Source organism: Anabas testudineus, chromosome 6 (assembly GCF_900324465.2).
Source record: "Anabas testudineus chromosome 6, fAnaTes1.2, whole genome shotgun sequence".
Lineage (NCBI taxonomy): Eukaryota > Metazoa > Chordata > Actinopteri > Anabantiformes > Anabantidae > Anabas > Anabas testudineus.
Genome location: NC_046615.1, coordinates 23,859,435 through 23,930,893, shown reverse-complemented (window position 1 = coordinate 23,930,893; position 71,459 = coordinate 23,859,435). Strand labels below are relative to the sequence as shown.

The 71,459-nt window shown below is 43.3% G+C and overlaps 2 protein-coding genes across 7 annotated transcripts; one reads left to right on the top strand and one right to left on the bottom strand.

Moving 5' to 3' along the window:
• Window positions 1-39,773: 39,773 nt before the first annotated feature.
• ciao2a (cytosolic iron-sulfur assembly component 2A) lies at window positions 39,774-51,001 on the bottom strand. 2 transcript variants are annotated; one of them, XM_026366541.1, is made up of 5 exons: window positions 48,328-48,451; window positions 44,990-45,331; window positions 43,327-43,376; window positions 40,873-40,918; window positions 39,774-40,020 (listed from the first exon to the last, which is right to left on the bottom strand). In XM_026366541.1, exons 2-5 carry the CDS (start codon window positions 45,204-45,206, stop codon window positions 39,920-39,922), a joined length of 414 nt encoding a protein of 137 aa, XP_026222326.1. In that variant the 5' UTR covers window positions 45,207-45,331; window positions 48,328-48,451; the 3' UTR covers window positions 39,774-39,919. The 2 variants fall into 2 exon arrangements, with proteins under 2 accessions (XP_026222326.1, XP_026222325.1); XM_026366540.1 differs by lacking the exon at window positions 44,990-45,331 and adding an exon at window positions 50,754-51,001 and having other exon boundaries at window positions 39,782-40,020; window positions 48,328-48,492.
• Window positions 51,002-51,697: 696 nt separating this feature from the next.
• spg11 (SPG11 vesicle trafficking associated, spatacsin) lies at window positions 51,698-69,897 on the top strand. 5 transcript variants are annotated; one of them, XM_026364687.1, is made up of 40 exons: window positions 51,698-52,064; window positions 52,292-52,479; window positions 52,597-52,824; window positions 53,304-53,502; window positions 54,090-54,227; window positions 54,310-54,692; window positions 55,228-55,373; window positions 55,443-55,572; window positions 55,663-55,818; window positions 55,951-56,126; window positions 56,221-56,397; window positions 56,660-56,731; window positions 57,140-57,267; window positions 57,425-57,603; window positions 57,726-57,918; window positions 58,477-58,680; window positions 58,769-58,875; window positions 58,997-59,142; window positions 59,872-60,036; window positions 60,129-60,195; window positions 60,408-60,597; window positions 60,796-61,004; window positions 61,236-61,344; window positions 61,445-61,604; window positions 61,895-62,170; window positions 63,335-63,535; window positions 63,793-63,900; window positions 64,137-64,302; window positions 64,526-64,740; window positions 65,117-65,861; window positions 65,945-66,090; window positions 66,258-66,462; window positions 66,557-66,694; window positions 67,099-67,232; window positions 67,393-67,512; window positions 67,881-68,049; window positions 68,150-68,226; window positions 68,308-68,463; window positions 68,791-68,942; window positions 69,044-69,897. In XM_026364687.1, exons 1-40 carry the CDS (start codon window positions 51,853-51,855, stop codon window positions 69,216-69,218), a joined length of 7,245 nt encoding a protein of 2,414 aa, XP_026220472.1. In that variant the 5' UTR covers window positions 51,698-51,852; the 3' UTR covers window positions 69,219-69,897. The 5 variants fall into 5 exon arrangements, with proteins under 5 accessions (XP_026220472.1, XP_026220471.1, XP_026220470.1 ...); XM_026364686.1 differs by having other exon boundaries at window positions 57,401-57,603; window positions 66,560-66,694; window positions 69,044-69,896; XM_026364685.1 differs by having other exon boundaries at window positions 57,401-57,603; window positions 69,044-69,896.
• The last annotated feature ends 1,562 nt before the right edge of the window (window positions 69,898-71,459 follow it).

Below are 71,459 nucleotides of genomic sequence, written 5' to 3'. Positions count from 1 at the left end.
GAGCGTGGCTGAGGGATGGAGGAGGTGTGATCTGTCCAACCAACAGATCTGTGTTTAGTGACACCAACAGTCAAACACAGTGTTAGAGCAGTCACCACCTGAACACAAGTGGTGACCAGGAACAAAGCGTTCTGTGTAGGCTCCACACCACGAGGAGCCTGCTCTCTTTGACATGGGACATGGGTCATGATAAATCTGGAATAAAGCAAAGCATGCAGATACCATCCACCTTATTGACTAAGGAAACAAGCTTCTTAACATTAGTGACATTTTCACAGAACAGGAAGTACAAACTTCTTACATCAGAACTCCTTCGTTTATCCAGACAACAGTCTAATAAAAGCACAGAGTCTCTACAACAACCTCCATTCGTTTATGGTCATCTGAGGGGGCTCCACACTTGAATCTACTGGTGACCCCTGGCTTTTCTAGATTTTTCCTGCCACATAGCCACATAGTGAATGATTCCCTCACGTTACACATTGAATCTGTAACCTACATTCATCTGTTTCGTTTCAGGTCCTGATCACTTCTTCATGTAATTCTAATCCACGTTCCACAGCTTTACCATCACCTGGTGCTCCCTTATCATCCTCTCCCTTTGTAGCTGTAACACTGCTCTGGTTCCTCTGGGACTCGTTACTCTTACTCGTTCTGCAGTTTTATTATTCAATCACTTCGTGTTTCGTCTCGAGCTTGTGCCTGTTCTTCCTAAATCAGTAAAGACCTTTTGAACTTTACTTTTAGCTACTTGGTGCCGTGGTTCACATCTTGTTTTCCAGCAGCTAAAATCCTCTCTGGTCGAACTGCTCACAGCTTCTATCCACACTGAGGACACAACCTGTGATGATGGGTCAAAAGAAGATATTCCTCTTTTTTAAGGTTCAAAGGTCAAATAACTTGGGAGTTACGGCCTCAGACAGTTTGTGTATGTCACTGACACTTTGTCCCTAGAGCAGAGGATTTAGGATCAAACTCCAGGTCCTGAGAAACGACGTGCATCACTGAGCTTCAGAGGTGCTGTGCTCTAACTGACCTGTGACCTCTGTGTGGATTATAGTCAGTGAAAGTGTTTTTTTATTTCTGCCCAGAGAACAGACACCATGCAGGCATCATTCAGACAGAAGAAGACATGAGCAGCTTCCTAAACACCAAATTACATCCACTCATTTCCTTCCTTACTACAGACACGTGTGTACAAAGCTCCATGTGAGGACGTCCCTGCACATCATCATCATTCATCATTTACATTTGTAGACTGAAGGATTTGTGCAGTAATGAGTTGGGCTGTGACCTCGTCCATTTCGAGCTGGTCCCCAAATAACCAGACGTACTGTACATCTTGACCGTCGTGACCGTCTCCCAATAAAACTTTTTTAACGCTGCACTCAAAACACGACAGCTGCTGGGAGGGCTGTGGGAGGCTCAGGAGGCAGAGCAGGGGTCATCCACTCACCATCGGGGTTGGAAGTTCAATTCCCAGGTCCATCTGTCCACATATCTAGTGTCCTTGGCCCAAACGCTGACTCGGTGCCGCTGGTTTGTGTGAGCAGATGAAGAGAGGCAGGCTGTGAAGTGCTTTTAATAAAAGCATTATGTAAATGCAGTTGTAGAGACCCACTTCAGCCCCCGTCACTTTTACTGGACTCAGTTTTATTATTGCGTGTTTAGTGAACACAGTTCATTGACTGTTAAAGTGCCCTTAGCATCTGATTTCTACCATTTGTGTCCAATGTTTTACTCCTATGAGTCATAACTCAATCGAATGTGACAGTGTGCCAAGGACACAGTACAAAGAATGTGGGGCTGATCCATTGTGAGTGAACTCTAACATAGCATGTTTCGCTGTTTAGAGACTCTCACGACAAACAGGAGCTCATTATAATAAAGAAATCCAGCTGATTTTTAATGGAGCAATTTGACAAGATGAAAACAAATAATGTTTAAAATGGAACTCCAGTTGTAGCCTGAGATAAAGGAGTCAACATCAGAATTCCTGTTCATATCATCAGCATCATTTCAAACCTATGATTGGCCTGATGTGCTCGTGCAAACAGCCGGATGGTTGAAGTGGATCAGCTCAGACATTGGTGGAGCTAATGTCTGAGCTGATCAGACTCCACTTTTTCTAAATAGTTTGACTTTGGATGTTTTTAAAAATGTACTCGTGTGAATTTAAAGTCGCTGTTATTGTAGCATCAGCTGAACCTAAAGGTTCAAGACAACACACTAAATGTTAGGATGACATCATTTGTTTCAGATGTTTGTTTTGTATCAGTCATCTCGACAACATTTTAGGTTTAGACACAGTCAAATGAGAACACAGCGAGCGAGCAAGGCCTAAATTAAACTGTCAACTCACACTCCCTGTGTTGATGTGAAAATGTGTCTTTCTATTGGTGGGTTTCACACTTCTGACATTTTCATTTTACTCTGAGAGGAAAACTGAACGGGTCCCGATGAGCTGAGGAGTTGTCATGTAAAACAGGACAAAATAAGGTCGGAGTCAGCAGAAAGACGTTCCAGTCATTTATCAAACCAGAGCGAACATGATGAATCCACTTTACTGCTGCACGTCTAGAGTTCAGCAGCAACAAGATGAGAGGGAGGTAATATTAGGGAATGTAATCATGGTAGTTACTAAAATAGCCCAGTTAGCTACAGCTGATACCTTCTAGAGTCATCACTCGGAAACACATTTAGAGAATCCCACAAGTTTTAACTTTAATTCCTCGAGTGGATCAATAAAGTGTCATTTAAGCTACGAAGTTACTTTACTTTAACAATAAATCCACGTTACAGAACGACTTTGTTTCTCTCATCACAGTATTAACACATCTGATTTAGAGTGCCGTGAAAAACTGATCCAAATATTCATAAAGTCTAATAAACAGTTTGATTTGCTCGAGCTGCTTCGTGAGTTTTGTGCATCTCTGTGTAATGACTGTAAATAGATTTGGTTTCAGATCAATCAGTGACTTGGCTGCTGGTGCACGACCCCGTGCAGCACTCGGGGTCACGTCATCAAAGTGTTCAGTGAACCTGTATAAAAGCAAGTTTCCATTGATTTGTTCACTCTTTTTTTCTTTATCACCTTTCTGTGTTGTTATGATCTGATCCCTGGTGGCTCCATTCAGAAACCTCTTTGATGACACGTCAAATGTTTTCAGCATGACTTCAGACAAAACTCCTTTTCTGCCTCCACAGAAGCCATATTCAATATGTGACTGTACTATATAAATCTTGGAGTGGTCCCAGGGAGTCTGTGCGGCTGCAGCTCTGCTGACATGTTTATTGGACGTAACAGTGAAATAGGGTAATGTGTTAATCTCATCTGCCACAGACGGGCGGGTGAGAAATTAGCTGAAAATGAGATGAAATGTTATTCCCCTCCAGGGGAGGATCAGGTGAAGGGAGCATAACTAGAAACTGGAAGTAGTCTGACAATTTCCTCTGTGCATCATCATTCATCACTGTGAACACCAGGGACGTGAGAGCAGGTAAAACATCATTTGTTTGGCTGCTCGGCCTCGACGGGCCTCGCTGATACAAACTGTCATGTTGTAAAAGTGTCCTAGAGCAGAGCTGCATCCCAATTCATACTGAGCACGGTGCACAGTGTACGCTCTGTATAAACACGGGTCATTTAGTGATGTTCCCCTTCATAACAAATCACATGTGCAGTAAACTAACTGTAAATGTGTCGCACGCAGCACAAACAATCAGAGAGCGGACGAAGTCGGCTGAAGAATGTCAAATAATGCAGGGAATAATATCATAATACAGTAACACTATTATTATATTAGTAGTACATTTACATTTACCAGACGCTTTTATCCAAAGCGACTCACAAGTAGGGTACAAGGGTAGTGCCTAAGGATCCCTACTGGTGGTAGGCCATGGCTGGGATTTAGAACCCCAGTCTCCCACATGGTAGGCGGTGATGGTGGTAGTAGTAGTAGTAGTAGTAGTAGTAGTAGTAGTAGTAGTAGTAGTAGTAGTAGTAGTAGTATGATGCAGCAGGATTAAAGGGCTCCTTGTGTGTGTGTGTGTGTGTATCGTTGCTGTTTTCTCTGTGGGTGTGACTCAGTAATACTTCCTGTGAACAGACGTGTGTTTCTGTGAGTGTAGTTTCAGTCAGTTTATCTCTCTACGTCTCAAGTCACTGTATTTTTGCTCGTGTGATGTGTTTTTCAAATGAGCGTGTTTGTATGTAAGACGATGTGATCATGTGGGATCACGGCCGCTCCAAATGTTTGTCTGGTAAAGTCTCTTTTGGAAGCGGGACGAAAATTAAAGTGAAGCAGGGAAAAGTCGTTATCAGATATTAGCAGCTGTTAAGAGAGTTGCTGCTTTTCCTGAATAAAGCGTTGTTAACAGGATCATCTGCTGTGATGCAGATGGTAAAACAACATTTACACACCAACCGGAGATAATGTGCGGGGAGTTTTCTGCCTGGCACACATACAAAGGACTCTGGGAACCCTGCTGCTCTGTATCTGCAGAGAAACCCTCAAAGGATGAGACCATTCACACGATGCCTCGATGCAGGGAACTAGTTTGGCATCTTCAGAGAATCAGCACGAGCAGGAAGAGGAGGCAGAAGGGGGTCCGTGCAGGCTGGTCTCATCTCCCTCTCTGCAGTAGAACAGTTTGGCTGTCAGCTGAACGGCTCAGCGTGTAGTTAACAGATCTCTTCCTGTCAGTAGTTTCACATGGGATGGAGGTAATAACAACAGTCAGGCTGAGTTTGGTCATTGTTGGCAGCCAGTGTTCAGAGTTCAGAGCCGAGGGGTGAAAATCAATTCTAGTCAAGACTGGTCAACATCTGCACACACAGCTGTACAGAACAGAACAGAACAGACCTTCTCCCAGTGATGCATCACTCATCATTTCCGATCGTCTTATCCACCACCTGTTGCACACAGTGCGCCCCCTGTCTGCTGCATCCTGCTGTGTCGTTTTCCTGCCACAGCTTCAACCTCCAGTTCTGAGGCAGCGCGTCGTTCACCAGCCACGTTTCTGTGGTGCCAAATAGTTCTGTTGACATTTTTGCAGCATTTACAGAGAAACGTGTAGATACACGTGGTGACAGCTTTGTGGCTGTACGTCAAGCTTTTTATGGTTCTCTGTGTAAATGTCATCAAAGCTGATCATCTGTATGTGAAACCTGTATCATGTTTACCTTGTCTGACAACATCATGATCATAAAAATCACCATTTGCTCTGCAGCAGGACAAACGATCTACTTTGAGGTCACAATCACTTTTCATGTCACTACTAGCCTAACCCTATCTTTCTTTCTCTCACACACACACAGTTTTGTTGTGTATGCATAAATCAATGCATCACTACAGTTCTTCCTCTTTGTCAGTAGATAAAGGTGAACGGACAGTGAAGGGAAAACACAGCAGAGCAGGCAAACGCTCTGCTCAGGAGCCTGGTGGTGTCCAGTCACCAAAATAAAATCTGATGCACATAAGTAGAAGAAATAGAAACTGCACTGAGCTCCTGTGATACTGTGAGTGCAGGAACAGGAGCATTGAATGAAGCTGCCTCACAAACGATCCTGTTGATGGCCACTATTTATTTTTCTCACACTGATTTATGATTGCCGCTGCTAAAGTTTACTGCATTAGTCAGTGCGTCCCTCTGTTTGCTTTAGTGGTTTACACTTTGAATAGAGTCCTGTTCTACGATGTTCATGGCACATATCCAGGTTACATCTTTCAACATGTCTGACATGGGGAGGTTTCCATCCCATTTCTCCACCGATGCACTGGTGCAAGCTCAAAGAAATTCATTTCATTAGTGTTTCCCTAAACTTGTCTTTGAATTAGTCCACATCGTGGCTGCGAGTTGAATTTATGCCAGGAGATAATTTGTCTTTTTACAGAACTCACAGCAGCCTGCCGTCTGCCTCTCCTCTGGATCTACAACTTCATGTACACGTGTTGGGTTCAGGGAAATCTTCAGCAGGTGGTTTTGGATTCTTAAGCTGAGCCCTCTTTTGAGGAAACACACAGCACTCAGTTTCATTGTGTAGCTCTGAGCAGACTTTCTGTTGCCTTCACTTGTTTCTCTTAGGTAGCTGCTGTCATTACCTAACCTGCTTGTGTGAGTCAGGCTCACGGCTTCATGGCTTCATTATTTACACAGTTTGCACCAAGCAGAGGAGAAGCTCCACTGGCAGCATGTCTTCATGTGTGGTTTCCCCAGGTGACAAACAATGACCACCACAGATCTGTCTCTCCATCTGTTTGGCCCTCTGTCAGCCGGCACGCTCGGACCAACTGCTGAGCTGCACCACAGCAGAAGCTGCACTGGCTGTTTCCCTCTGCCTTGTCCCGTACGACTGCATCTTTCTCTGGGCTCTGTTGTTGTCTTCTGGTTGGCAGAGTCTGTAGAAGTGTGACTGGGTGCAGCTGGCCAGCAATCCTGCTCTCTCCCTTCATTGTTGGCTCCCACATTTTGTTTGGTTCAGCTGTCAACACTGCATCTTCACACGCCCACAGACCAACACTACTCATCTATTAACTGGCCATTTGGAAGTTTAGTTACTACATGTTATTTAAATTTCCAAAACAGATGTCATTTCATGTTTCCCTTATTATTTTGCTGTGACCTCGTGACCAGAGCTGAATCATGACAGTGTCTTCATCTCAGTAAGTGGTGGAACGGAGCTGCACCAGCTCGAGGGCATTTCTGCAGTTTGCAGTACAGCTTCAAAAAACGTCGGTTGCTATGTCAGAAAAAGTTCTTTTAACCACTGACGGGTCTAGACACAGTTTTGACACGTTTTTAAGAACCTGACAGCTCTTTGCAGTTTAAACATTTGTCTTCAGTCTCTGTTCTGTTTCTATTTGTATCTCCTTTAAGCTGGTGTCCGTCCCTGTGGGCCACTTCCCACAATCCCACCATACACCCCTCTGCCTCGGCTGGATAACTCTGGAGAATGAGAGTCAGGGAAGACCTCGCTCACCATGCTGACAGGATTGTGAATCTTATTTCCTGTCAGGGATGGATTGTTCGGCTGGCAGTGCCACAGGGAGTTTTCCCCAGGGAGGTTGACTCTGGTCCCGGTTGTAGTCACAGGAACATCAGTCTGCTTGGAAATGGTCTTGTAATCTTTACCTTGACCATGCTAGGTAACGTGGTACAGAACAGGAAAGAGGGAAACAGGAAATCTTTGTGAAGAATTCACGTCTGTTTCTTTGTTTTAAGTCGATGCAGGACAAAGTCCTGTTCACACAGAATCTTTAACAATAAAAACTAATCATAGAAACCAGTGGCTTGAAAAATGAACTGTTGTTAAATATATTAATAGGACAACATCCAGGAAGCTTTAGGCTGGTTTTGGGCAATTCATTGTTGAAGAGACTCAAAGTCGCTGTGTAGGACAAAAAGGTGAAACAGGCAAAGCTGAGAGACACGACTTGATCCTGTCTGCAGAGACTCGAATTCTCCTGAGATCTCTGCGTCAGTGAACAGAGAGCAGGACAGAAAAAGACGAGATCTGAAACAGACAAAAATAGGAGAGGTGTGCAGTAGACAAACGTCAGGCAGTGGATGTCGTCTTAAAGGAAACACCATCGAGAATCCACCTCTACAGTCACATCAAACAGCCTCTCCATCTACTGGTTTGAAAGCTTGCAGCTTGTTCATTTACATAACACTGCAGCTGAAGTCAGCTTGGATTTACAGTTACAACTGTGACCTAGTTACATGGAAAACATTCACAGCAACTTCTGAACCACTGCTGCAGTATGATCCACTCCTCCATTGTCCGTTCCTATCTTCAGCGTGCTACAGTACTTCTTTAATTCTTTTATACTTCTTCTTCATACTTCCTCTCTTTGCTTTTGTTCACTTCTTCCATCTTTCCCTGCTTGACATTCAGTTTTCTCTCTCGTGTATCATTTGTCTTGTTATCCAGCTGTAGTTTGACTTTTCTGGATCCACGACTTTCTTCTCTTTCTTTGTCTCTTTCTTCTGAGGTTGGAGATGTTTCATTGATGAACATCGAGCAGCATTATAAGTGTTCGATGGATATGAATTATGCGTAGAACATTATTTAACACACCAATGCCAATAGAGAAAATGTCCCACGACCTGTGTTAGGTTGAAAACTGCTCCTCCTCCTCCTCAGGGCTGATATTTAGAAAAGTAATGTCTGTCCAGAGAGTCTAAAGGACAGTTGCATCATGCTGTCTAACTAATACTGATGACATCAAGTTTCATCACACCTCAAAAAGTGTTTAACAGGCCCTGAAGGAGAAAGTGTACAAAGAGCAACTTTACAGTTTTATACACACACACACACACATAAATGCAGTTATAGGTTAGAAGCAGAGTATTACAGAAGCTATGGAAAACTTGTCACTCAGTGTTTTAATATCCACAAGGCCAGAGCTGTATGTGAGAGCTGTATTTCATCCCTAAGATCGGATACAATGCATCAAGAACAACAAGCCTTTACAAGTTTACCGCAAAGCAGCTCACTTGAGATTGAATATTGTCACTAAGTCTACTAGAAGATCTGAATGTAGCTTAACAAACAATCCCTGAAATCTACAAGACGTTTGTCAGTATTCAGACCTGTAGAAAGCCACGATGAACAATGTGCACCAGAGAAGTAAAAACTGTTCATACCTGCCAAGCAAAGGATCTGGCTGCCGGTCAGACCAGGTACACCAGAGGTACAGAAGCCAGGAGAATAAAGCAGCTGTTCTCCACTGAGTCTTCCAAAGTGTACCACACCAAGTGCAGAGATACCCCTGAGACATCCAGCACATAACGACATGTTATGTGCAGTCGTAGGTACAGATACTGGAAAGAATCTCGGGCTCCCTGCCCTCTACCAGAGGTTTTATAGATCTCTACAGTGTGTTCTCTAGTGCAGTCAGTGATGAATCTGAGCTGCTGCATTTAAGAAAACAAAGGACAAAGAAGCAAATGTGCAGATCTGTTCCTGAGTTAACCAGAAAAACCTGAACATTAACTTCACATAATGTAAACTATTTGTTCTTGGCTGTCAGAGGTCCATGTTCTAAACCACTGTGGATTTTACAAGAGGAAGTTTAATTAAATTTGAGTTTCCATGTTATTAGGAACAGCAGGAGCCTGATGGAGACGATTTCTCTCTGAGCTGAGGTGGAGCTCTTTGCTTTTGTTTTAAAAGGTAACAGCCTAATAGCTGCTGCCTCTTGTAAGTAATTTTGTAAGACAGAATGAGTGATCGGCCTCAAGGCTACCAGTGTGATGGCTTCAACGGCCTTGAGATGAATAACACCTCACGATCAGTCCTTTTTATATTACTGTAGAATTACAATTTCCAGCATGAAGTCTCTTTATTTCTTTTCCCTGATCACACACACACACACACACACACACACACACACACACACACACACACACACACAGGTATAGAGGCCACCTTTTATTAATGTACATTTTAACATGTTGCTTCCAGCATATTGGTAAAAGGCTAGTTTCCATAGTAACCAACAAACAGTCCTCAACATTGTCTACTATGATAATATTATTCCCTTCAATCCCCAGTTTATTTCTTTATTTTTAATGCACAAGTCTTTGAAATCTGATGTTTAAAGAATGAATTGGAGAATGTGCAGCTAATGAATGAATTTATTGTATGTTGCAGCAAGTATTGTAGTATTAATACTTGCTGCAACATACATTCAATAAAACAATTATTGCTCTGAGGATTTAAAAAAGCAAAGTGAGAAGCTTTGGATCAAAATAGGCTTTTTACTAATTTCCATCAGAGTGTTGTGTAGGAACAGAACATAAAGTCGGTCAGAAGCAGAGCTGCTAACTGAATGTGAATCACCTGCCGGGCAACATCACTATTTATCATTCACAGCAAGGGAGCGTAGAGGAGATGTGGTTGTAAAGAGGAAAATGTTTGAGAAGCATGATGTCATGCTTCAAGATGCTGTGAAAAACAAATTCTGTCTCCGCCCATTATTCATGGAAAAAAAAGGTAATCTATCACATTCAGAGAAGCAATAAACAGCCTGAAATAAAACTGGGACTTCATCAAAAAGTTCCTGCATTGTGTTGGAAACTTTACTCCCTGCAGCTAATCGTCAGCCTTCATCTTCAGCCGAACACTGCAGAGTCTGAGGAAATGACCTGTTGTTCTGTGCTTAATGAGCTTTCAAGACACCCAATAATATCATTGTTTCCCATTTGAATATTTCATAATAAACGTTCACAAATTCATTGAGTAACAACAGCCAGCAGCTCTCATCAATACTTGTACTCCGGCACCTTTGTTGGAAACGAGGGAAGATTAATTACAGTGCAGTTACATAAAGAACACTGTGCTCGTCAATGTGCATTAGACTCCTCATTCTTCATGTTAGCTCCTAAACACAGTTAAATGAGCAGGTGATGACACAGGAGAACCTGCCACAGATCTAATATTTAAATGGGAACATGGGCAGCTAATTAGCTAGCCAGTCTGCAAAGTGTACCACTTTCTAATAATAAGACACCATTAGTGAAATGTTTATCCGATGATTGTAATTAACATCTTTATTTATAAAAGCTTCTAATTAGGTTATTTTATAAACCGCGGTGGCCAACACATGAATCTCACACAGGAAGAAATTAAACATTAAGCTCCTTTGCTCAAAAATGTTCTGTACTAATGTACTAATCTGTGCTACATAATTCTACATGTATTTCTCCCAAACAATGAAGTAAATGAAACCACGTGAGATGTTTGAAGGAAATAGGAAATATAAAATATATTGCTTTGGTTGAACTGATACCAGGTCAGAGATCTCAAAGACCAGAAACAGGGGGAACCATTAGAGGAATTCTTCATTGTTCAGTCTTTGAACTTTGATTGTTTCTACTCTGTTGGGCATCACATCATGCAGATATTGATGTAATATGTGAATTTAAATGATTTTGTTGAACATTGTTATTGAAATTGTTTTGCTGTTGCATGTTCTTCTAGATTTTTTTCTTTGTAATTGATGCTGATATAATTCAGTCAACACAACCAACAATAAATAAGTTTAATAACACTTCCTCTCTATCCACACACACACACACACACACACACACACACACACACACACACACACACACACACACACACACACACACACACACACACACCACCACACCTCATGCAAATTACCACACGCACAGAGCTCGGGTGGTTAACGTTTTAATTGACACTGTGACCTTTCTGTGTCAGCTTCCTGTCTGTCCTCTCATTAGTGAGTAAACTCCCTGTCACACTATCACTGTCCCAGACATCCCCACATATATATGAAATACAGCATCAGTGACAAGAGAGCCCACAGCCGAGTGCTGACACAGTCGACCTCAACTAATTACACTTTGTCTCAGCAGTGGTGTGTGTGCATGTGTTTGGCAGACAGATGGTTTGACAGCTGAAGATAATGTTGTCAGACGTCACAGCCTGTCACTGTTTGGTTTCGGTGGGTGGAGGATCAGAGCGGGAAAAGAAAACTTCCACAGGCAGCAGAAACAGCAGCGTCATCAACGTCGGCTCAGGGGGAAAAAGTTTGTCCAGTCTTTCTGCACTATTAAAACATCACCACGTGTTAGACAAGCATCAATGTGAGCGGCTCAGTTGGTGGAAAAGACTAAGACGTATCAGTCTGAGCCCAGTGATCACTGCTGGACGACGTGAATGAAATGACTACTGGACAAAAACACAGAGAATTCCTTAGACCTTAAGTACAAACTTAAATTTAAACTTAAGGATGAACTGATCAGATTTTGGTGGTCAAAGGTCAAAGGTCACTGTGACCATGTGTCTGTCCTATTCTAGTCAATGTGATGTCTGAGGAGCGCCCTAAGGAGATTTCTTCAAAACAAATACCTACGTGTACTCCCATCACTCCAGGAGCTGTACGCCTCCAGGACTCAAAGACGTGCAGCCAGGATCGCAGCCGACCCCTCAGTCCGGATGGACTGTGGTCCTTCAGGACCTGGACCTCATGCTGCAGTCAGTCTGCTGAACAGTGGATACTACAAACTGGTGATGTACATGTTTCCAAAAACACTTCCAGTCCATCTTAGTGACAACAATGGTAAAAATACACCAATGGACCCAGAAGGATTTCTGTCCTCTGACTGACATCACAGATATATTTCCATTTCAAACCAACTAAGAATAGAACAGTGTGGAATAATAAAAGAACAATGAAGCCCATTTACAGAGACATCTTCTGATTTCAGAATACAAATGAAGCCTTAAATATTAAAGTACATTATTAACTGAACTCAGAGATGTATTAAAGTTGATAGACACGTTCTACTTTGTGCCCACATGTTAAAATCCCTTGTGATTTTTGGCTCCTGAGGCTGACGCGGGCCACATTTATCACCCTGTCAGCTGTAACCTCCGCTGTGTCAGTCTGAAGTTGAGCATAAGAAAACTTTGTGACCCTGAGACTGTGTGGTATAGGCAGTGACAGTGTGGAGTTCGAGAAGCAGCAGCTCATCTGAAAGGAAAAACCTACTTCTTCTAATGGCTTTGGTTTTGAACTGTTGGGCTCTGGGACCTTAATCGGCCACCCTATTCAGAAAGTCTACCTAAATGTCTGACAATCATAACAATCGAGAGATCAGTCTGTGAAAAGAGGGAATGCTGCAGCTGCACTGGTCTGAGTGCTTGCTTTAGCACAGACTGCAGACCTGAGGTCAGACAGTGTCCTTGCAGCAGTAATTATGCAGTCAGAAGTAGGTCTATGAATACATTCATAGAGCAGGATCTCCTAAAGTGTCCTCAGTCTCTTTGTGCCAGGTCAGGTCAGTGTTTGGACAATAGTAAAACCTCTCGGTTCTTTGATAATATCTAAAAATGCACTATTTATGATACCCATCTCATTGTGGCTGTATATTTATCATGATCACCATGAGGACTTCCTAACCCCTGATGATAATTACAGTTCAATTCAATTCAATTCAATTCAATTTTATTTGTAGAGTTCTTTTTACAATTGACATTGTCACAAAGCAGCTTTACACAACCAAAGAACAGTAAATGAACAGTGTATGTGTATGAGTCATAATAATGTGATTGTCCCTGATGAGCAAGCCGAGGGCGACGGTGGCAAGAAAAACTCCCTGAGAAGGCAACAGGAAGAAACCTTGAGAGGGACCAGACTCAACAGGGAACCCATCCTCATATGGGTGATTACATGCTGTCTAGGCAGCAGGCAGTCCAGTGTAACAGTTAATGTCTTTTAAGTTAATATGGAGTCCAGTTCATCTCGATTGATAAAACACTATAAACTAAAATTTCAAAACGCCCTAAAAGCTCTAAACTCTTAATACTGTTCATCCAGTCAGAACAGCTTGAGCTCAATCAGGCCACAATTCCACAGGTGAAAACATTAAGAGTTCAAATTGAACACACAGGAATCAGATCCTTCAATATATAGATTAAAGGGCCCGAAACTGTTCATTGAACTGTGAAACAATGGATCCACAGAGAATGTGAGGAATAGGTCGAGGAGGGAGAGGAAGAGGTGGAGAAGGAAGACGAGAACAAAGAAGTGTAAGGGCAAGGAGATCGAGTCACTTTAGTTGACCATGTCTTTGTCCATGCTATGACTATGAGGGAGACTGAGAAACGAGTACAGCCAAATTTGAGTTGCTTCAGCGCCGCCTCTGTCATCAGAACCTTCCAACAACCTGAGGTTTTCAACCATCTTCCTGCTTCTCCTTTTCCAAACCATTACCATATTTTTTCCACCCTGCACTGTGAATGTTTACATGTTATGTTCAATAAAAACATGAAAACATTTAATGTTTGTGTACTATTATTTTCAGCAGACTGTGTTTTTGCGTTGTTGTGAGTTAGATGAAGATCAGAGCATATTTTATGACCAATTCATGCAAAACTCCACATAATCCCAAAGGGTTCACATACTTTTTCTTGCTACCGTATCAGTAAAGGTATTAAAGAACTCTGAAAAGAGACGAGAAATATCTGGGCCACTGTGGAAGGATTGCTCAGCAAACCATGGATGCATTCAGAAGAACTTGATACCATTTCAAACATGGCACCAAATTCACTCCTATGAACGCAGCTCAGTGGAGCAGAGTCTGGGAAAAAGTCATCCTCATTGTTCTGGATTCTTGGCACAAACACCACCTGGATGTTCTGAGAACTTGAATTTTGGACATCACCACCAGTCCAAAAGTCCCACGGCTCAACTTTCCAAATATCTGAAACACGTAGACAGGAGCAGCAAACAGCAGTTACAACCTCCAACCTAAATACTAAACTATTGTGGATAATGTGGGAAATGTAGGAAATCACCAACTGAAGCAGAGGTGAACGAGGCAGGTTGAGGATGAATGTGTCTATCAAAAAGGAGATTACAATAAATCACAGAATCCCACAGGACCTGAAGCTCACACTGATGAGATGTAGTGAACCAGGCCTGAGGTTTGTTTCCTCCTTTAACACGATTACAGTATAACACACCAACAGGATGCTCAACTTGGAAACTTGGGTGTGGCTTTAAGGAGCATGTATTCTCCAAACGTAGAAGATGCCAAGCTGACAGGTGAATTGGGGATTAGAGCTCTGCTGGAGTATCCATGTTTGTTTCAAAAGATAACCAACATCCTCAGAAGTTGCGATGAAACATTTATATCACACACACACACACACACACACACACTGTAGTGGACAAAACAGGATTTATGAAGAGGATAAACTCCAGGAGAGCTCTGGCCCTCCTGTAGGGTGTGTTGTTTGATCGCTCCTGCAGAAGGTTCAGTTCGATCCACTGTTACTGCTGTGATTTAGTGTCAGTTCCATCAGAGTGTGTCCCTGTTTTTCAATTTAGAACATTTTTTTTTCTTTTGAAATTACAGATACATACATATCAGGTTACTGTGATGTAAAGCGCGCACACACACACACACACACACACACACACAGATTTGTAGGTCTATGGAAGCCTTAGAGCCCATCAAAACCCACCGTACAACTGTTTTCCAGTTCACACTTAACACTTAACCACCACTGTGGCAAATATGACTCTAGACTCTAGACTCTAGACTAGACTGAGGGTTTGCTTATGATCACTGTCCTGTTGTAAGGTCCAATGACACCCAGTCCTCAGCTTCCTCACAGAAGGCCTGATGCTTTTTCCTAAGATGTCATGATGCTTGAATTAATCCATCTTGGCTTCCACACGCTGCAGGGTTCAAAAAACAAAACAGTAAAACAGCCCCAGAGCATCACTGAGCCACCACCATGCTCCACTGTTTTCAGCGTATTCTTTATTCTTCTTCCTCCATACTGATCCCTAGGCCTGTTCCACAGAACAGAATCTCAAAACGTCTTTGGCCTATTTATGATTTTGATTATACAGTAGAGGCATAGAAACCTTCAGCTTTTAGTATGCACCTCACTGTGCCTGCTGAAACCTCGGGGCCTCTTCATATCACATCTTGCCGCAAAAAATCTGCTGAAGTGAAGTTTTTCTTCAGCACCTAAAATTCTGGTTGCAGCCCGTGATAGCTTCTTTTTCTGTACAGTAGCCACTGTTCCTTTAACAATACACTTGATTCCATCAGTAAGATTTAACTATTTTTTGTTATTACAATGTTATTATACTATTTGTAGTTTTTTCTTCTTTGTGAGAGGCAACAATCTTTTTGATTGAGCTATATTCATAACATTTAAACAAACATGGCACTACTACACTACTACTACTACTAGTACTACTAGTACTACTACTACACTACATCTAACCAATTCAGGTGTTTCATGTGTTCTATGTCAAGCACGCCTGGTGCAACTAATCAGAATCTTCATAAATTGCATCAGGTGTGCTTGTGCCTTGCCAATGTGAGCTCATATGAGCGATTCAGGGGTTTTATAACTGAGAAAGCAGTTACAGTGGCACTTTGTAGAGAATCTACAAACATTAGCTATGCTGCTTTTGGTGTTTTGAGATATTTAAATAGTTCCTGTTTGATTTGTTCATTGTGAACAGCTTAAAGCAATTATTATTAGAACACGTCACCACACTCTTTGGTTAATGCTCCAGTGAGGGATTCTAGTTTTCTAGTCAGATTCTGTCATTTGTTGGGTCCCAGACCTGGTAGAATGGTGAGTTTAACATCTAAAAAACCAACCTGTTCAGATGTTTGGTTAATGGTTTGTGAACGAACACTTTCGAGTCTTTTACCTGAAGGTGCCAGTAGCCGAGGCCTCTGTTCACCATCCACTGGTGATAAAGTGTCTCACACACCTGTTACTCAGTGTGAGTCACTGAGGATCCAGGACAGAACAGACAGAGACCTGAAGGAACCTGCACGATCAAAAGAGAAGTAAGCCAAAAAGGTCAGTGTTTCTAAAAAATGAAAAGAGGAAATTAGGTTTTTCTACAATAAATTGGTGTAAAAGGATGACGATATGTTGGAGGTGTGCTCGTTGCCTACAGCTCATCATCCAGTGATTAGTCTTTTGTTCTTGTGACGTTATTCCCTGTAGTATTGACTTGTGCCAATATTTAAAATGAATCTTCTGACAGGATGCCATTAAAATGTCCTTAGCTTCAAAATGAAAGTAAATGTTTGGAAAGAGCCCACAAAGTCCATTTAGAAATTTAAATTGACCAGGAGCTTCGATTTTACTGCAGTGCAGCTGTAAAAGTCCCGTCTAACATTTTTCTAAGCACTTTAAACAATTCTTAAGTTGAAAACTCACTACTTCACAGTGTAAAGTATTTTTATAGAACCATCGTGTCTGCTGAAGCAGCAGCGATGAAGTGACATTTACAACAAAATCTGTAGACGCATGTTAGTTTCTAATGATTTTATACCAGAGTCATATCTCTGTCATCAACTCAGTGGAAAATGAAATTAATAAAGTCCAGCCCACATAACGTAAGTTAAAAAACCATGGTGGATATGTGCCACGTACATCAAATTTCAACACTGAACTGATTTGTATGAAATTTAGACACAAGATGCCATGTGACTACGATGTCCCATTAGAAACAGTGTCCCACATTCATAAATCCTATTCATCTGACCACTAGAATGTCCTGTCACGTTCAGACCCTCACTGCTGACGGTAATCTCTGTTAGCTTGTTAATGAGGAATTCCATTATGTATTAGCATCAAACTAACTGTCATTTGACATTTTCAAGTCATTTGAATAGGATGGAAAATGTGTCATAATGTTGTAGATATTTAAATGTGCTGTCAGTTTTCATATGGTTGATTTATAAATAGTTAGTTAGATAGATAGATAGTTTTACAGTGTTTTCATTTGGGAGGAAAACAAAAGGAGTCTGACGTTGGTCTGTACTGATGGACTCTGTGGAGCAGGACACCTCCACAATGAAAGCAGCACACTTCTTATGAGACATGATTGTTAACTGCAAAAAACAGAAGTGGAAAACGACAAGTGTGAGGAGGAGAATAGGCCACAAAGGGGTGCGGGAGGGAGCCGGCTTCCTGACTCAGTTCCATGTGTCCTCAGACACTGATTCACGTTTGTATCACCTGAAATGACCTTCGCTGGAATCCACAAACTTTCAGAGAATCTTCTCAGTGAGGTGTTAAAGTGAAAATCCTGGGGAGTAGCTTCAGCTTAGGAGCGATTTCTAAACCTTCTCACAGCAACAGAAGAGAGGGAACAGGCTAAAACCTTCATCTCTGGAGTGGTGACGTGGTTGACGTGACACACACACACACACACACACACACACACACACACACACACACACACACACACACACACACACACACACACACACACACACACACACACACACCAGGAGGATGAGATGTTCTCTCTGTGACAGATTATCAAAAGCTGAGAGACAAATTGAGCCTCCAGTTTTAGAATTGTTAAAAAACTCTAACTGTGTGTTCTAGTGCACAAATAACCTGCAGACTGGCTTCTGTCAGATGAAGGTAACTTCCTTCCAGTTATTAATGTGTCCAGCTCCATGAGAATAAAAGTCCGCACTGCTAGTTAACAGCTGGCCCTTCAAACCATGAAATCTGTCACAGATTCTCTACAGTTAACGAGCACTGGTGCACAGAGTCCTGAATTATTTTACAGTTGGCATAAACATTAATTTGTCCTCTAGGACCTTTCCTGGGCAATTCAGGAACACCAGCAGCATGTACAGTGTGCAGTGTGTTTTTGCTTTTGGTACCAACTGAAATAAAATGCATTAAAAAGTTCAAGCATGAATAAACACTGCACAAATGTTTCTTATAACAATAAGACATTAAAGTGTGACAGACTGACAGTTGACAGATATCATCTTATCTTCAGAATAGAACTGTAACAGAAGTTCTATATATATACTGTATATACTCTATATATGTTAATAGGAAACACTGTACATAGATTTCGTTATGCAGATGACACCCAGCTATGTTTATCTATGAAGTCAGAAAAAACTGATGAATTCATCAAACTTCAAGCTGCTTAAAAGACATAAAGGCCTGAATGTCCTCTAACGTTCGTCTCCAAAATTACTAACCAATTACTTGTGGTTCCTAGAGTTTCCAAATGTAGAATGGGAGGCAGAGCCTTTAGCTACCAAGCCCCTCTCCTGTGGAACCAGCTCCCAGTTCAGGTTCTGGAGGCAGACACCCTCTCTACATTTAAGACTAGGCTTTTATAAATCTTATAGTTAGAGATGGATCAGGTGACTCTGAACCATCTCTTAGTTCTGCTGATATAGGTTAGTCTGCTGGGGGACCTCTACTGATACACTGAGCTCCTCTCCTCTCTCCTCTCTCCTCTATTCATTCAAATTCTACCATTTCATGTCATTAACTTTGTGTCTTCTCTCTCCTGTAGTTGTGTTTCCTCCTCTTTTTCCTCCTCTCTGTCCTCCTCCTTGGACCAGTTACTGGTCCTACCAACCTGTCCAGTGCCTCTGCTGGCTGCTTTTCTTTTCTCTCTCCTCTTTCCACTCACCCCAACCGGTTGAGGCAGATGGCCGCCCACCCTGATCCTGGTTCTGCAGGAGGTTTCTTCGTCTAAAGGGAGTTTTTCCTCTCCACTCTATATAATTCTTTATACAGTTATATATTTTAAGGTCTTAAACTGTTAAGTGCCTTGAGATGACATCTGTTGTGATTTTTCACTATATAAATAAAATTGAATTGGAAATTGAACTAAAATCTATTTAATACTGACATAAGTTTAAGTTAATGCTGCACACTTAAACACCTCCACACACCTGATTAATCAGTTTTCAAAGTGAGCACTGTGTGCTTGTTTTAAAAGGTTGTCAGACACAGCTCTCTGACAATACCACCATCAGAAAATTAACTCCAGATACTATTAGACAGTCTGACTGCACTAGTTTGAAGCATTTCTGTATGTCTGATTTTCATTTAAAGCCTCTTATTTCCTGATATTTTATGACAAAGAGCTGATTTAAGTCGACATTAAGGATGACGCAAAGATTTCAGTCTATCTGACGTTTTAGGAGACAACACCTCAGCCTCAATAGTTTAACTAATTGGGGTTTAGCTGACAGCATGTGCACAGTGTGTGAGCGAGTGGATCAAAAACCACAACTCCAACAGCAATCAAGCGTCAAACTCTGGCAGACCTCCCCAGGAGTTTATCCTCCTGATAGAAGCTGCTTCGAGCTTTGTGAGGCTAATATTTCAAAGAAGTGTTTGAAGTAGTTCTCCATACAAGAGAGCGTAGGAAACAGCAGCGGAAGCCTTTACATAGGAAGGATTTCTATTTCTGGAGTCCAGATGTTGCAGATGGGCTGCACAGCTGGACTCCTCCCTGCAGCCTACACACCTGGAACAGGAAACATCCCTGTTCAAGAGCTGAAGGCTGCACAGCTGAGCATTTGTAATAATTCTAAAGGTTAAATTAGTTGGATGTCAGTAAAAGAAGCAGAAAGAGAGTGAAATGTAGAAAAGAGTGCAGTTCCCAAGGTATTCATGTGTCCTTGGACATGTGCCACACAACCTGAGGTCACCTTTGCTGTAAATCCATCATAAGATCCACCTGGGGCCAGATTCACCAGGTTTCTGCGAACACTCTCGGGAAGCTTTTAACTGAGTCTAAAAATCCTGGGAAGCAGCCCCAGTTTGATTTAAGAAGGTTTCTCAAGGCAGCTGAAAGTGATGGAGTATGGTAAAACTTGAATCTGAGGGAGAGAGTGTGGTTGTTTGTGAGGTTGTTGTAGTGAGAGCGGGAAATGAGTCAGAATTACTGTTGCTGCTGTGAATGTGTTATCCTACTGATATCCTACCTTTAATCACCATCACTCTACATTTCTCATGTCAAATATCTAAACATCTATTGGACACATAGACATACAGCCGTGCACATACATTCATGATTACAGTTCAAATTTGGTGATTTAATAAAAGCCACTGGGTTGTCTATATAATATAGAGTTATATTTGAGATGACTTCTGTGAATTGAATTGAATTATTTTTGCACAAGACACAGTGCAGCCCTGAAATCACAAGCATGTTGAAACTAGTCTTTAATCACCACTGTGTCTAACGTTGTGCTCATATCATCATTAAAAGCAACAGAGTTGCCTCAGACAGCAACAAGCTCCTCTGACTAAAGACAACAGAGACAAAACTTTCAGCACTAAGAGTTAAGTTAAGTAAAATCTAATCTTAACTCTAAGAACAATTGAAAAGGAGCTGCCCACTTTAACTTTTATTAGCTTTATAAGACAGGACGAGCAGCTAATTTACAGTAGGTTGTTTCTGATGTGAATCCAATTCATTCTGCCAGCATTTTATTAACGCACTCTCTGTCTCCTCCTCTCTGTCTCCTCCTCTCTGTCTCCTCCTCTCTGTCTCCTCCTCTCTGTCTCCTCCTCTCTGTCTCTTCCTCTCTGTCTCCTCCTCTCTGTCTCTTCCTCTCTGTCTCCTCCTCTCTGTCTCCTCTCTGTCTCCTCCTCTCTGTCTCCTCCTCTCTGTCTCCTCCTCTCTGTCTCCTCCTCCTCTCTGTCTCCTCCTCTCTGTCTCCTCCTCTCTGTCTCCTCCTCTCTGTCTCCTCCTCTCTGTCTCTTCCTCTCTGTCTCTTCCTCTCTGTCTCTTCCTCTCTGTCTCCTCCTCTCTGTCTCCTCCTCTCTGTCTCCTCCTCTCTGTATCTCCTCTCTTGTTCCTCCTCTCCTGTCTTCTCCTCTCTGTCTCCTCCTCTCTGTCTCTTCATCTCTGTCTCCTCCTCTCTGTCTCCTCCTATTTGTCTCATCCTCTGTCTCCCTCCTCTCTCTCTGTCTCTTCCTCTCTGTCTTCCTCCTCTCGGTCTCTTCCTCCTCTGTCTCTCCTCTCTGTCTCCTCCTCCTTGTCTCACTCCTCTCTGTCTCCTCTCTTGTCTCCTCCCTCTCTGTCTCCTCCTCTCTATCCTCTCTGTCTCCTCCTCTCTGTATCTTCCTCTCTGTCTCTTCCTCTCTGTCTCTTTCCTCTCTGTCTCCTCCTCTCTGTCTCTCCTCTCTGTCTCCTCCTCTCTGTCTCTTCCGATCTGTCTCCTCCTCTCTGTCTCCTCCTCTCCTCTGTCCTCCTCCTCTCTGTCTCCTCCTCTCTGTCTCCTCCTCCCTCTCTCCTCCTCCTCTCTGTATCCTCCTCTCTGTATCTTCCTCTCTGTCTCCTCCTCTCTGTCTCTTCCTCTCTGTCTCCTCCTCTCTGTCTCTTCCTCTCTGTCTCCTCCTCTCTGTCTCTTCCTCTCTGTCTCCTCCTCTCTGTCTCTTCCTCTCTGTCTCCTCCTCTCTGTCTCTTCCTCTCTGTCTCCTCCTCTCTGTCTCTTCTTCTCTGTCTCCTGCTCTCTGTCTCCTGCTCTCTGTCTCCTCCTCTCTGTCTCCTCCTCTCTGTCTCTTCCTCTCTGTCTCCTCCTCTCTGTCTCCTCCTCTCTGTCTCTTCCTCTCTGTCTCCTCCTCTCTGTCTCCTGCTCTCTGTCTCCTCCTCTCTGTCTCCTCCTCTCTGTCTCTTCCTCTCTGTCTCTTCCTCTCTGTCTCTTCCTCTCTGTCCTCTCTGTCTCCTCTCTGTCTCCTCCTCTCTGTCTCCTCCTCTCTGTCTCCTCCTCTCTGTCTCCTCCTCTCTGTCTCCTCCTCTCTGTCTCCTCCTCTCTGTCTCCTCCTCTCTGTCTCTTCCTCTCTGTCTCCTCCTCTCTGTCTCCTCCTCTCTGTCTCCTCCTCTCTGTCTCTTCCTCTCTGTCTCCTCCTCTCTGTCTCCTCCTCTTTGTCTCCTCCTCTCTGTCTCTTCCTCTCTGTCTCCTCCTCTCTGTCTCTCCTCTCTGTCTCTTCCTCTCTGTCTTCTTCTCTCTGTCTCCTCCTCTCTGTCTCCTCTCTGTCTCCTCCTCTCTGTCTTTCCTCTCTGTCTCCTCCTCTCTGTCTCCTCCTTCTGTCTCTTCCTTCTCGTCTCCTCCCTCTGTCTCCTCCCTCTGTCTCTTCCTCTCTGTCTCTCCTCTCTGGTTCTCCTCTCTCTGTCTCCTCCTCTCTGTCTCCTCCTCTCTGTCTCTTCCTCTCTGTCTCCTCCTCTCTGTCTCTTCCTCTTTGTCTCCTCCTCTCTGTCTCCTCCTCTCTGTACTTTTCTGCGGGGGTCCTCGGCCTCAGACCTCTATATTTCCAGTGTTCATTAACTGGTCCTCCCAGCCTGCCCAGTGTTTGTCTGCAGCCTGTTGTTCTTTGGCTGCTTGTTTCCTCTCTCTACAGACTCCCTCCCTATATTCTGTAAGGTCTTAAAACTCACACTGTAAAGTCTTTAGATGACGTTTGTTGTGCTAAATAAGTCCAGTCAGCTGGACCAGAGACTGGTTTCGGTGTGTCTGTGATCCTTCGGTGACACTGACGGTGTCAGAAAAGGGCTGAATTAGTTGTTAAACTTGTAAAATGTCTTAAGAAATGTTGGAAAGTTCATCAGATATTTGAAGCTAAAGTTTCTGTCTGTGAGTCACTCTCTCATCAAAGCCCAAATCTGTTTTTTCTTTTCCGTGCTTCAATATTAAGTCAAAGTGTGGACTTGAAATGATCAAAAGGATGACTTTACTCCTGAGGAGAGGACCAGAAGAGCGAGTGCACTGAAGCTCTGTGCTTTCTTACACTTGGGTGGATTTTTCATCACTCGTTCTTTAGGAGGGGGCATAAATTGGGAAGTTCAGTGTGCCGAGGCGGCAAACAGCATCAAGCGTCATATCAAAGATCCAGTCCAGAGTCTAGGATGTGGTCAGAGCGCTGTCCAGGTTTCATCATGGGAACAGACTCCAGCTGATTAACTGGTTCATCGTTTTCATTAAAAGGTTTTTATGTTTGATTGTTGGTTTGATTTCTCTCACATCACAACGTCCCGCTGGTTTTTCTGCCTTTTTCATCATTAGAGAACAAACTAACTTCTGTGTTCACCACTCTGCTGTCTCTTCCGTTTCCTGGGAAAAGCTTCAGATATGTTTGGAATCAATAGAGCTGCGAGGGGCCGTCATCACGGCTGAGCAATTAAGCACATTAGCAAATTAGCAGAACTGTTAAAAGAAAAATCTAAAGTCCATTCAAAAAGTGCAGCAATCCAAGCTTCAGGGAAAACTGCAAAAACACCACAGAGGTTAAATATGAAACGAAACCTTTTAGTCTTTGTGAACTTCAAGCGACACCAGTCACCAGATTTAAGTTGCAGACTGCAAAGTTCAGTGCAGTTTTTTCTTAATGTGAAGTACAAATATATATATATGTATAAATAGGACACGTTTCATTTCCATGATTAGGAACCATGTCGTGCATTAACGTGCAGCAGACATTCAGTTACACTATGGATGAGTTGTCGTATGCTATATGGGTTGATGTATGATTCAATGTCTCTGACATTTTAATGCAGAAATAGAATAAAATTACTATTCAGTGCTGGAGCACCCCCCCTCCACCTCACACTTCCTGATGCGTGCTATATATTTGGGTCAGTCCTGCACAGTAAGCACAGCAGCAGGTTGAGATTGTTCCTCTACGCGAGTTGGGAGGAGGGTTGAGAAAAGTTTGAACAGTGACTGCATCAACTGTGAAATGAGTCACATTCAATCAGAAGCATCGAGGGGTCTCATCAGTACCTGGGGAGAAAATGACACTGAAACAAGCTGTGGAGCAAACTTGTTATTTCCCGTCATCTGCACTTTGTCACAACAATCATCGACTCACAGGTGCTGACGTGTGCTGCCTCCTTCAATGGGGGAATCAAACCCCCAGAGACAACTGGTACCAGACCAGCCCTATAGCATATACTGCAGATATATACTGAACAGGCTACAACACAGGCACAGAGAGCAGGGAGCCACTGGAACAGAGTCTGCGTCTGGAGATCAGTCAGAAAATAACCACGACAAGATATAAGACAAGTATGAGGCTAAGTATGAGGATAGGTATGAGACTGCACAGAGCAACAACAAAGACACAGTTTGGTCCAGTTATTGTTGGTTTACATGTGAATCAGTTACTAGAAACTTCAGAGCCTGTGCACAGCACAGAGCGCACGGCAGCTCGTGAACACCCAGTCACAGGTGCTGATATGTGGCTGGTGTCACTTCAAACCCAGGGAGACTCGTTAGAGCTGAGTGAGTTGGACCTGATTTCAACAGGTTTAGTGCCGTTAGTGGTCTGAACTGAAAAAGTCACGATGATAAAATCTTTAAAGTAAAGAGGATAAGATCAATTTGATCCCAGCTCAGAATGTGTGTCAGTCTGTAAAGAAGACTAAACAAATGACAGCTGAAAACAGAAATGGACGACAGAGGCGGAGGCTGATGACTCATGGCCACGTTCCTCTGACCAACTCTGTTTGTGGCTGTTTTCATTTGACGTGCAGCTGTCACCTAATCCCACATGCATATCAATAACTATCTGCAGGGGAGGATTTAGAGTGCGACACCGCAGAGCTGCCTGAACCCAGGAGGGTTGGTGTCATATCTGTGCTGAGCTTCACAGGATCCAGACGTGCTAAGACGAGCACGATCACAGATGTTTAAAGGGTTGATTCACCCACATTTTTCCTAATACTTTTTGAGGACCTTGCTCATCTCTTCTCTGGTTCAACTTTATGCAGATGAGTCAAGCTCCAAACACGAGAACCACTTCTACTAGTTTCTGCAGACACTGTGTTTCACTACAGCGCTACCATCACGAGAATCATCTTCAGACATGTTCTGTGCATTTGAACATGTCCAGAGGTCAGTTAGGTTGTTGAAATGAGCTCATGTTGAGGGTCTGAAGATGTCCCAGAACCAGTCGGAGCTCCTACAAATCCCCCCGCTGCTGTTTTTCTGTTTAATGTGAATGGGTTTGTTTGTCAAGCGACAGTTCAACTCACCGTGGGACCGAACATCAGCGTGGTTGTTAGTCCAGGAGAGCCTTTACGTAAAGATGGAAATGAAGCGCTGAAGCTGAATTAGACTCAGCAGCTGAGCAGTTAGACCAGGGTTGACAACAGCATCATGAGATGAACATGAACATATGAGTGCTAGAGGATGTTTGTCCCAGATGCTATAAAAATTCCTTCCAGGTGTTTCTGAGATTTAGCCTTGGCGAGGTCACCGTGACCTTTGACCTTTGACTTCCTAAATCTACTTAGTTCACTTGAACCTGTCCCCCGGTCAGGTCCCCCACCCAGCTAGGAGCAAGACGCAGTGAAGAGAATCTCTGGGGTTGCTTTGAGTCTCTCTTCCAGTTCCTCAGTAACCAGGTCTGAGCCTGGTCGTGTGTTCAGTAAACCCTCCGTGACCTTTAGGTAATCTGCTGTAACGTCATCTCTGCTTCTTCAGTGGTTGATGTGAAACTTCTTGAAGAAAGAGGAAAAGGAACTGGAGGAGACATGGAGAGGAAACATTGAGGATGTGAGAGGAGAAAAAGGAAACAGGGACATGAGAGGTTTTTAGAGGAGAATAAACAAAGAGGAGCAGACAGATCTGTGAGCTCTGCATGCTGATACAGTCGATGTGTATTTAGAATCTTATTTGAACAGTTTCTCTCCAACTTTCACACCCACTGTGTCAATACGATTACTGACATCAAAGTCAGTCCTGCAGCTTCTCTTCAGGTCTTTTTACTGACGTAAAAGAGAAAATAATCTGTACATTTACCGTCTTATTCTGTCTTTGTCTCTTTGTGTGGAGAAAGATTAGAGGCAGAGAGAGGACGGTTTGAATTAAACAATATGTTGAAACATAAAAAAGACATGTTGGTACAGAAAGCAGTGATGTTAAAATGAGTGTGTGACAAATGCAAATGTCTGCTTTTAATTGGAGCGTCTGCTGACACCAACCTCCTTCCACACACAGACAGAATTATCTGAAGCTGTTCTGCTCATTAATCACTCGCTGCATTCACAATTTGATTCACTACATGTTTTTCAATCATGTTAATATCACTTAATATCTCCCTGGTTGTTTTGATTCACTCTCCTGAAAATTACTTTTCTATGCAACAGCCACAAAGACGTTTTAGTGAGGAGCAGAATTATGTTCTCTAATAACATGATCATCACATTTAACGTTAGTGATGAGTCGCTGATACTTAACGAATCAGTGAAACGTTCACAGACGATGTGTAAACATCCAATTTTCACGTCTTTTGTTTGTTTCTGTATGTGAGTATGTGCACTCAAGCTTGTTCAGATGAAATGTGTGAACCTATGTAACTGTGGTGTAATTCCATCACTGAGGATGGTTAAGAGCCGTAAACCTGCAGCAGCAAATGAAATGAGTCCATCCAGTCCATCTGTTTACAGTGCATCTCTTCTGCAGTAATCTTTCTAAATTCATTACTAAAAACTCTTTAATACAACATCTGCTTGTAAATAAATGCCCACCCATAATCTTATGACCATTTTAATAAAAAAAACTGAAACTATAAAAAAATATTTGGACGTCACAGGTTTTTACACTTGGCTGAGATGAAAAACAAAGTGAAACAGACTGAGTGAATAAATCCTGACGTCCACGTGTGTGGAGGCCTCAGGCTTCCTCACCTCACATCTCATCATGTTTTCTACTGTAGCAGCTTTTAATTACTTCACTTTTCATGTCTTAATTGTTTTATTAGTGCCAACGGTAGAATTAGCTCCTCCAGCTGTTTATCTCCCTAAACCACCTGCTGCGGCGGCTGTAACTCAGGCGAATGCATGTTCTGTTAATCACAGGGTCGCCAGTTTAATCCCCAGCTCTAACTCATGAGCCGGAGGAGCCGGGCATTGACTTTGTCGTGCACCATATGTATTTATGCTGAAGCTTCCTTGGGGGAGACACTGAACCCCATGTGGCCCAGCATGTTGCACAGCAGCTACAGTCATTGCTGCGTCCTGAATGTCTCCACAGGAATCTGCAGATAGAATTCATATTTACAGTAAAGTGAACAATACTTCTGTACTTAAATATGGTAAAACTGTTGGAGTTGGACTGTTCACTGCTGAAACCTGTGCAATGACACAAGACACGGAACATCCCAACCTGAATCCATAACGATGGTCAGACCCTGGGTCAGAGAGACCTGTTAGCCAGCACACAGCAGATCTGTTTTTAAAACCTAAGTGTACTCAGGATAATAAGTGTAGTGTTCCACTGTGTGTCTCAATGATCCATCTGTTTACCTTGGTGTCTTACTGTTTCCTCTCCAGCGCTACAGCTGCTGTCACGCTCAGATGTGTTTTTAGTGGCTCTTAAAAACTGGATGAGTGCCTGCACACCGAGGCTGTGTCCTCCTGCTGCAGCTCACACTGACATGTGCATGTGATCACTCACCACTACCACTCAGGAGTTCTCTGAGAGCTCATCATCACTAGCTTTAATTTTTGACTGATTACTGAAACACACCTGACACTTGTTTTCAGCAGGGCTGTAGAGAGATGTGGTGGAACCTGGACAGGCACCAGGGATGGGGAAGCTCTACGGTTCCTCACTCATCTGTTCTCAGTCTCAGTTCTTCTTCTACTGTGAATCCTAAGTGTGTTGTCTGCTCTCACTAAAGTCAGTTGTCAATACACCGTTGAATGTGGGTTAGTGATGCCCAGTTGCTCCTGCTTTAACTGTAATATGTTTAAAGCTGTTTTTAATTCCTACTTATTCCCATTTACACTCTTAGTCTGTACTCGAATCAGCTGGGTGTAACTGTCCAGCCCCACCCACCATCTTTCCTTCTGTGTGTAGATAAATTAAAACCCGAACTTGTTCTGAAGATGTTTCCAACAGTCTTTACGATGATTTATTCAGTTCACTGACTTTAACTAACGACACTAAGACTCAAACATACAGAAAACCTCAGGAGCATGAGGTCTCAGCTTTATTCTGTTTGTAGGTTGGGTTCTTTCTCATTTCTCTTAAGGTTTCTTGTGATGATTCATTCTACATTAGTTCTCGCTGCTGCTGGTTTTCATGTTGTTCTCTCTCTCTCTCACCTTCCTACCGCCTCTTAGCTCTTTGGTTCCGAGCTCTGCAGCAGGAGGTCTCTAAACGCTTTTCCACAGTAACTCCTCCGTACCTTCTCCTCTTAACTAAAACTCTGCTGCGTAGGATCTCATCAAATGGGATCGAGCATCAAATACCTGATATTTGTGCAAATGGGATTTTAAAGAACCCAGATGTGGATCTAAGTAGTTTTATCTTTTGGCACGTAACGTCTTGGAGAACACGGGTATCAAACACCAGATTACTGTTAATATGTGTTTTCACTGCTTCATGTGCAGCACTGTCACACTCCTGTCATTTTGGCCACAGTGTCTTTGTCCGCTGCCACCCACCAGGTGTCCTCAGTCTATTTCCATCAGTTCCTGTTCCCTGTTCACGTCCACCTGTCCTGCAGTGACCTTTAATCTCACACACCTGTTTCCAGTTTCCTCGTTATCCAGCCAGTACTTAAACGTGCCAGTTCTTCCTGCTTCCTGCCAGATTGTCATGTTGCCCATCACGCTGTGGACTTTTGTTCCTGCCTGTGAGCTGATGCCATCACTGTCTCTTTGGAGAGAGTCACTGAATTGTTCCTGTGTGTTCCTGCATTTGGTTCATGTTCTCTGTTACAGTAGTGCCTTTAAATAATATTGTATCAGCTTCACACCAGATACAATTAAATTGTTAGACACACACACATCTGATCACAGCGGCATGTTACCTTCATCATCTAGAACTCTAACCAGATTCACTTTAGACTGTGAAACCCTTCACGTCCAGGTGTTGAACTGAGATTTAAAAGGGGTTTTATCAGTGGAGGGAGATTAAAGAGGAGACCAGACACACAAACAGTCTCTCAGGTGTTTGGAAACAGCCAGCAGCAGCCGACCTCGTGCAAACAACCAGAATTCAACTTAAATTCAACTCAAAGAAGAGGCAGACAGCAGCCTTCAGAATAAAGGCTGAATAGAGCTGCAGCACTTTGAGTCTATGGGGGTGTGCCCGGGTACTTTGAATAAATCCACAGTAATTGAACATTTTTGTGCCTGTGTCTGCCGGCACCAAACAATCAGAGGAGAGCTCAGCACTGCTCCGAGGAGGCAAACAACACGCGAGAAACTCATCCAAGTCGTGATGAAAAGTCCCACAGCGCCGTCATAATAAGCAGCTGTTATCACCCGGCAGTGAGGGTGACATTCGGAAGTGAGTCACTTGGCATCTTGGAGCTAATGAAGTTGAATACCTCTCATTTAATGAAATATTAAACGAGAGGTGTTGGAGAAGTTTATTAGTACAGCCTGGAGGGAAGAGAACTGTAGTTTGAAGAACTTCCGAAACTGAAGAGACTCTGCGTGCTCATCATATCTGTGCTGGCCGAACAGGTTGTGACTCAATTATTCAGTTGTGCATGATAAAGAAAACTGTTTCAGTGTGTTTCACACAGAGAAAGCAGCAAAACGTAGGGATGAGAAATACATTGATGTCCTATAGAATGATAATAGTTAATGCAGTAAATAGAAAAACATCACAGAGGGTTCCTGAACAGTCAATATAGACCCAATTAGATCATACTGCGTGAACTTATCCCCCAACACTACTCATTAACACGTTATTAAAGAGACAGAGGGAGAAAACAACCTTCTCAACGGTGAAGATTTAAAAAGCCGCCTCTTCCTCCTCTCAACGACAGATCTGGGTTCAGTCTCTGTGACGTCATCGTGATGTTTATCACGAGACAAACATTAGTGCTGCTGTTTTAAATAAGTCACACAAACTCATTGAAATATCACTTGTGCTCTTTGTGAGCTGGACACAGTTCCAAACTCTCTGGTGCTTCATTCTTTTATTTCCCACCTGTAAAACAAGATATTTTCATTTTAATCCACATTATTAAAGTCATTTGTACTTTACATTTCCCCCAGTCCATAGAAGAACCTTTCTAATTTGAAGCCCACTCGGTGGTCCATGGTCTGATGGATATTTCCCACCTGACAGAATGAGATATTGAAAGACTTTAAAAGCTCTTTTCCTCCTGAGACAGCAGAGAGCAGCAGTCGGAGCATATTTAACGTCTTTGGTAGCAGCGAAATGGATTTTAATCATTGTCTCCAGCTGGAAGCAGATTTTTATGTTTTCTTGTCTGTTTAAAAGACCTGAAGTAGACGTGGATGAATCTGTGTTCCTCAAAGAAAAACCTTCAGTGGTTTCTTTAGGTATTCGTGCTGCGTTTGGTTTGTAATCTGACGGGGGAGTTACAGCGGAGCTCTGCTGCTCAGTGGGAAAACACGATCAATCACTGAATCTTTTTCTTTTGTGATTGGCTCTTGTTTATCTCGGATCACTTCGACTCGTCCTTTAGCTGCTTCATACTGAATTTCTGTAGAAACAAGACGAGATGCCACATTCAGACAGACACTTGTATTAGACTGAGCTGAGCGGACGGACCTTTGTTATCATTGATCTGTTTATCACTCTCAGAATCAGGAGGTAACAATTGTACCGACCCGGCCGATGTGTTTATCCCTCAGGTAAACGGCACTTCAGAATGAACTGACACCATCTACATGTATGTATCTGAAGGTAAATGACTGAACCTCATTTCATTCAGAATTGATTCATCACATCGTCTTGACTGCTGGTGTCAGAACAGACACACACACACATAGATGTGCATCATTCAGACACAGATTTTCAGATTTTACTTGATTTGTGCTCCCACAGTCGGCTGTAGATGGACCTAAGGAAGTCGAAAGCTGAATCCTCGTTTCCTTTGTGCATCCTGAAACTCTTGGAGCCATTTTTCTTCATTGACTCCCTGAGATTAAACTGTCACCTGAACAGAACAGAAAGGCCACGCTCTCTGATTGTTCACTTTTCGTCAGCCGTGTGGCTCGGCCGTCCGTGTCCTAAAATGATTTTGTAGAACTGGGAATTCAGGGAGACTGAGGGTTGAACTGGTTTATTCAGGAGGAGAAGACTGTGATGAAGGTGGAATGCTTTTACCCAAAGTCTGATGGCTGTTTGAAACACTGAAGGGAGGGGATGCAAAGACTGAAGTTAAAGAACATTAAAGTTCTGCCACCCGACCTGCCAATGAGAAAATGCCTTAAACAGTCTTAATGTCAATGTCTAGGATTTCCAGGATATTCCAGGAATTCCAGGATAATGCATTGTTTACAGTAGTATTTTTGCTGGTGTCAGGGGTCAACATGTACATTATAACAACTTAATTTATTGAGCCCCTTGGGGGATGACAGACAGTACATACGTATCAGTATTAGTGTGGGGTTCAGACAGACTGGGACTCAAACCACAAACCCTGTGGTTTGTACACCAACTGAGCTACTGCTGCTCCATAAAGCTGTGTTCTCATACCTGGAGTCAAACCGAGCTGTCTGGGTGAAAAGCAGAATTCCTCCTGCTGGACCGTAAAGGAATATGGACCAGATGGACATGATGACAGAATAAATCTGACTCGTCACTGTGTGTCTGTTAGTTTAGATATAGTGGATCTGATCACTGGCTGCTTCCTGCTGATGAATAGATCTTTGGCTTGTTGTGAACACACCTCGGGGAGGAATCCTTGTCACAGTCTGGGACTGCACCACACAAGTTGCTCCACTCAGTCATGAAACTACTCATTTCAGTTGAGCTGTAAACTTTCCAAACTCGGCCCAAACTTTTTTTTTTCCCCTCCAGCAGAGCTCACGGAGCTGCAGAGCTCTGGGGAGCAGCCGAGCGCACCAATTACATCTGTTTCTGTCCCTTCAAGCGTCAAATGGGCTGCAATAATGTATTTGGTTGAAAAGCAGGCTTCTATTTTATTCATGGTGTCTGACCAGCAGTGGGTCTTTGGGATTCTCTTTGTTCCACAGCTGCCTTGTCGTACAGTTGTGAGGAAAATGTCCCGACACAAAAGAAGCTGGATTCTAGTTGAAGCGCTGCTTTTCTTCATGTTGCTGTTGCCTTTATCATCATCGTTCCATCGCCTCGCCTCAAAGTTTACTATTGTTGTGAAGACACAGAAGCTGGACTGAAAACTGGCTGCTGAGCGATTTCATATTAATACTGAAAGGAGAATGTGTGTGTGTGTGTGTGTGTGTGTGTGTGTGTGTAGTTGTCCACAGAGGACAGTTTGTTTGACAGTAATAAAGACCTGAACACCATCAGATGTTGCTCGCTCACTGCTTTACTACGAGTGGAGGGACTGAAAAACTCACTGCAACTCAAACAAATGCACAACATGGAGCAGTAGCATGTGCAGTTTCCTGACCCCGTGTTCTTATGTTGCTGTCAACATGATGCAGCTGAGCTCCAGCATCACTGCAGTGAGTCTTTTATTCAGATTTCAATACATGAAATGAGTCATTAACCACTTTATGTTCTGCTGCTGTCTGAAAAAAACATTTCAAACTATCGTGACATTTCCTTTTTGCTGCAGGTAATAAACTCAGTTGAGCTAATTAAAATCTACATGTTCCTATTTCCTTAGACACAGACAAACATCAGCTGAACATCACATCACAAGCTGAGAAATGAGTTCACTTTCTTTACTTTGCTTATTTGCACATCAGTCACTCACTCACCTGCTAACTCCACCTTTGACCTGCTCCCCACACACCTGTGCAGCTGCTTGTCTATTTCTGATCTCCTGCTGAGACGTTCTTTGACTGTATATGAAACTTTTTCTGCTCCTTTTTCAGCCTTGTTTGCCTGTTTTTGATCTCTTGCCTGTTCCCGACCTTCTGCCTTTTTTTTGACAATGTCAACGTAGCTTTTCATCCATCTGTTCAGTGTGAGTCGTGCTTCTCAGTCCAAATCCTGGTTCACTGAGCCGTTACATCACATCGAGTCACGAATGAGACACAGAGATATTTCAGTGAGTTTTGGCTCGTGACGCCACAGCTCATGCTGATGAAGCAGATCCCAGCGGAGTCTCAGCAGGAGGCAGCTGAGCCACAGCAAGAGGTCCTGAGCTTGGTGGTAGACAAAGGAGCAGAAGAATCTGTAGGTAGAAGAACATAGAACAACAACACCTCTGCACTGAGCTTAGTATTCTGCAGGATAAAAATATCCATTATAACATAACATGTCATTAGAAAATCCCCTGTGCAGAGGCCAACTAGCAACATCTCCTTCCTACCAACAAGTGTGTTGGTGCGATAATACAACTCGACCGAGTCCAGCCATTTTAACTTTTAACTTCCATCCTTCCTTCCTCCTATTGATGGAAACTTGTTCCGAAATCAGTAAAATAAAGTCACACTTCACTTCATGGTGAGTGGTGTAGAGTGAGTCCAGTCTACCCAGCGTGTTGCAGTTGTATGGTGGCATCAAACAAACTTCATCACTACTAAAGACAACCGGCCACATTTAAACCAACATGTTTAATACGCTGCAGCTTATTTATATGCAACTTACTGCTGCTGGTGTAAGAGCTTAGTCTGATCCTCCAAACTGTGCACTGGCACTTTTTAGATAACTTTTTTTTCAACCTGCTTAGTCGTCTGCAACTCAGCCACAAGCTTCCTTAGTGCCGGCCCCAAGCCTGGATAAACGGGGAGGGTAGCTTCAAGAAGGCATCTGGTGTAAAGCATGAGCCAAACCTCAAATGCAGATCATAAGCGAGATTTTACAGTGAGATGGAGACGAATGATTTGCTGTGGCAACTCCATCAGGGAGCAGCTGAAAGAAGAAAATGATGCACAGGGTTTTTGCTTTTACTCTGAAGACTTTTGACTCTGCTTTGTCAGTTTGCTTCAAGATCACAAATGAACAGCATAAGAGTCTGTTTGGAGGAGGATGAAGACTCTGGGTCCAGTTTGATCTGCTGCAGAATTAGATTTCACAGCAGCACAAAGAAACATGCTCCCACGCCTGCTGCTGCATCTTTACTCTAAAGGCTCTTTTGGAGAATGTGTGGATAAAGAGAGAAATGTTGGGAAACACACCTGCATTACCTTGAAGCTGTGGGAAGAACACTTTAAAGTGTCCCCTTCATTAGCCTGTTACAAAAAAAGATGCGGAGATGCTTCATGGTCAGAGAAGCTAAATGACCAGAATGAAAAGCTAATTGTAGCATAAAAACACAATTATTGTGTTTGTGTTTTGAAATGTGAACTGAAGACTGTGGAGCACATTACTGAATGAGACACAAATCGTATAAAACACACACACACACACACTGAGCTGACAGAAAATACCAATTTACCTCACATCAGAGACAACACAGCAGTCTTTATGCTCCTCCACCTCTTCTCACACTCCATTTCACTACCGGAGTCGTGGAAATAATGTTTTGACACTGAATGCAAATCACCTCTTCTGCCACCTCCGTAATCAAAGGCTTTCCCACAGGGCTCTCAGCCTCCCTTGTCACACAGGCAGATATTTGAGACGAGCACAGTATGAGATAGTCGCTCTGCAGCAGCCTGAGCTGCCGGATGTGCCCGTGTTGTGACACTTTATTGTTGCTTGGCATTTGGTCTCTGGCTTTGATCAGAGAGGAGGCTGCACAGGAGCTGTGACGCTGGTCGAGGTCATTGCATAACACTCAGCATCCTCAAACACGGCAAAGAAGCACACTGGGCTCAAATGGTGGAACATATATCCACACATAGGTACAAAAGACAGTCCTGTAAAATGCTGTGCAACTCTTCAGCAGGTACAAGTATTACAAGCTTCATGAAGTATCAAGAGTAAAGGAGCAGTCGCTGACACCTGATTCCATGTGACATTAATGCTGAGTCACCAGTGCTCCAGCTGCAGCTAGTTTCAACCTCAGAACCAGATGACTAGTTCTGTTTTCACTACCTTACCTCTGATGTTGATACTCAACTCACTTTTTGGACATATTTCCTTTACAATATTGGACACTTTAAACTCTGGGTGTCAAACTGTCTCCTCTAAACAGCATCATCATTAGACTCGTTTGTTCTAACTGGTTTCTTTTCCATTCAGACTGGTAATAACCAAGAGTCGTATTCACAAAGTTTATTAAGGCTAAAAGTTTCTCCTAGTGGTGAAAATCTTAGAATTAAGAAAATGAAATTATTCACACACTGAAAGAGTGAGAACAAGCAGTGTGGATCATGTAGGGCTCATGTCTGTGCTGGATCTCATTAGAGATGTGCTCCCATCAGCCGACACAGTCAAATATGAGAACAACATGAATCAGAGCAGCAGTGATGACCCGTCTCTGTTAGAACCTTCAGCAGTGATCAGACAAACTACTGCAGAACTTCCCACATGTTCCTCATTTAGTTCACTGGACACACAGAGCAGACTTCAGTATAGTTTTTAATAACAGAACATCAGAGTGGACCACATGTTAATCAATCTGCTACTAAAACAGACCGGTCAGGGATCAGAATCAGCTTAGAACATGTTCTGGAAGGAGAATTCTTTACATCCAGCTGCTTCAAAACTTAAACCATCAGTATGATCATCGTCATTTTTATCTTTTTTCTTCATTGTGATATGTGAAGCGTCAGAAAACAAAGACCCACATCATTTAATATTAATATAAGCTCAGAGTTTCTCTGAGAACTTTCCTAAATCACTCTTAGACCAGGACTCTCAGCTGAGAGTCAATAGCTCCCTCTCTTTGGAGAAGTGGTGATGACTTATCGTCCTTCTGGTTCGGCGCTGCTGGATGCTGACAATTGTTATGATTACTGCAATTTAAAGTGATTCACATGGAAAAATGATGGTTAAATGAGAGGCTACAAAACGTCTTTATTCTACAGTACCATCTTCTAAAGTGTGTGTATTTAGTTTGGATTCACTTGCAAACACTTAAAATCTGTTTGTGACAGGTGATACAACCCAGTGCACACTGGACACACCCCAAAACCCAACTGGCTCAGTGCTGGAGTGGTGAGCTGTGGTTTCCTCTCTTATAGAATCAGCATAACAAACAGAACCAATCGATCAACGGCTGCTGTGCCGAGACAAAAACAGTCTGAGAAGCTGCAGCAAACAGAGGCTGCGAGAGCGTTTCAAGGGAGGAACCTCAGCATTTGATCATGTCCACAGGTTCCAGACTTCAGACAGTCCTGCAAAGCATTTCTGCAAAGTAGTAAAGTGTATGTTTGTAACTGTGTTAGTTTGTTCCATTATTAACGAGCCTCCAACATGTGTATGAAGTCTTCGCTTTGCTTTGAAAGCTTGATTTTTAAAGGCTACACAAATGGAAACTTCACGTCTCTGGGGCAGTCGTGTCCTGTTGGCTCAAAGTGTTTAAAGCATGAAATGACGACTAAACTCCGTAACTACTACGGTTATTTAGTTTTATCCAAATCACACTACAAGTGAGTCACAAGGCAGAAAATCCACTCTAAAAATAAAAATCTAAGGGGAAAGACTTGAACAAAGTCAAATGGAAAATTGGAATAATTAAATAGGAAAATGCAACAGGTGAAGTATCTACATGAAGCTAATCCAGAAATGTGTTCAAAGAGTCACCCTGTGTGTTGAGGTTAATTGGTGACTAAATTGCTTTTACCCCTGTGACAGACTGGCAGTATTTCAAGTGTGTATCCCGCCTCTCTCACTGTCAGCTGGGATCAGTTGCAATTTCTTGGCTGGAATCGACTCAGATTTGTCCCTGAACAAGTCGTGGTTGTAAGAGATAATCAGGTTTGTCTTTATGCGAGCTGACTCTTTGAAACACACAGCAGGTCTTTTACTCTGCACTGAGAGTAAAGCCGCTCCTCTGCTTTGTTGTTTTCATGGCTTCGGCTGGAGCTCGGAGCCTGCAGGAATCCCACAAACAGAACAGAACAGAAGGCGTTCAGTATGGATGCTGATAACATGATAAACAGAGAGCACCGGCACAAAGACACACTATGATTTAAACAGCAGGTCAGACGTCGACCTTGTGGGCAGGGAAATTTCTGCTACTAATAAAAATAGAGTGTTTCTGATACAGGTCCAGTCTGTCCTGATGTGTGTTCAGCTCTGTGCTTCTGACTGCAGCTGCAGCATTTCTCACAATTACACACAGCACTAATTGTCATGGATTCCTGTCTTTGACTTAGATCAACAGTGCCCCCAACAGGTGAAGCTACCTCAACAACAGCAAAGCAAAGCTGTGAAAGTGAACATTTTCGAGGAGTGGCATTTGACTCTGACATGATCCAATCAGACTAATTCAATCTAGATCTTCAGGGTCTTAAAAAAAATGTAGGAAACGCTAGAATTCCCCAAACCATCAAATGTCCAGTGCCAGTGTTCGTTTGCTGTTATGTGTATGTGGAGACAGTCTGATTCCAAACGTGACTAAATGTATTTGTCAGCACTTTTGTCCAGAGCACTGCTCATTAGGAGAAATTAAACCCTGTGGTTAGAGGACAATCTAATCCAATACACACACATCCCCACAACACACGGACACATTGTGAACAATTTCCCCTCTTTAACGAATTTAGTTTTAGTTAAATGTGCAACAGCTGAGCCCCCCCGCAGGCAGCGAAGACAACAGTGACAGACCACCAACTTTAAGTTCCTGCATTCAACTTATTAAAACATCTATTGACAAATAAAAGAAACAATAATGAGACTTCAGTATTCTCACGTGAACCAGGCTCATCACAGCAGCGTAACAGGTTTGTGTGTTCTGATCATATTTAGAGACCATGTGATCATTTAAATGTGTAATAAATGATGTTTTTCACAAAAGTGACATAACGTGTTTCTTACTTTCACATCCTGCCACTCCACAGCAGCTCAATGACTCGTCTGTTTCCACTGTACATTCTCTGTTTTAGCTCCGTGGTTGGTCTCCACCACCTCCACAGGGAAACATCAGCCCTGTATCTGCTAAATGCTGCACTGAGGTCACCAGCTGCCGTTTGCTGCTGAGCAGGAGGTGGTCAGTGGCTTTATAGAGTCATTTCTCTGAAAGTGGCACCAGAACCAGAACAATAAGGTTGTGCTGCAGTTGCTTCAATCGACAATACCGTTGACATCAGCACATTATTCTACATTTACATTTCTTCATATCTAAGTCAAGGAGAAAAAGTTTAAAGTTCTTTAGGAAGAACTTTTCCATTTCTAACTAAGTGCAAGTTTTATTTTATTTTTTATATATTTTTTCAGATTTCAGCAGAGTTTTGCAAATTGAGACTTGAGGCTGCTGAGCGTGCAGAGGTGGGAAGAACGCTCCACCATCGTGGAACCACTGAGCTGAGCTCAGGTGGGCCGGTGCTGCTGAGTGACCACTCTGTAGGTGAGACTCAGGGCTTTGAACCTGATGCAGCAGCTACAGGAAGCCAGCGTAGAGATCTGAAGGCTGGATAGTGCACTGCCCTTGGACAAGACCTCACGCTTACCCTCCCTTTGCCTTGTTCCTGACTTGTAAGTCGCTTTGGATAAAAGGGTCTGCTAAATGTAGATGAAGAGTGGTGTAACGTGTCCTTGGCTGATCAATGAGACACGCTGCTGCATTTTCTCAGACATTGTACAAGTAGCAGCAGTACAGTCCTCCTCATGTAGAGTAAAATAATATTCATATGGTGAAGTGCCCCTTAAAGCTTTTCTGCAAAAGAATAAATGTATCACAAGTACAAATACAATACAATGAGTGTATTTTTGATGAAAGAAATTTTAATTGACAATCCTTAAAATATCAAATTAAAAAACTTTCCTGTTAAATCTGTTGTTTCGTTAATCAAACACCACTCAGAAGGAGCTTCTCAGTACTGAAAATCAGTTTTAAAATAACCCCCTCTAAAGAATCATATTTAACCCGCGTCTGATTCACCTGAACACATCTCCCAGAGGACAGATGTCTAAAAACAAGAAACATCCCAGTGAATTTATTTGTTCTTCTATGTCAAAAAACAAAGACAGACCCAGCTCTGCATCCAGAGTCAGAATGAAGGAGGAAAATCAGGGGGACGAAGGACTTGGACATAGCACAGGAGGCGTTTCCTGTTTTTTGACGGTACAGACGACAAAGACTTGCTGCTCTTCACCACAAGGTCGTCCAGCAGGGAATGATGAGAAAGTCAACACACACATCTGTGCACATCATTCCAGCGTCTGTCTTTTATTTGCTGCTCAGTATTCAAGCTCCTGACTGGAGGAAAAAAATCCCTCACACCTCAGCAAACTCCCCAGAGTCCACAGAAGCTTCTGGCAGGAGACAGACGCTCAGGAAACCTCTGAGCAACACCCACACACACCACACACCCACACACCCACACACCCACAAACACAAACCCACACACACCCACACACCCACACACACCCACACACACCCACACACCCACACACCCACACACACAAACCCACACACACACACACACACACACACACACACACACACACACACACACACACACACACACACACACACACACACACACACACACACACACACACACACACCCACACACACACAAACACAAACCCACAAACACACACACACACACACACACACACAGGCTCCAGGGTTTTGCTTCATATGGGGGGTGAGGGGGGGGTTCTTCCTCCGTCAGTCGTCTGGTTCGGTGACGCACTGCTCCACGATCTCCCTCAGGTTCGGGTTCTCCATGGCAGCTGCTACTCGCTCCTTATCGTTGATCTGTTTGTTAACTGGAGGCATAAACAGCACAATGACACGGCAGCGAACAGTGCAGCAGGATTAAGAATCGTTCTGACACCACAGGTCTGTTTAAAGTTTGGGGGGGTTCAGGAGCCTGCGTCCACAGAGATGTGTCTGTTTTTAATGCAGTGCCACCTGAGAGCTGTTCACTATCCAGCCTTGTCCTCACCTACAGTGATTTCTCTGGATTCTCTGAATCTTAAGTTTATCTTCAACCTTAGGTGATAGAATCCCCAGACTCTCTGCAGTTTAACACTGAGAAACATTATTGTGAATGTAGTCTTTCTGAGAATGGTGAACCTCACTCCATCCTGTCAGAGATGCTCTTTTTGTACCTTCTGGCATCATTAGCAGCATTTTTACACAACGTATTCAGTCTCTTGAGGCCTCTCTTCCAACAGTTTTAAAACATGTTGTGGATATATTCTTAAAAATCAATCAATCTTCACTTTAAGCATTTAGTTTGTTGTCTTTCTTTGTCTTCAATCAAACAGGTTTTAAATCATTCGCAAATTGTCAAATTCATCCACAGTGTGCAACTATTTTAGAAACAGGACTGTAGGAAGAAAGCAAGGAAAAGAAAAGGAAAAGAGAAGAAGGAAGGACAGAGGAGGAAAGAGGCAAGAAGAGGAACCTAAAAGACAAAGTTAAGGAGAATCGAATCAGGGAGGACAGATGTTCCAATTATTCAGCCTCACTAACTTTAAGATCTAATGTGGACCCACAGTGTTTCTGTAGCTGACAAACTACCAGAGAAAAGAACACAGTTCATCACTCGTCTAAGAAAATTGTCTCAGTGGGAGTTTGTGTATCAAAGAAAAATGCAATTTGCTTCAACTTACTGTCTTCCTCAGTAGAATGGGTTCCTTCTGAAATGTAAATTTCCAACTGAGAAGAGAAATAAAACCAACATTAAAAGGCGGTTCTACACGCTCCCTGTGTTGTGTTATTTATTCATTCAGCTGTTATTCTAAAAATTCAATTAAGAACAAAATAAAGTGTTTAAATGTACTTTGGTGCAAATGATTTAAGGCAGTTCAGACAACATTTCAGCTCAAACTGGCAACAGAACGAATGCTCAGACTAAACTGTTCTCTGAGCTCCTTAGTTCCACTGTAGGAAAATTCATATTCATACAATAATAATATAATCACAAATAGAATAATACTAATAAACACAATGTTGTTTCTGTGCACAAAGTCAGCTCCAAAGACACAATCTTCCCAGTTTATCTGTTCATCTGGTGCCAGTTTTAAACATGTCCTTGACCTCCTCCATCTCTGTACCAGAGACACACATTAACTTGCTCTTGTCCTCTGACTGTGAAGCTCTCATGAATCAGTCACTTGAGTTTCCCTGATCACTGCCACTTCTGGGAAAGCACACTTCTCAACAACCCCTGATTACTGCCTCTCCACTGGTACCTCTCTTCAGCACTGATAATCCATTGTTTGAGTATTAAGGGTGTATATGATATTGTGATTTTTGGCCTACAAAATAAACTTGATTTGATATTATTTCAAATCTTGTTCTAGTGACAATCTCTGAAGATCCCAAGTTGATGAGTTGATTATATGTTTGTGGAAGATGTTTCTTAGCTCTGGTGCAGGTGAAGACAACCAGAGAAATGGACACACATCCATAACTTCCTCTCTAATTTACCTGCAGTTTGTTAGCAGGCCAGTTTTTGAGCATCTACCCCGTCTTAATATTTTAAAACACAACCCGAGAAGACATACGTATAGGATGACAGCTGATGCTGATCTTATTTCTCTTCGCCCTGCACGTAAACTACCCATGCAGCTAAGTGTAAGCACACCTTTAAATTAGATTTTGTGAATTAAACCTTTGTTTATTCATGTGGATCTTGATCTCATGGAACAAAAGCTTGATTCATTGCAAAAACTGAGACCGAGCCAGACAGTAAATGTGCCACAAAAACAAAACTAGGCTAAAGGGGTAATGTACAAATAGTCATTAGAGGAACTCGAATTTTTGAACAGTCCAGACTTTTAAATCTACTTTTTCACGACGGTGTGAAGCGTCGTCATCCTCCTTCTGTGCTCTCAGTACCGAGCAGATATGAACATCTGCTTCCTGGTAGAATCAAGAGGTCACTCATCTTGTTTGTAAAGTAGCTTTAATGTTGCAGAGATAAAAACATCTCCACCTGCCTGTTTGATGGCTATCCAAGAACTCTCTCCATGACCCTTGGCTTCTGAAACTAGGCTGTAAACAAACAACTAATGGGACGATTTTCAGCATCGACTGTGTTCCTGTCACTTCACCTCCTCTACCTCCTTGTTCCCTGTGGGATTGATTAGTCATGTCATGTCAAACCCAGACATGCCAAGTCACGTCTGGGTTTGAAAGTCAACTTCAAATTTCTCTTGTATGTGGTCAAAAGTTCATGGAAATATATTTATGTACTCGCTGTTTGCTGGTAAATGTGCCCGTGGACTAATTCAATCCCCCCCAAAAAAAGCAAACAAACCAAAAACAACTGGAACTGCTCTCTACCAAAGAAATGATTTAAAAACTGTAAGGAGGGTAGAGATGTGTAGTAAATACATACTTTCTGAAGGAAACCAGAGCACAGAGGTGAACAACAGGCAGTAGTACCACTACTTTGGCTGTGTCCTTGTTTAGTCTTATTTAAAGTGCTATGAAAATTAAAACTAGAAAAAAACTAATTAACAAGCACTCATATTTCATTTTCATTTTTTTTATCTGGAATTAGTGGCATGTTGTGCCAAAAGGTGATTGTCTGCCAGAAACTGAAGCGGTTCATTATGGAGTTGACAGTGGAGAAATTCCCTCGAAGAAAACTTAATTTACAAGATTGGGTGACCATATGCACAGACAACCTCAAAACATAAAACCTTCAGCGGAGCCATAATGAGGCTACATTACTTTGACAACTAAAACTTTACTACAATCAGTTTGGACAGAATAATGCAGCCTTGTCTATAGCAACAGCCAGGAACTGCAAATAGCTGACTCAGCATGCATTTAATGATGTCAAAAACAAATGTAGATTATAACAAAACTCTCTGCCATAATAATATTATAAAATTATGACATCTACAATTCCATAACTATCTGCAAGTGAAGTAGTCATAAGGCTACGAATACAATTGGGAGTTAAAAGGTTACGTTATATGCTATTAGCAGGGATGCAGATATGTCAGTGCCGACATGACTCACAAAAAGCTGTGCATGGCCGCACACCAAAACAGCTAAAGTGTTTAAAGTGCAAAGGTCCTTGGAAAACAAGCCTCTGTTTTGCTACCCACCTTGTGTTTAAATGGCAAACACCTCTGCAGCTTCACTTGTAGGCACAGGCCTGCAGACACATAAAACATCACCATCAGACACAGACAGTAATCACACATGATCAACAGCAACATTTCAGCACTCAGAGGAAGGATTATATCAGACTTTAGAGATTCCAGCTGGGAAATAATGTCGCTGCTGCAGAAAGGAGGAAATAGAAGTGGCTAAAAAACTGGCAGGATGGTCAATATCCAACATATAAATCTGACAAATAAGCTCATTTGCAATTCTGAGAGATGATGAAAGAGTTTTACTTTTATTTCCTTCTGCATCAATCTGCCTGTGAATTAAACTTGTTCAGCCCAGAGTTACACTGAGGTTTTCCTTCAGTTTTATCAGCTCTGTTTCTTCTACTACAGTCAATGAGATGGGGATGGGTTTGAAATAAATTCTTGAATCTGAATTGATTTACAGAATCCTAAAGTAGACTCTTATACATTGTTAATAATGTTATATTGAAGGGATAGAACAGGTGGGTCTGTGCAGCAGACACAAGGACGTACTGCCCATACCAGACGAGCTCACTAATGATTATTCTCATCTTCTATTCCTCCACTGGTGAGTTCCTAGATTAAATGTTTGGACTATAAAAAGCCAGTGAAATGTGAAAATTCCCTAAAGCTTAAAGTGCTGGAACACTCCAAAACCAAAAGATCATTTATCAAAGCAGCAAAATACTCATAATCTGCTAAATTAAGATTATTATTTGGAAATCGTCCCACAGCATCATATAATAGTAGTCTCTTTGACTGAGTAACTATTTCAGCTCTATGCAAGAATCCATGAAGCTCTTAGGTCAAGACTGTGGTGAAACTATCATCTCACAGAGACTGGTGTTAATGGACCAAAAGCAAATGGGTCGGCCAAACAAAACACACACATCCCTTAAGTAATAACTTGGTCCGTAGTGTTTCACTGAAGCTCTTTAGTAAACAGACAGGATGCTCACTGGTATAGGGCAGAAGGTACCAACTTCAGAACCAGCCCATTCAGCGGGTCACTACAGAACACTTTCATTTACCTTTATTTATTCAGAGCACTTTCATGAGCTCTCTTCTGCAGGAACTCTGCTCACATTCACACAGCCCAGTCCAACCACAGCCTGACCTGTGGCAGCTCCACTGTGGCACATAGAGTTAAAGGCCTCACTTCAGAGCACCACAGTGGTTTTGGTGAGGGAGGGAACTGGGTTTGAACTTCTCACATTAAGGAAACTGAATCCAGCAAATATTTGACATTTCTACATATAAACTGCTCATAAAATGAACCCAGCTGCTGATTATTTTGATTATTTTATTGATTAATTTATTAATTTTTGCAGCTCTATATTTTTCTTATAGGGACAGAAGAATGTATAAAAACAAATGATGATAATTCCCAGATTTATTCATTGTACTTGTCTTTTAACGGCAAGGTCATTTTTCAGTCAGTGACCAAAGTTACTTAGAAAATCTCAAAGTAAAAAATAAATAAATGACTGATAAAGGAATAAATAAACGCTTCAAAGACTAAAACCAACAGCTTCTGTGCTTAGTAAATAAATCCAGCAGTTCATCAGTATTTTAGCCTGACAAACATATTTTGTGAATACATGGTAAAAATGTTGGTTCCTCATGTTATTACCTCCAACTCCGACCTGTCCTGTAGCTGCTCCTGCACAGACGTTCACCTCCACCTGACACTTCCTGGAGAAAGCCCCAGAAAGCTCTTCGGATTGGTCAGACATCAAATACTGCCATTTACTTTTGATGCCTTGGATGATGTAAAGATTTTTTGCTATCAAACTCAGATGGAGCAGCTGGAAATTGGCAACTAAATATTTCAAAATGGACCTGGACATGGGGGTGGAACCACCGGTGCCTGAGTTGAAAGCAGCTGCGCTCTGCTGTGAAGCTGCTGGTCATGTGGGTGAACAAAAGTACAGCAGCGTGACAGCGGCCCCTGACTGGTCAGAAAATCACCACGCTGCACAAAAAGAGATAGAGATAGGCAGAGCGAGATCACTTTAACCTCAGGAGACCCGTCGATTATGTCTCATCTGTTTGTTCCATTAAGAACAGGCTCCTCGGGGGAAATCTGTCAGTTCATGCTGTGTGTAAGTCGACAGGATCTGTGCACACTACATAGTAATTTGAGCTGTGTGAGTGTTCAGCATTGATTTTTATCTGTTTGTCTTGTTATCACGCCAATTTAAAAATGTTCAGAACATGATCTGCATTTTCACTATTTATTTTTTACCAGTTCTAATTTCTGGATTAAGATTAATAAACACAAATGTAACTGAACATTACATTTTTATCTTAGTCATAAAATGTATGAAACAGTCAGGCATAGAAATTCTACAGTATACTGTCAGGGCACATTTTGACACCATGCAGGGATTATTTTAGGCCAACTAAGAGGCTTTTTAAACATTAAGCCAACATTTGTATGGAAAACATGGACCGTCTCCAACCTGCTTGTTCATTATAAAAGAGTCTGAATAACTGTGTCGATGCACAACAAAGCTATAATTTGCATGTGAAAATGTCAATAATTAAAGGATCCCATAGCTGAGTGGCACAAGATTAATGCGTAATATTCACTATGCTGGCCAGTACTGACCCAATAAACCACAGTCGGGCTGCAGCGACTCTGTCTGTTGGACATTTGCCCACTTGATATCATGTACCTAATGGACTGCTGGATCTAATTAACAGTGTGTGGACAGGAATGAAAGCCACGCTTTATATTTACACTCGTACCATCTGTGTAGCAGGAACATTACTCAGATTTGAATTCCTGTTCTTGTTTTCTTTGCGTGATTTTGTGTGTTACAACATAAATAACTGCAAACACACACACACACACACACACACACACACACACACACACACACACACACACACACACACACACACACACACACACACACAAATTATTTAATGATCCGCTGCTTTTCTAACTTAGATTCTCGCCTCTGGTTTGTGGCATTTCTGCGTCTGCTGCAGCTGCAAACAACAGATTAGGAACAGATTAGGTGGATCGCTGACTGTTTTGAGGTGAAAGGTCAAACTCGGTTCTGCGGTACGAGTTATTCTGCTGTGGTAATGAGACATAAGCTCCTCAGACACAACTTTTAATCACAACTGTTTTTGTACAACTGGGGAGAAAAAGTGTGGAGCAGTGCAGCTAATTAACGGGTTTAAATCAAAGCAGCAATAAAAATACTAACAACAAATAATGACTCATCAAGGACTGAACTATTCCTAATAAATACTGAAGACACTGAGTCATGATGTTTTGGAACTTTGTGGTTTACACCATTCAAAAACTTAAATCACAAGATGATGAAGATATTAGTCACCATGCGCAAAACAACACAGCGACAAGCGTCTGGTCTTTCTTAGAAAATTATCATATTAATTAACACACCAATTAAAACCTTTCTGTACTTTTCCAGAGTCACTTTTGTCACATGGTGAACTGCAGCCTTTGATACAGTTTAATGAGAAGCAGCTGGTTTAATGCTGTGAATCTTCCTGCTGTTACAAACTAAGAAAGGTTGATTCACTGAGTTTAACTGCACTGGACTCAGCAGCAGCATCTTTTCAAAATAAGATCTTTTCTGAAGCATATTTCTATTAAACAAATAAAAAGTCACATCTTTGTTGTGTCTCCATATAAACGTTTTTGCTAGTTGCAATCATTCCTCTGGTTCATTCACTGAACATTAGATGATTAATTTCTAATGAGGCTTGAAACAAACCAAGTTAAGCACATCCAGTGGACATGCTCCAATCCTACAGCTTAGTATGAAATCCACTTTTTAGTTTCAGTAAAGTACCCAGATGGACTCTGACACAAAGAACAAACGGTGCTGAAAACAGACCCAGGTCTGTATAGTTTGGATTTATAACTTTACTTGATGATGGACAGGAAAGATTTGGATCCGGTTCAATACAAGATCAGGCTTCACAGTCTTTGGTTTTCACTGTACTTTGGTGTAAAATGTGAACCTGTCCATTCATTTTGAAAATGAAAATTCAAACTAGTTGATTTAATATTTAGTCATTTCAATGATTAATTAATTGTTAAGGTTGTTATTTCGATAGTAAATTCCCTGGTTCAACCTTTGATGTGGAACTGGATTTCTTTAGAATCACTGGTCGACAAAACAAGCACACGACATAAATGATTTGGAGCTCTGGTCAACTGTGATGGTAATTTTTTATCTGCCTGCGAGACATTACATTAACTGCATTTATGTAAGGTCAACCATGTGTGACTGATTCTAGTCCTGAGCAACAATTCAATTCAATTCAATTCAATTTTATTTGTATAGCGCCAATTTACAACAGAAGTTATCTCAAGGCACTATAAACAGTGAGAGTAACCTCGAAACAGTCGAATCAGATCAGTAACAGTTAGTAAAAGTACAAAGTTAAACACCTTTCAAGATCAATTATTGCTCCATTAAGAGGTTTTTCAGTACGTGTCTCCCTATGGTGAGAACCTTTCAACCCATTTAGTACATTTAAATATTTTAAACTGGCAGAAGCACAGTGGGTTTTCTACATAATTAATACTGCCACAAATCAGCACTGATGGTGTGTTTAATGGTGTAATTAATGTTCTACTGTGGGTGATGGAGTGTAAACTGGGGAATTATGAAATGTAATGTTAGTTCACTTTTATGAAAGAAAAGGGAATAGCCAAAAATAGAACAAACAGGTTTCTTTCATTTCTGAACCTGACATTCTGTGCCGTTTGACGTCTTCAAGAATGATCTGAATGCATAAACCTGAATGCATTCAAAATAGAAACAGCTTTGACATCTTTGCTGACATCTGCGTCTGTGCTGAAAACCTTTTTAAATAAGGCAGCAAATCTGAAAGTGTCAGCTTTTCAAAGGTTGGTATGTCAGTCAATCACAAGTTTTTCTGTTGTGTGTCCGTTGTGTTATCAGCAGAGTGACTCACCGATCAGCGTAGCCAGAGAGCAGTGAGGGACGGTTGGTGAGAACTTGATAATGATGAGGTACTCGTCTTCTCCAAGCTCTTGGACTTCCACACATTTCTCTGTGACCACATCCAGCTCCTCCAAGGTGTTGGGCTTCTCTGGGTCCCTGATCGATCGAATCACATCTAATGGAAGCAGGAAGCAAGATGTGCTAATTCAAAGTCTAAAATTAGTATTAATAGAAATAAGTGTGTAAAACCCTGAAAATGGAAACAAGCCTGAAACACTGAAAAATGTGTGCTGGTCACTCAAACTAGTCTTTGTTCATAAAATAATCTGTCTGAGATCCACATAGATAGTTTTTCCTAATAAATACACTTGCTTCAAACCAAACTCCATTCAGAAATTGTTCTGGTATTATCACAATAAACATTCTAAAATCTATTCTATTCGAATTCCATTCATAAAATATTCATTTGAAATCCAGTTGGTGCCTCTAACTACAATCACACCATACTGTATTCAGGAAATGGTAATTTGAGATTTGTACTACACATCACATGTCACATGCTCTCTAATCACCCTAAATTCCACTTAGAGTATTGAATCATCCCTTTATCTTCTGCTCAGTCTAATAAAAAATAAGAGTTAGTGTTGCTGCTTCCACCAAATTCCACCTAGAAACTTAACTATTGAGCTCTGCACTAGTTACCTCCAGTATGTTTGGTTCGCTACAATTTATCCCTCTACTTGAATTCTTAACCAGTATCATTCTACTCCTACTACACCAAACTTCATTCAGGAAATAATCAATTTGAGTTCAGCACCACAACAAATCCCTGGATGTGCTGTTCAAAGTAGCCAAACCAAAGTGAATGAAATTCTAATTTGAGTCTCTGTAAACGTCGCTTTAGGTCGTAACTTATAAAAACCCAGTAACGTTGAGATTACAGTACGTTACTGTAACTGTGAGTTAGTTACCGTTAACGTCACAGTACGTTACCGTAACTGTAAGTTAATTACTGTAACTGTGAGTTAGTTACTGTTGACATCACAGTACGTTTCCGTAACTGGGAGTTAGTTACTGTAACTGTGAGTTAGTTACCGTAACTGGGAGTTAATTACTGTAACTGTGAGTTAGTTACCGTGAGTTAGTTACCGTAACTGTGAGTTAATTACCGTAACTGTGAGTTAGTTACCGTAACTGTGAGTTAGTTACCGTGAGTTAGTTACTGTAACTGTGAGTTAGTTACCGTTACTGTGAGTTAGTTACCGTAACTGTGAGTTAGTTACCGTGAGCTAGTTACCGTAACTGTGAGTTAATTACCGTAACTGTGAGTTAGTTACCGTAACTGTGAGTTAGTTACCGTGAGTTAGTTACCGTAACTGTGAGTTAGTTACCGTTACTGTGAGTTAGTTACCGTAACTGTGAGTTAGTTACCGTAACTGTGAGTTAGTTACCGTAACTCTGAGTTAGTTACCGTGAGTTAGTTACTGTTACTGTGAGTTAGTTACCGTAACTGTGAGTTAGTTACCGTAACTGTGAGTTAGTTACTGTTACTGTGAGTTAGTTACCGTAACTGTGAGTTAGTTACCGTGAGTTAGTTACCGTAACTGTGAGTTAGTTACCGTGAGTTAGTTACCGTAACTGTGAGTTAGTTACCGTTACTGTGAGTTAGTTACCGTTACTGTGAGTTAGTTACCGTAACTGTGAGTTAGTTACCGTAACTGTGAGTTAGTTACCGTGAGTTAGTTACCGTAACTGTGAGTTAGTTACCGTAACTGTGAGTTAGTTACCGTAACTGTGAGTTAATTACCGTAACTGTGAGTTAGTTACCGTGAGTTAGTTACCGTAACTGTGAGTTAATTACCGTAACTGTGAGTTAGTTACCGTAACTGTGAGTTAGTTACCGTGAGTTAGTTACCGTAACTGTGAGTTAGTTACCGTAACTGTGAGTTAGTTACCGTAACTGTGAGTTAGTTACCGTGAGTTAGTTACCGTAACTGTGAGTTAGTTACTGTAACTGTGAGTTAGTTACCGTAACTGTGAGTTAGTTACCGTTACTGTGAGTTAGTTACCGTAACTGTGAGTTAGTTACCGTAACTGTGAGTTAGTTACCGTAACTGTGAGTTAATTACCGTAACTGTGAGTTAGTTACCGTGAGTTAGTTACCGTAACTGTGAGTTAATTACCGTAACTGTGAGTTAGTTACCGTAACTGGGAGTTAGTTACCGTAACTGGGAGTTAGTTACCGTAACTGGGAGTTAGTTACTGTAACTGGGAGTCAGTTACTGTAACTGGGAGTCAGTTACTGTAACTGTTAGTTAGTTACTGTAACTGTGAGTTAGTTACCGTAACTGTGAGTTAGTTACTGTTACTGTGAGTTAGTTACCGTAACTGTGAGTTAGTTACCGGGCACGTTTGGCCTGTTCGAGCTTCACTCACCGTAAACTTCCAACGCTTTCTCCTCCATCTTTTTGGTCTTTAGGACATTCCTGCTGCCGACAAGTCCAGAAAACTGTAAAACCTTGGTGACGGTTAACGATACCAGGCTAAACGCTACTTCCATGTTTTGTAAAGCGCCATAATAAACTAATAAACGAGACCGATCGTTGTGACTTTGACGAGAAACGGAGCCGCTGTCGTCAGTGGACGGCGGCGCGCAGCTTCAGCAGATCTCCAAGTTCATGTGGACGGAAGGAGCAGCGACTTACAGCGTAAACACCGACGTCACATGGTATAGAGATCAGTTTGATCCCGACCAATGAGCGTCTTTGTTTCTTCCGCTTCCTCTATCTACGGTTCAGGGGAAAGCAATCGATTTACTATCGGTGTCATGACATGTGACATGAAGCCAGAGTTAAGGAATAAACTAAGCTGCTTTTCAACACACACACAAACAGATGTGCTATTAGTTTATATACTGAGAAGTATATATACATGTATCTAACATAGGATATAGTAAAATGTACTTTCTCAAATGTTCATTTACTTTATTAGATGCACCTGTACAATCTAATATTATCCAATACAGCAGCTCTGGTTACAATAAATGTGAACGTTACAGTTTCTCAGTTCATTTGTTTCTCTGTCAAAAAGGTGATAATTTTACCGTTTGTTTATTTTTGAGGTCAAAAGATAAATCTGTTTTACCATCATGCCACTATACTTTAAACTTAGAGCAAACACAGAATAAAAAATCTAAATGTAAAACCCTGTGTATTTAAATAATCAGACATGTGATCTAAAACAAATCTTACAACATTTCTAAGCAGAACGTATCGGATTAACCATCGGTGCTGTTTTGTAAACGAATCGTCGTTTGATTCAAGTGTCTTCGGTCGTTTTCTATTGGTCAGATTTGATCAGCTGACAGTGGAACAGGACATGTGACTGTCTGGGCCGAAGCTGTTGTTTACAGGCAGCAGGAAATGTCTCGGCTCCTAAACTGTGGCAGTTTGTCTGCGTTTCTTTCTAACATGTCTGTGTAGCTGACACCTGAACTCTCGGCCGGTTTGACAACGTGTCTGTTCACCACCTCAACATGTTGGAGTCTCAGCCACTGGAGAAAACCTCCATAGAGGTGGCTGTGATCCCCGAGAACCAGCACTGTGGAGACCTAGCAGACATCCAGAAAGCCGAACTGGCTCCTGGAGGCTCGCTGCTCGGATGTCTGGGGATCCAGGGGCGGCTGGTGGTGTGGAACCCGGCGGACAGAGACGTGCCTCCGGCTGCAGTGGACGGCTGCTATAGAGAGTGAGTCCTTGATGTCCACAGATCAGAATCATAGTTTACACATCACTAACAGGGAACAGAGGGTCCACAGCTTTGGATTTTTATCTTTATTGAACTCGATGCAGTTGATAACAAAGTTTTGACTCATTGAAGCAGAGAACCACTTCAAATCCTGAGAACTGAACCTTTAGTTAACAGCAATCCTAAAGCTACAAACCACTTTTTCACACACATTTCTCTGTTCCTAGCTTTTTGTGGGAGGAGGTGAGCGTCCACAGTCGAGGTGTCTGCAGCTTCAGACTGCTGGCTGTGGGCTCTCAGTGGCACCTGAGGCTGCTGGAGGTGGAAGCAGAACATTCAGCCTGCATTTCTCTGCTCCAGGTCTCTGAATGTCCTGGGGACCGCCTGCTGCAGACTGTCAGAGAGCAGGACAGCAGTGAGTACCACAACCAGTCCACCATCACAGGCTCTGGATCCCACTCTGGACCAGCCGCAGTCTGAAGACACATGAACAGAAGTCTAAATCACATTATAACACTCACTTTGTTTCCAGGTGTGGGTGAGCTGCGGTCGTTGCGTGTCTTGTGGTTCGCTGCCGGCCGCTGCTGCATGCTGCTGAACAGTGATTGGCTGCTGCAGGTGAAGTGGCAGCAGGTGGGGGAGGAGCCACAGATGTTCTCCTGCTGCAGCATCCAGCAGACTGACAGCAGCAGAGACACTGCTGTTTATCACTGTGTCTGCAGAGAAACCCTGTTTATCCTCAGCTCCACTGGACTCATCAGTATCCTCCACTGTACACAACCCAATAGATACTACTACTATTAGTACTACAACCACTACTGCTACTACTAAACTAAAGCAGAAACTAAAAGTTAGGTAAGACACTTGAGTAATCTGTCCATCAGAAAACTAAGATTAACTCAGTCAAACCAAACTAAAGACAACAGATGAACTAATGTAACGTGACCATTACAGCTGTGTACTGTAGAATCAGGTGATAAGAGGTGTATCGTGATGCAGGTGTTATGATTGAATGCATTGTGACACTGTTTGCAAGACGAAGCATTAAGATTTGTAGTTCTTCTTATACTAACCTCAGCACTAATTCTAACGTTGGGGCTGGAAAAGGAGAATAGGTGAAGATAGTTGTATTTATTGTACATTAATAACTCAGTAAGTTCTAATAACACAGAAATCAAATGTCTTTGTGGCACCGTTGCTCTTTAGATCTCTGCAGTCTGTTCCTTAACCCCCCCCCAGCTGTGTATAGTATCACCGATGGCAGACTGTTAGCTAACGTTGACCTCCCCGCCTACCTGAACTCTGGCCTGACGGAAGAACATGCCGCCTCCTCCTTCTCCTCCTTCTGCCTCCTCCAGGTGTCAGCAGATCTCAGTACAGCCGTTGCCGTCACTCGATCTCATGCTGCAGTCGCCATCGACCTCAACCACTACTTCAGGTACAGCAGCAGCAAAATGAGCTAAAATCTGTTTACTTCTGCACATGTGCCAGCATCAGAACACAGCAGCTACTCAAAAGCCAAACTCCTACACGACTCAAAAGGAAATTAGTGACAGTGACACTGTCTCCTTCACGTCTAGGTAAAATTAAAGTAAAAATGAATAAGTTTAGTTATGTTTCTCCACACTTCATCTCTCTAATGGTAGGAAGTGTGGTAATTGATTTAGGACAAACTTGGTGGAGTAACATTTCCCTTTCATGAAGACAAAATCCATTTTGTTTGCAAAGACATTAAACAAACTCAAATAAACCTTTATTTGTCAAATTAATTTGGTAAAAGCAAGAAAAAATTCTAAAACCTACTTAAAAAACATGCTTACTGTTCTTCTCTTCTCCTGTTCGGGAGAGTTGTGTTTCAAATCTTAAAGAGAATATTTGTGAATACATGTTTTCTGTCGAGATTATGTCTTTTTCTATCAATTCTCATTTTGATCCAAATTTCAAAGGCAACAACACAACACTCTCAGACTGACAGTTTTGATCCTGTATCAGACAGAACCATATTTATTCTAACTTCATTTCCAGGATGTGTCCAGACCACCTACTGTGTGCCGTGTCGGCCACTCGCCCTCCTCTCCACCCACAGCACACAAGAGAGCAGGACAGCCTGACGAGCTCCAGCTGTAGCGTCGCCACCCTCGGATCCACCTTCAGTACTGACCGGTGAGCACCTGAGGTCCACAGAGACCGTACCTGGATTAGATTCACCTCAAACCTTTAAGCCTGACCTCTGACTTCCTTCTAGCTCCTGGGAAGCTCGTCTGGCCTCCATGTACAACAGAGCCCAGCAGCCTCCAGTTCCCTCTACCCCCTCCTCTCAACCTGCTGGGATGTCCTGGACCTCCTCTCTCCCCCATCTGGAGTCCTACAGGGCTTCATCCTTAGGCTGCAGCAGAGTCCCTCAGGGCGGGGCAACCATTGCATTCTCTGTCCCTGAGTCGTCCACCTCATCTCTGCTCACTGTCTCCGACTTCTCCGCCCTACTGACCTTCACCTCTCCTGGCAACAGACAGACCACAGTGGCTTTATGGGATTTGGAGTCTGGGAGTGTGAGTTACCACCAGGTGGAGGGCGAGGCGGCTCCGGTTCAGCGCTGTGGAGAGAGACAGCACAGGCTGCTGCTGAAGAGTAAGTCAGACTTAAGCTGGTGTTTTCAGTGGAACAATTCCTGTAGAGGTGAAACTGAATCCATCGGAAAGGTTGGTTGTAGTTGGTAGTTCCAGTTTGCACAGACAGACTTGTATGAACCACTACAGCAGCTGAGGCTCGTGTTTCTTTCCCTATTAGATTTGCTTTTATTTTATGTCAAGGTCCAGAATGATGTTTGGAGCAAAATGTTCTCATAACTAACTGAGCTCCAAAAGTGGACTGAAATAGGAAACTAATTTTCTGAAGCACATAAATAAACTTTTTTCATTTTTTTCCACACTCTGCAGAAAGATAAAAGTCTAAACTAAAACTAACTAGTCAGACTTTAGTGTATTAAATTGATTTGTGAGTGTTTGCCTGTGTGCCAGTTGAAAGGAAACAAAAACCCTGCAAAGCTGCAATGATTTCTTTCAGTCAATACACCACAACAAAGAAAAGCTGACTGGTAGTACCACATATCTCATTATTCCTGCAAACTTCACACTGAACTGGCTTTATCCCTCTCTCTCTCCAGAGGCCGGTGTGTTCCAGGTCTTGTTTTCAGTTTCCCAGCAAGACCTGCTCAGTAGGTTGATGTTGTTTGGCAGCGCAGCAACAGTAGATGTAGTTTGTCACCTGAACAACTGGGGCCGCTGCTCCATTCCTGTCCACGCCCTGCAGGTAAGACGAGACTGCTGCCTCCACCTGACGTTTGGTGACCTTTCTTAAACCGGGTTTGTGTTTTTACAGGCTGGACTAAAGAACCGTCAGCTGGATACAGTCGAGTTCTACTTAAAGAGCAAAGAAAACATCCTGAACCCGTCAACTGCGTTCGGTGCTGCTGATCAGCCTGCAGCCTCCGCTCTGAGTCTGTCAGACAGTACGTAAACAGCTTCAGAAAATCTATAGTCACCATTAGTTACATCACCATCCGGCTCAGAGACATTTAACATGTCTGTGTCACAACCAGGTGTCCAGGAGCTGTGTCCTGCGTTGGACCTGCTGTGTTCAGCTGTCCGAGACTCGAACAGTGATGCTCAGAGCCGACAGTTCTCAGAACAGCTGCTCAACATCACAGTGAACTTTGTGAACACACAGATCCGCTCTGTGCTGTCCTGCACACACCGTAAGGCAACACACACACGACTTTAGTCCTGTCCAGCAGACATCAGAAGGCAACACGCTTCTGTAGATTGTTGGTTCTGTTTTAACCTCCGATTGTGTTCTGAAAGTTAAAGCTGCTGTGATGTGTCTGCAGATGAAGACCCAGGTGTTCAGAGCTGTGTGGACGTTCTGGATCAGTACATCACCGAGCTGAGGAGCTACATGAAGAAATTTCCCTGGCCTGCAGGGGGCGACACCTCCAGCACCAACTCTGCTGTCCCCGGTCAGAAGGAAGTGCTGAGGGACGAGTGGGAGCAGCTGCCGACAGAGGTGACGTTTTGTCTGCTGAATGAAAGATCTGTCTTGTGTTTAAGATATTGGTGGTAGTCTTCATGTGTCATCACTGTATCTGTGTGGGTTGTAGGAGGTGGTCCATCAGTCCATCCTGACCAATCAGATCCCAAGAGCTCAGGCTGTCCTGAGGAGGCGGAGTCTTCCAGAGCAGCACCTGTCTGCTCTGAGGATGGAGGGTCTGCAGCAGGTCTTCTCCTCCCTGCAACACAGAGACCTGCCGACGGCCACCAGGCTCCTCATTAACATGGTCTCAGCAGTCAACTAATCCAACTTATTTTATCCTCCGTGTTGTATGTACACGCTGAAAGGCTAACATTGGAATGCTAACATGTCACAAACAAAATCATGGCCGATGCTCCCTATAAGTACAGAAAGCTGAGAATGATCAGGTTTCAAAGTTTCCGTGTTTCTGAACATCAGTGGATTGACTGTAAATATACTGGACGTCAAGTGAAAGCAGTTTTTGGCTTTTTGGTCAAATATTAAACTAGTTGTTCTTCTGTTTGTAGGGTTTCAGTGTGAAGAAGCAGCTCCACAGTATCTCCCTTTACACCAGTGACAAGGACCTGAGGGAGTTCGTGGTGAGTCTGGGATTTTACAGTAAGCACAGGAAACTGCAGTCTTGTTCCTACCTGACGCTTTTAATGCTTCTTACAGGGTTTAGTACAGTGTTTAATATTTACCTTTAAATCTAAATGTTTCAAATTTCAGTCCATAACTGTTCTTGATGTGAAACCAAAGACTCCCGCAGGCTGTTCAACTTGAGCTCAGTTAGTTTGTTGTTGTGGAGGTTTGAGGATGGACACGCTGTGGTAATAAAGTGGTGGTGCAGCTGCAGACGAGACACTTGTTTCAATTGTTTGGGTTTTTTTTGCCTGTTTCCAGTTTCTGAGCTCAAAACTCAGTATTTAAGGCAGGTTTACTAAAAAAGCTTCCTGACAGGATTCACCTGGAATCTTATGTCTTAACAAGTCTGGTTGCTGGTTCAGGTGCAGGAGCTCTCGAGGCAGAGTTCTTTTCCAGAGGAGGAGATGCAGAGTGTGGCGTTCATAAGGGAGATGGAGAGGTTGGAGTCGCTGCCTGCATCTCGCTGCTCAGTGAATCCCACATCACCAAGGTAAAGATGCTGTAAGATGAAGAGTCCGGACTAGCCAAGCTTCATGTGAACGACCCGTATTTTCCACTTTACCTCTTGAATACTTTTTTAATCTTCACCTAATCCTGTTTCTCTCACCTCCTCTCTGACCTAGAAGTCACTTACTGTCCTGTTCCAGTGTCCTTCAGATGGTTCACAGTGAGGAGGGAGGTGCTCACGAGGTTCTGGGGGAGCTGGTAAGACAGAGGAGGTCTGATGAAGAAGGGGGGCTCTGGCAGAACCTCAGATTGGACTGGGTGAGGAACTGGGACCAGAGCTTTAAGACCACTGTCCTCTTGTCCAGAATCCAGCACACAGGTATAACACTACACCACCACGTCCTCTGATCCAGAATCCAGATCCAGAACAAAGACCACATTGGCTCCTGAAGACTGTTTTCAAAGACTTGTTACAGAGTTCTCCCTCTTTTGGTCCGTTAGAGTTGAGTTCCTGTGACTCAGCCGTGCTATGGCGCTACCTGACTGGCCTCCACGACCGGCGCCGGGTGGTCAGCTGGATCCAGAACAGGGAGACCGCAGATGTCTCATGGCCAGAATTAACACCAGAACTAGTTAACAGCAACACAGTCTGCAGCTCCTACATGAGGGAGAACATCCTGGACCTGCTGGCCAGGTACAGCAACATGGAACAAGACAGCGAGGTGGTGGCAGTTCTTTACAACAGTGTTCGGATTTAAACCAGCAGCCAGCAGTCCCGGGTCGGATTCAAACCTCATTCTCAGGATTTTCTTTACCATATTATCTTAACAAAGGTTTAGCAGACACAATATTTCTAAGGTGATAAAATGCAGACAAGCAGTCCTGATCCTTTATGTCTTTATCAAACACACAGAGTGATGGTGGAAAAAGTAAGTGAACCAGAACCAGCAGTACAACAAGTTCTCCCTGTAACTTAGTTAGACCTGAACTTCGGACCATTCGTCCTCACAGAACTGCTTCAGCTCAGACAGATTCTCTCCAAAGGTGGTTCGACCAGTTAATAAAATTTAATATTTTTAATATTTTAAAACGGGGAATACGTCCACATACAAACAACCAGTTATAACAGAAACAATCACCAGCTTTGAGCACAGAAAGTCACATACACCAGTGTTTCAGGTCTAAACTCTGACATCACAGCCTTCGGCCTTGTTTTTTCTGGGGTTCATGTCTGTCTGTATTTTTCCTCTAGGAAGGATGTGTTCATCCCAGACGAACTGTCGGACCTGCAGCAGCTGTTGTGGAGGTTGGCTCAAGGTGGAGGGGTGATGGCGTCTTCCCCACCTGTTCCTCGCTACCGCTCCCCGCTCGGCCTCGACCTCCACAGCCTCTTCATCACCTTCTGCCTGGACCACAACCTGCAGTACCTGCTCTACACCTACTTGGAGCACTACAGGTGTGTGTTGCTGCTGCTGATGTTTTCAGCCGCTTCATCGATTGTATAATCTCTGTATGTTAATTAGCTTCACGTGTCCTCTCCCCAGACTGACGCCCAGAAACTGTCCCCTCCTGAGCAATCGGAGCCTGTCTGAGAGCCAGCCCTGGTTTGAAATGATGGTGAAGATCCAGGAGATCACCAGAGATCTGTCAGGTACCAGAACAGCATCTCTTCCTTCAATACAACCCAGGAATCCTTTATTTCATAGTTATTTATGATGCAGAAAGGCTAAAACCAAGTCTAAATTATTTTGTACTGGTCTCTGTCGTCCCAGACCCAGGGCTACTCTTCCAGGCCAGTCTCACCAGTGCTCAGGTGCTGTTACCAGGCAGCCAGGCGTCTCTCAGCAGTCTCCTGCTGGAGGGACACAGTCTGCTGGTTCTGGCTGCCATCATGTTTGCCCCCGGAGGAATCGACCAGGTAAACGTAACCTCTCACTGCACCGGGTTTCCTGAAAAAGAATAAATATCATTGATGCCAAATGTTCAAATGTTCTTCCGTCTGTGCCGTTTGACTTTATTAAATTAGTTAATAGAAAAAAAAAAAGGTTTTAGTTTTTAATTAACGCTTAAAGCTTTGATTTAAAATAAAGCAAAGCTCTCAGTCCGAGATAAAAGCTCTTAAAGATAAAATGTAATGAAAAAATGAAATGTTCAGCAGCGTCTTGACTTGAACGGCTCAAGCTGTTCTAAAGAAACCTCCCAGTTTTGTTTCCATGATGCAAATTTACTGTGTCTTAGGTGGAACGGAGCTAGTTAGCACAAATCTGACCGGGGCTCAGGGAGTAGTTTAATACGGTGTTAAAATGATTTAGCATTACACTCAGATAACAAAGACAAGCTCTGGATGGAAGTTTCCAAAAATGAATCAGCAGCAAAGTAGACCTGTAATAAACAGATGTGTCGATTAGACTTCCTGTTTACACGGACTCTGATGTAATTGTTACAGCAGTAGTTTGTGGAAGAGTACGTACACTCTGAATCAAACTGAAAACTGATCACATGGACTCGTCCACTCAACCACTCCTGCTACTGCTCACCTGTGACCTGTGGAGTCTCAAGTGATGGAGGATAAAAACAATTATTGTCTATGTCTCCTTAGATGATTGGTTTGATCTGAAGCGATACTCTGTGTGCTTCCTGTGTGCAGGTCATGGCTCAGGGTGAAAGGTCTGTCACGTCAGAGAGGACAGTTGACCCTCAGCTCCTGAAAATGGCGCTGGCCCCCCACCTCAAACTAAAGGCCGCCCTGTTCCCCACTGGATCCAGAGGAAACAGCCAGTCCTCTGACATCTCTGTGTACCACCTACTGCAGGTACGCTCAGGTCCTCATTCAGGAAACGTTGGGTGTGTAGCAGTAAATTTAAAGCATTCAAAGTAATTGTCCTGAGTTGGTGTGTTTTCCAGTCGCTCCATCCTTTGGACCCTTCCAGGCTGTTTGGCTGGCAGGCGGCAAACACCCTCAGCTCCACTGGTGAGATCCAGACATCAGCTTTAAGCAGTAATGACAGAAGTAGTAGAAGTAGCAGCAGTATAGGTGGCGCAGCAGCACCATGTAGTAGTAGTAGTAGTAGTAGTAGTAGTAGTAGTAGTAGTAGTAGTAGTAGTAGTAGTAGTAGTAGTAGTAGTAGTAGTAGTAGTAGTAGGTGGTATCAGAAGTAGAAACACAAATAAGGCTGAGTGAAGCTGTGTACTGTGGCTCTTTCTCCACAGAAACCTCAGAGCTGCCTCATTTCTCCAGCCCTCACCTGGTCAACAGGTTCGCCTTAGTGGAGAATCTGGACTTCCTGTACTACCTCCGTCATGGTCGACCTTCCTTCGCGTACGCCACCTTCCTCGTTCAGCAGCTGAGCAGCTGCTGTGATGTCACAATACTGTGAGTACGAGCACAGACCAACGCTGTTTAGTTAAAGGAAGTTACGTTTAGTGAGATGATTAATGGACCAGAGAACACAGCATTGATTGTGTGTGTGTGTGTGTGTGTGTGTGTGTGTGTGTGTGTGTGTGTGTGTGTGTGTGTGTGTGTGTGTGTGTGTGTGTGTGTGTGTGTGTGTGTGTGTGTGTGTGTGTTCAGGCTGCAGAAGGCCAGGCAGCAGGTGTACAGGATGGCTCTGCAGTGTTTTAGTGTTCCATCTGTGGCGTCAGCCGCCGTTTGTTTCTGCGAGCTGGTAGGAGTCTGCAGTCTCAAGCTCAGAGTCGACATCAGAGCCATGAACACCATCCTGCAGCACTGGAACCAACACAACACACACATCACTACAACAGAGCACCTACACACACTGGGTAAACGCAACACACACCTGCACACTCTGTACGAAGTGACCATTAATATTTCTTGTTTTAAAGACGCAGAGCTTGGTAAAAGAAATCCCAAAATACCAAAGAACAAGTCATAGATAAAGATTTACATTTACAGAAAATGACCAAAAACTGACAAAGTTCCCTCAGTCTGTGGGTCCAATGAGGGCTGGGGGGCCTCGTCCTCATGAACTCTCTGCTGATGTCTTCTTTCAGCATCTAAAGGTGTGAAGCTGGCAGAGGCGGAGCCTGGAGCCGCAGAGGAGCTGATTGGCTACCTGGAGGCTGCAGTGACAGACAGTCTGGAGCAAAAGGGCATCAGCAGGTGAACTCCACCTCCAACACTCATCGTATATGAACCTCAGAATGAAATTTATTATCACATCATTTCTGTGTGTGTGTGTGTGTGTGTGTGTGTGTGTTAGATCGTCCTACGAAGCGGCCCAGGAGTGGGCGTTGCCTGTCCAGTTCTGTCAGCTCCACAGTCTGAAGCTCAGCTCTGTTTACCCCACCCACTGTGCCAGTGATGGACAGTTCATCCACTTCCTGTTGTTTGTCCAGTTGCACAACTTCCCACCCCAGCAGGTGAACACACCCCTCAACAACATCCTTACTTCTTACTTACTTACGTCGGTGCCGTCCAGGACAGGTGTCTGTGGAGGCTCAGATCTGTCACCTGACACAACACAACACAACACAACACAACACAACACAACACAACACAACACAACACAACACAACACAACACAACACAACACAACACAACACAACACAACACAACACAACACAACACAACACATCTGTCATAGTATTATTTCTCTAACTTGTCGTATCATGTAACTGTTCCTCTGACCGTATTTGGTTTTTTCCTCCAGGTGAGATCTCTCGTGGCACAGTTTGGTCCCGCCCTGCAGGCCCACCTGAGCCTGGCGTTTCAGGACCTGCAGGTCTATAGTCAGAGGAGCTGTGGTCCTGAAGCGCAGACGTACACGCTGAGTAAAGAAGAGAGTCCTGGGAGCCCGGATCATCCCAGGGAGCTGTTCCAGGTCCTCCTGAAGAGCCAGGAGGAGGCGTCACCCTGCATGTATCTGCTGCAGGAGGCACTGGTGCTACGCTGCCCAACACTGGCCGTACTGGCCGCCTGTCAACAGGTAACTCAGCACCATACACTGAGTGATCCTTGCTACTCTAAAGTAAATCTAGAGCACTGTGCACGGTTACAGAAAGGGTTTGATGTGGGATTATGATGAAAGAAAACTCAACAACCACAGACATCTTTGTCGTATCTGGTGCTGGTCCTGGTCTGTGGATAAGTAGGAAGACCTTTAAAGACAGTGAAGTGACATTCAAACACCGAACTCTGTTTCTGGAAGGCTAAACAAACAGGGCCAATAAAACCAGTTCAGAATTGTAAAAACTGACAAACAAGCTACGCAGCCTGATAACAAAGACGTAATTCCACCCTGTAAATACATTAGTTGCGGTAGTTGCACTAGCTGCAGCAGAGCGATGTTAACCACTGACACTTGATTAATGCGTCATAGCATTAAAAGCATCTAAACTTATTAAACTTCACTAACTGGGCTGTTTTCAGATCCTAAATCAAATACTCTACTATTTTAGACATGGATGAAAACAGAGGGCTTGAAGTAAAGCTTTGTGAGGCTCTCCAAATGTTTGTAAGTGTAAAAACAGTAACTAACAAACCTTCAGTTTTTCAGTGTCACTGCATCTAAAGCTGTCAACAAAAACATCTCCAGGCTGCATCTGCACACGATAAACAATAAAAAAAAACTGGCAGAACGGCAGCAAACAGTGAACCAGCATCGAGTTTAAACTCTGATGAAGGAGAATTTTTCATGACTTTACTCAGCAAGTGACCAAGACTGTAAAGAAGGCCAGACTCTAATTAGGGAACAGATCCTGGGGCAACAAACACAGTTACAGAAACCACTGTGGGCACAGACACTGTGAGTGAGTTAACACTCAGAGCAACTGAAAACCGAATCTCATCTGAATCCAGTTCAATTTCCAATTTCACAGAAGTGATTAATACCAAATGAACTCTTTTATTCTTTGAGTCATGTGCTTGTGGCTTTTTCTCATCTACAGATATTTTTTACTCGTCTCAGGTAAAACTGCTGACTTTTTAATAATACATCTTACCTACGAGTAGGAGAAATACTGAATCATTTATAGCTTCTTTCCAGATACTTGCAGCTGCTGCACACTCAGCGGCTCCTCCACTGCTGGTTTAGTTTAGTGCGGGGGGGCAGCATGTAGAGGTTTAAATGTTAAATCTGTTTGATTGACAGGGGGCGGAGCTGCTGCCCTGTCTGTGTGTGTGGGTGCTGACATCTGTCGACAGCGCCACCGCCGGAGGAGCCACGTCACACCTCGTCGAAGTGCCTCAACATCACGAGTGGACCCTGCACGACCTGTCGATCATCTGGAGGACGCTGCTTGGGCGGGGCTGCGTCAGGCCCCTCCTCCGAGGCTTCGAGCTCTTCCAGAGGGTAAAAGCATGAGACTTGAGATGACACAAAGGGGATCAAAGAGTCCTGAAAGTGGTTCAGAAAAGATTGTACACACTGGAGAAGATCTGTTTCTATAACAGCAGATTTAACACAGTGTGAAGCTTCCTGCTCTCCTGGAATATATTCCTCCTGTCATGTGGGAAAAGTCTTATCAGTTTCTTCAGGATGTTCAAGGTCAAATCTAAGATCTGGGCTGTATGGGGCACCAACACCTTTATGTTTTGTGTCTCTCTCAGGACTGTCCTCTGGTGTTGGTGTTGAGGATGTTTGAGTTGTGTTGTGACTACAGGAATTACTCTGAGGCCAAAGGGAAGCTGCTGGAGTTCCAGAGGACGTTAATTACTGTAAGTTTCATCAACCAGAAGCCAATAGGCAGTGCCACAAAATAGACAAATAGCTCCTCAGCCTGCAGAGACTCCTCTTCCTACTGACACCTCATAACACAACAGACAATTCATTAATATTCAAAGTACATTTGGTGGATTTAGTTTTAGCCACACAGGTTTTTGTTACTGACATCTACAAGCATGCTGCAGAGCAGTACACTAAACGTGCCTTCGCTTCGTCCTTACTGTTACAGCTGAGAAACAGCAGCCCAGCACCCCCCGGTGGACTCCCCCTGCAGTGGGTGGAGAGCCAGGCCTCCGTGTTGCTCTTGACTATGCTGCAGCGCCGATCCTCCCAGTACGACCTCCACCGGCTGCTGCACCTGCTGGCCGACGTCGACAAGCTCCTTAAATCCAACGGTGAGATCATAAAATGTGCTAAACGGCGTTACCTGGTCCCATCATGCAGCTGCTGTCCTTTAGACCTCTGATCAGTCAGTAATCAAGATTAAAGAAGCACATTTCACCACAAGATGAAATAAAAAGGAAGAAACATTGATCACGTTAACATCACAAGTCAAAATTACGAGATTAGACATCGATTCAACTTTATTTGTGTGTGTGTGTGTGTGTGTGTGTTTAGGTCCAGACTTCAAGAAGCTAAGTCAGCTCAGTGAGTTGCTGCAGGGGTCAGGGGTCAGCCTGTCTCCCAGGCTGCTGCAGCCCTGTTCTCCCTCCGTCCAGCAGGAGGAGTTCCAGGCTGCAGTGGACGCTCTTCAGGCCGGGGGACGCTACAGCCAGGCCAGACAAGTGGCAGTGTTGGCCGGCCTGCCGGTCCACCGCCTGCTCCTCAGTCAGGTTGGCTCCACTGCAACGTCACAATTAAAATTCTTCTTCATACAAATTTATATAGAATTATTTCTTCCATCAGATCTACAAGAAACTTTGAACTTCAGTTTTGTGTGTTTGACTTTTTTCCTTTGTTGGAGGGAAAATGAAAATAACTAAAACAAACCAACAGATCTAAAAAAAATGAATAACGGTGACCCTCAAAATGTCCTGTGGACGTGTGTATGATATGTAAAAACGCTGTTTATTGATTCTACACAGAACTTTACACGTTGCATCAGGAAGTATTAAATTAAATAATCACTCACTGAGTTATTGAAGTTTCACCTTCTAGACCTGCTGAACCTGATTTAATATTAACTGAATGTTTCTGTTTGTCATGTAGCTGCTTCAGGAAGCAAACTCCCAGAAGTCCAAGAGACAGTGGAGGAGGTTGGAAACTCGAGTCAGTTTCTGGAGGAAATGTCACGAGCAGCTGAAGACTGAAGACACTGATCCAGAATCAGCTTCTCAGTTCTTCCTGTCACAGACTGAACCTGAGGCTCCAGACTCGTCTGTGGGTGGCGAGGCTCAGACAGAGCTGCTGGACGTCCAGGAGCGCTGCCTGCTGCTCGGGTTCACTGCTCACTGGCTGTCCCTGCTCAGCCCGGCTCCCCTGGATAAACTGGAGAACCTGGAGAAGAAGCTGTGGATCAGTCGGGTACGACGACACGTCCTTAGTGTCACCATGGAGAAGGAGAGCGTTTTCAACCTAGCGCCGCCTGCCGCCACGCCTGAAATGAACACATATGAAGTGTTAATGAAGGAGTTCTCCTTCTCTAACATATCCGGCCTAAACACTGAGAAGTGCCTCAGTGTGGAGGGACTCCCAGGTTCCCCTGAGGAGCAGGAGGAGCTGAAAGTCGATTCCGAGTTAAATCCAGAGGAGAGGAGTGTTCTGGCTCTGCTGGTCGGCCAGCTCTTAGATAATGGTAGCATCCATGAAGCCGGCCGAGTCTGCCGATACTTCTCCCTGTATCACCCTGACATGTGGGTGGTGCTGCGCTGCCACGGCCTGGCATCAGGGAAACTAAACCCTGAACCACAAGAAGAGGCATCAGAAGCTCTGCCAAGGAGCAGCATCACCAGCTGTAAGTAACCCGTCTGCTTCAAAGGCTCCTGATGGTTCAGAACTGAACCTTTATCCATCCAACTTTCTCTCTCCCTCCTCCAGCTCCGTCATTCAGCAGCTTGTCTTCATTCGTGATGGTTACCCCCATTGAAGACGAGGTTGCTGTACAGCTCCAGAGACTGGTGGACCAGTGTCGCCATGGAAACAGCTACTGTAAACAAGTCCTCAGCCTCTACCAGCTCTCCAAGGTACCATTACACATCATCAGAAGAAATGTGTCTCCTGGTTATATGTGATTCTGTTACATTGAACCAAATAGTGATTTTAGTCATTAATACAGCAGCCGGACATGTTTTTATGTTTAACATTGACCATGTCTGTGCCCCCCCCCCCCCCCCCCCCCCGTCTTCTCCAGGAGCTGCAGTGCTCCTTCAGTGAGTTCTGCAGGGAGGAACCTCGCACCGTTTTGGAGAAGCTGCTGCTGTCGGACCAGCCCGAGCGTTTCAGGAAGGCTCAGACCTTCATCAGAGCTCAGGGTCTCTCTGCAGACACCGTGGCTGAGCTGGTCTCCTATGCTGTGGTTCACGCACACCTTGCCTCCACCCAGGAGCTGCAGCCTGGTGAGAACAGAACAGCTCCAGCTGTGGAGTCCATGTTTTTGCACATTTAGGTGGTTGAGTGTCCAAAACAAACGTGTGTTTGTGTGTGACCCAGCAGAGAGGCAAGTATTCAGACCGTCAGAGGGCCGGGACTCGCTGGTCCAGCTGATCAAACTGTGTGAAGATCCAAACCTGGTGGGAGTCAAACTGCTGGAAAACCTCAACACTGTTCCACTGAGAGACCTGAACTGCAGTATGATAATCACACACACACACACAGATGAAGTGCTATTGAAGAACTATACACTATACTATAAAATTCCCACTAATTTCTGGAAATATCGATGTAATAAAGGTTAAATTAATACAAAAAAAGTCCTGAGACCATTATTTTATTTGGTCTGGAAGCAGTTAATGATTCATATGTGAGCAGTGATTAAAAGACTTCAGATCATTTTAGTTAATGTATTAATTAAACTGTGAAAGTAACTTTTTAATGACCAAACAATGCAGACTCAAAGTGTTTTAGAAATTAAAGCCTTGTAAAATAGAATATTAGCTAAGCTACTCTCACATTTTTATCACTTTATCTTTTGGTCTGACTGAGGAAGCAACAGATAAAAAACACGTAAATAAAAATCGGATTCTCTTCTGCAGTTGTGGAATTGCTGATCGTGGCCCACGACTGTTTCAGTCTCACCTGTAACATGGAGGGGATCGTCAGGGTGCTCCAAGCCGCGCGTCACCTCAGCCACACCTACCTCGCCCCAGGAGAGCAATTCAGTCTGCTGGTAAAACCCCCCCACCCCCCAAAAACACAATGAGCTTTATTCCTCTACAAAGTGAACAAATCTACTAGACAGAAATTTGACTTTAGCTTATTGATGCTACAAGGTGCCGCGTGTGTGTGTGTGTCTGTGTGTGTGTGTGTGTGTGCGTGCGTGCGTGCAGGTGCGTCTGCTGACAGGTATCGGCAGGTATGGTGAGATGACGTACATCTTCGACCTGCTTCATCAGAGCCATCGCTTTGAGATGCTGCTGAGGAAGAAGGTCGACACAGACAGAAGACAGGTACAACAAACACCGTCGTTACCGTTGTTAATGATAAATTATTAGAGGATAAAAATGATTATTTGCACACTGGAGGTTGAATTTTGCCAGTAATGCTGTGCAATGCTATTATGACCCTGTACATATATTATATATACATATATATCTTTTTATTAGAACACAACTAGAGCAGGTAGGAAATATGAGAACAGTCTTAAACCCAACAGCTTCTTTAGGATAAAGTGACAAAAAAAGGGTTGAAGACCAAAGTCTCACCGAGTTTCTTTTTTAAGGGAGCAGACGAAGTCCAGAAGTGAAGTTTTAAATGTTGTTTGGACTGTAACTCAGCTGAGTGTTGATTGAATCCCCGTCGTTCCCTCGTGTTGCAGAGCTCCAGTCTGAAGACGGCTCTGCTGGACTACATAAAGCGCTGCCTCCCCGCAGACAGCGAGAAACACAACATGGTGGCGCTGTGTTTCAGCATGAGGAGGGAGATCGGAGAAAACCACGAGATGGCTGCCAGGACTCAGCTGAAGATGATCCAGTCTCAGGCCTGGGGTGAGCCTGGAACACTAGAACTCAGTGAACTCAGTGAACCTTGGATCAGTTTGATCCCGGTGTCCTCAGTGTTTTGTTCTCTTTGTCTTTATGTTTTCAGTCGTCACTCCTGATCTGAAGAAGTCTTTAGTGAAGGTGTTGGGTCTGCTGAAGGACGCTGCAGAAAGTTTCTCCAAGGTCCCTGAACCGTCACTCACTACTTTAACATCCTTTAACTACACAACAACCTATTCACTGTGTGTGAACGTGTGTTTCCAGGACTCGTGTGTGCGTCAAGCCAGTCGCTGTGTTCGCACGGCCAAGCTGGTTGCCCTTCAGCTGCACTTCCTGAACCAGGGATCAGACCTGCGCGTCATCAACCTGCAGCCCACAGAGCTGCTGAGAACAGTCACAGAGTTGCCGCGATGCTTCCAGGTGTGTTGAGTTTACAGTGTCTGTATGTCTTCATTTACTGAAACACTGAGACGCCTCGCTCCTCCAGGATCTGTGCTTGAACACCGAGCTCGTGACGTAGCTGAGGTCACAAACCTTCAGTTTACAGCAGCTTTTCTTCTGACATTGAGTTTTGCAGGTTAACTTGTAGAAAGTCATTCTTTAAATTGGTTGTTAGTCCCGGCCCTGTTGGCCTGAACGTGGGTCTTCTCACCAACTGGACGACGCCTCTGCTGCTTGGATCTACAAGTCACAGGAAGACGGTTTCAGATCTCAGATCTCTTCCAACATCTCTTTGCTGTCTCTCAGGTGTTTGTGGTGTCAGAGGCGTACGGCTACACTCCAGACTGGGCAGAGATTTTGTACCAGAAAGTGATTCTGAAAGGAGACTTTGTTTATCTGGAAGAGCTTAAACGCCACCGTCCGCTGACCTCCAGCCTGTTCGAGGACATTTTCAAAAAGTAAGATAAATGAAATAAGATGTAAATGAGGTTAAACCACCTGAAGGTTAGGTCTCATCTCACCTGTGTGTGTGTGTGTGTGTGTGTGTGTGTTGTTTTAGGCTGGACGGCGCTCCCAGCAGCGTCACTGCGAACATGAAGCGCCTGCTGACGCACTGTGATGATGTGTACAGCCGCTATAGGTTGGCCTACCAGCAAAATCTGTACGATGTCACCAAAATGATGCTGGAGGACGCCAACACCTCCAACTACCTGAAGGACAGACTCACCAGCTGATCGACCGGCTGCTCGCTCACTCAGTGACCGACTAGTTGGTCGATCTCTTCTCCCAGTTAATGGACACGACAGAACCATTAACCAGTAACTGCTCAGTTACTGGTTAATGGTTACTGGTTAAACTGGTTACTCCACTCTCTGGTTATTAAATCAACAAATACTGTTTCTGGTAAATGATCATTTCTAAATATGTAAAAACTGCTACTTGTGTCTTTTCTCCTTAATCTTCTCTGGACATAACCTGGAAATTTTCTTTTTGCAAAATCCCAAAGAATTTATTGAGAATAATAAAAAAGAGAAATGGAATGAAAACTGTAAATGTACTTTCTGACAGGGGATCATAGCACCAACATCTGGCTCCTGTGGTTCAATCACAGGTGTATTGAAAAGATGCAGTCACCACCTCAGCGTCCTTCCCAAACCTCAATCACTGGCTCTGTAGATCTGGAGCAGGTCACGTGGTTACACTACTTCTATTTTATTGAATCAGTCAGTTTGGAAACAGACAGCTTTCATTGGGATTCTAATCATTTATAATCACTGTGTGATGAACCTGGAACTGAGGAATTTGTGCGGACTATTTTCAGCAGCGGATTCATCGGTTGTTGCTCTAATGAGTGTCGGTGGCTACAGGAGGGTGAAGGTGAGACCGAGTCTGTGTTAATGGAGATAAAGGAACATGTGACAGTTTGACTCACTGATGTGTTTTTATTTGTTTGTTCTGGATCTAATTTGAAACCGTCTTTAGAACCTCGTGATAAGATGCAGAATTTATAGAAAATCCTTTTTTACATTTCTACTAATGTAAACGTCACCAGATCTGAACAGGTGAAGTGTAGATGGCTGCTGGTTGGTATCAGTGTCACAAAGTCAAACAAATCACAAAGGAAAACAAACGTTATGCTAATTTAATGTGAATGTAAAAACTTTCTAGTTCTGCTGAGTAACCAATGGAAAGTTCTCTGTTCCTCCACTAGATGGTGGTCCAGGCTCACCACCTGTTATCCTGTTCTTAACCAGCACCCTCCAGTACTGCTGCCCTGCTAACTAACGAGCTCTACCCACGGCTGACTACCTGGATCAGGTGTGTTCAGTCCAGTTTACTGTGTCTTTCTCCACTGGAGAAGATGAAGAACAAGAGCAGCGTTAGCAAACAGTAAATACAAGTTATTCTAATAATTCAAGTGTGAACTGATCCTCACTACTCATTATTGTCCTGACGTGTTTCACAGACTCGTCTGGACACAAACTTCACCTGCTCGTTACCGTCTGGTTTGAAATCTGCAGCAGCTACAGTAGAAATGTCTGATTCCTCTTCTCTCTGTTTGAGCTGCTGGTTGATCAGCAGAACCCTCTCTAATGGAGAGAGTCGTTAAGAAAACGACCTCATTATTCAGCTCTAATTAGTTCATTAATCAGGGGTTTATATCACACTCAGCTGAGCAGAGGGGAGCTTTCATACTGGGATTCAGCCCAAATTGTTTGTTCACTGTGATGAGACTCATGCATCATTTTGACCAGACAGATCTGAAGATGATAAAGACTCTGAAGACGAAGGACGAATGTGTAAAGGTTCAATATTGAAGCTTTACCTTCACTGAAGTGTGCGATGAGACGTCAGTACACGTGTAGCTGAACCTGTTTGACCAGAAATGAGACGAAAACTGAATTAGAGTCTCATATAAAAAGGCAGATTTCAAACCTGGTGTTTGTCTGTGTCTGTGATTGATGATGACGATCTGATGATTCTGATTCAATTGTTTAAACATGTTGAAATAGGATTTAGAGGAGTGGACGTGCAGTGAGTCCTGGTTCCTACAGCAGCTCCTCCTCTCAGGGCAGGTTCACAGGAGCTGCTTCTGTGGGGAGGAGCGTTCACGTCTCCCCCTCCTCCATTGGTCTCTCTCTCTCTCCCTCTCTCTCTCTCTCTCTCTCCCTCTCTCTCTCTCCCTCTCTCTCTCTCCTCTCTCTCTCCCTCTCTCTCTCTCTCTCTCTCCCTCTCCTCTCTCTCTCCTCTCTCTCTCTCTTCTCTCCCTCTCTCTCTCCCCCTTCTCTCTCTCTCTCCTCTCTCTCTCTCTCATCTTCTCTCCTCTGCTCTCTCCTTATCCTCTCTCTCTCTCTCTCCGCCCCCGCCTCTCCTCTCCTCTCCCTCTCTTCTTACTCCTCTCTCCTCTCCCGACTCTCTCTCTCTCTCCTCTCTCTCTCTCCCCGACTCTCTCTCTCTCTCTCCCTCTCTCTCTC

Bases quoted from the DNA above. Each gene is read 5' to 3' on its own strand.
- ciao2a (XM_026366540.1), bottom strand. From the start codon at position 50,877: ATGGAAGTAGCGTTTAGCCTGGTATCGTTAACCGTCACCAAGGTTTTA. The intron at 48,493-50,753 runs GTGAGTGAAGCT...TGCTTCCATTAG, and splicing joins GAAAGCGTTGGAAGTTTACG to ATGTGATTCGATCGATCAGG. The intron at 43,377-48,327 runs GTGAGTCACTCT...ATGTGTCTGCAG, and splicing joins CTCTCTGGCTACGCTGATCG to GCCTGTGCCTACAAGTGAAG.
- spg11 (XM_026364685.1), top strand. From the start codon at position 51,853: ATGTTGGAGTCTCAGCCACTGGAGAAAACCTCCATAGAGGTGGCTGTG. The intron at 64,741-65,116 runs GTTGGCTCCACT...TTTGTCATGTAG, and splicing joins ACCGCCTGCTCCTCAGTCAG to CTGCTTCAGGAAGCAAACTC. The intron at 66,695-67,098 runs GTATGATAATCA...TCTCTTCTGCAG, and splicing joins ACTGAGAGACCTGAACTGCA to TTGTGGAATTGCTGATCGTG.